The sequence below is a fragment of the Silene latifolia genome, chromosome 10, assembly GCF_048544455.1.
Source record: "Silene latifolia isolate original U9 population chromosome 10, ASM4854445v1, whole genome shotgun sequence".
NCBI classification, from domain to species: domain Eukaryota; kingdom Viridiplantae; phylum Streptophyta; class Magnoliopsida; order Caryophyllales; family Caryophyllaceae; genus Silene; species Silene latifolia.
In genome coordinates, this window is record NC_133535.1 from 74,353,455 (window position 1) to 74,425,543 (window position 72,089).

The following is a 72,089-nucleotide window of genomic DNA, read 5'->3' on the forward strand; positions in this document are numbered from 1 at the left end:
ATCAAACTTGGAACAAAATTGAGGAAATGGCGGTCCATAATTCACAATATAGTAGACCTCGCAAGGCTACTAGAGGAGGAAATGATGTGAATTTAGCGGAAGCGGAAAGACATTTTTGTAAGGTTGTTTTTGTGTTTTTGAATAAAGGGAATATTTGTTTCAAGATCAATGAAGACCTCAAAAACAATGGGATATTTGTCGTAACTAGACCTATAGTTACGTCAATGGGTGAATTGTTTGATACGCGTCAAACAATCCGACTTAAACTTTGGATCGCGTCCTCGGTCTAAGCAAGGTACGAAAAACTCGTTTCGACCTCTTGAGCCTTTTACTCGTGTAACAACACAAATAAGGAGACAAGTTTCTCACACATGGTGAACCTTTTTACTCAAAACATCATGCTTACAAATGAAGAGAGCCAAGCCTTATATAGGCCGAATGATGCTTGGGCTCCAAGGCAAGCTTTCAATATTTGCATGAGTTCTAGGTGCCTAGTTATTAGTTTTGACTAGTGTAGAAAAACTAGGAAAGACTTTAGAAGAAAACTAGAAAAGACTAGGAAGAAAACTAGGCGATTAAGAAAACTAGGTAGTTCCATGCACTTGGCCTTGGTCTTTCCCGAGGTTCTTCATCCCTTTCTTCACGGTTTGCACGGCCCCCAAGCCTTATTCGGACTGTTTTTGTTTTATTTTTCGCGTCTCTTGATACGGTAATTTTCTCTTAGAATTTTCGCTAAAGTTCTCGTACCGTGTTCACATCAATTCCTCCTTCTTTAAAAAGAATCGTCCCGATTCTTGGACCAAAGATATGGATTATCAAAAGCCGATCAACCCTAGAACTACCTCGCTCGAGTTTAACCTTTGAATTCCAATAGCAATTGGAAATTCAACCAACGTCTTGACTTTGACAAGCCTTACCCTATTTCTCCAATGCGTCGTCCCGATTCTTGTGCCTTCCAATGGATTTTTTTTTTCTCCTCTTTTTTTTTGTTCAATCCGTGCCTTAAAGTTCCAACCGATTAAACCTCAACTACCTCGTTGAGTCTAACCTTTGAATACCAATCGCATTGGATATTCAACTACCAATTGATTGGGACCTCCCTAGGACCGTCTTGATTTTTTTGGGGTGATCAAGAGCCGAAGCTCTGATACCACTTTTGATGTGAATTTAGCGGAAGCGGAAAGACATTTTTGTAAGGTTGTTTTTGTGTTTTTGAATAAAGGGGATATTTGTTTCAAGATCAATGAAGACCTCAAAAACAATGGGATATTTGCCGTAACTAGACCTATAGTTACGTCAATGGGTAAATTGTTTGATACGCGTCAAAAAATCCGACTTAAACTTTGGATCGCGTCCTCGGTCTAAGCAAGGTACGAAAAACTCGTTTCGACCTCTTGAGCCTTTTACTCGTGTAACAACACAAATAAGGAGACAAGTTTCTCACACATGGTGAACCTTTTTACTCAAAACATCATGCTTACAAATGAAGAGAGCCAAGCCTTATATAGGTCGAATGATGCTTGGGCTCCAAGGCAAGCTTTCAATGTTTGCATGAGTTCTAGGTGCCTAGTTATTAGTTTTGACTAGTGTAGAAAAACTAGGAAAGACTTTAGAAGAAAACTAGAAAAGACTAGGAAGAAAACTAGGCGATTAAGAAAACTAGGTAGTTCCATGCACTTGGCCTTGGTCTTTCCCGAGGTTCTTCATCCCTTTCTTCCCGGTTTTCACGGCCCCCAAGCCTTATTCGGACTGTTTTTGTTTTATTTTTCGCGTCCCTTGATACGGTAATTTTCTCGTAGAATTTTCGTTGAAGTTCTTGTACCGTGTTCACATCAGGAAAGCATGAAGTGGACTCTATTACTCAATTGGGTGCTCAACTTAGTGCTCATATTGATACCATCAACTTGAAGTTTGAGAAGGCTATGGCTAAACTTGAAGAAGCCTCAAAATCACCAAAGCATCATGTTAATGCCATAGTAGCATCTTCATCAATCCCAAGTGGGATATGTGAGAATTGTGGAACTTTGGGACATGACCAAAGTGAATGTAGGGGAACAAATGAACAAGTGAATGCTTTTCAAGCATACAAAAGTGGTACCCCTTATTCCAACTATTACAATGAAAACACCAAATTCCACCCAAATCTCTCATACAAAAGCCAAAATGTTCAAAACCCTCAACCAACATACACCCCACCTCCCATGAGAAACCAAAACCAAAGACCCTTTTTCAACCAAAACCAAGGTTATAAAAATCAAACTCCATACAATCAACAAAATGACCAAGGTTTTGATGTTCAAAAAGCGGTCCTCCAAATGCAAAAGAATCAACAAGAATTTTTCACTCAAATGCAAAAAGATAGCCAAGCAAAAGACATCACCATCAACAACATCCTAGCCCACACAAAAATGTTGGAAACTCAAATGACCCAACTAGCATCTTCAAGCTCTCAAAGACAAAAGGGGCAATTACCACCTCAAAGTAATCCCCAAAGATATGAAACGGTTAGTGCCATCCACTTGAGGAGTGGTACGAGATATGAAGGGCCAAAGAAGCAAGTTGAGGATGAAGTTGTGGAAGCTAGTGACAAAGTAGAAGTTGTGCAAAACTCTAAGGAAGGAGAACCAACAAATCAAGAAGTTTCAAAGAAAAGTGAAGAAAAGGCCAATGAGAAGGAGCCCATTGTGATTAGACTTCCATTCCCGAGTCGTCAAGCTAAGCCTAAGTTTGATGACCAACTTGGAAAATTCATGAAAATTGTGAAGAATTTAGAAGTCTCGATTCCTTTCACGGAATTAATCAATCATGTGCACGCCTATGCAAAGTACATGAAGGACATCCTTACGAAAAAGAAGTCAATCCGGAAGCTTGAAACTATCGGCTTCACTAAGGTGAGTAGTGCAATCCTTCAAGGGAGTTCACGTCCGAAACTTAAAGATCCGGGAAGCTTCTCAATACCGTATACCATTGGCGACAGCACGATCAACAAGGCTTTGTGTGATCTAGGAGCAAGTGTGAGTGTTATGCCGTATTCGGTTAGTAAAAGGCTAGGGATGGGAGAGCTTAAATGTACCAACATCACACTCCAAATGGCCGATAGAACAACGAAGACACCGTTAGGGATATGGGAAGATGTTCCCGTAAGAATTGGCAAATTCTTCATCCCGATGGACTTTGTCATTGTTGACATGGAAGAAGACTCCAATATTCCGATCATCCTAGGAAGACCTTTCTTGCACACCGCGGGTGCGGTGATAGATGTGAAGCACGGAGAGCTTACTCTAAAAGTGGGAGATGAGACCATAACTGTCAATCTTGACAAGACCATGAGAGCTCCCCGTTTGCATGAACCATGCTTTATGGTTGATCACTATAGCCGGAAGGATGATAGGAAGAAGTCGAAATTCCAATGGAAAAAGAAAGTTGATGATGCTCCGTTCAATAAGCATGGGAATAGCAACAAAGAGATCTTGAAAAGCTCACCCAAATCCAACAATGAAGAGGATGGCCTTATTGGCCAAGACAAGAAAGAAGTAGAGTTATCTCTATCAACTCAAGAAATTTTTAATGATCAAGTAGACGAAGTTTGCGGTCTTTGGGACGATGAGTTCGAAGGGATATTCAATCCCTATATTGGTAATGCTATGAATCAAGACCATCAAGGAGAACAACAAGTGCAAAGATCTATTGGGGATCTTTATCATGATAATGAGAAAGCTTTTGACTACTTCTTCAAGGTGTTGAGTAACATCAACAACACCTTGAACATGCCCCCTTGACATCTCACATTGGATAAGAGTTTGGTGGAGTCCTCCCTAAACCACCATTTGTAAATATTCTAACTCTCTAACTTGCATTTCAATTTCTACATTGCATTTTGTCATTTTTGGATTTATATTTTTGTGCCTTGATCAAGATATTCATCATTTTGAGAGAAGTGAGGGAGGGACTTATGATTTTATTGATGTGTAGTGCTTTACCTTAGTGTGGGGATAGCAATTGCCTAGGCTATCCATGCCTTTGTAGTGCCCCTACAATGAAGAACACGAGAATTGAAGAAAGAAATTGACACGGGTTATGCAGTACCCACGGATGGACCTGAATCCGTGAGGTCCAAGAAGAATCCGAGCGTCCAAACGGATAATCCGCTCATACTGTAGAATCCGAGCGTCCAATGTCACCAGACGCTCGTCTGGCAGAGCTGCAGAATTCAAAAAAACTAGTCTGACAAAGAATCCGAGCGCCCCAACCGAGAATCCGCTCGTCTGATTCTGGACGCTCGTCTTTCAAGAAAGACGCTCTTCTTTCTGCTGCAACATTTTAAAGTTTTTCCCTGTAACAGAATCCGAGCGTCCATCCAAAAAGACGCTCGTCTCACATTGAAAAATCCACTCGTCTTTCCAGAAAGACGCTCGTCCTATGGCGTCTTTCTGAAGCCTATTTACGAAGAATCCGAGCGTCCCGACCCTTGGTCCGCTCGTCTTCCCCTACTGTTTCAAATATAACGGGTCTTTTTTACCCTCTTCCCTCATTCATTCTCATTTCTTCTACATTCAAACACTACCCAAAACCCCAAAACCCCAAAATCCTCATCCTCTCCATCAACAAAAATCAAATTTCCTCAACCAAATTCAACAAAATCAAATCCAAACTTCCTCACAACAAAAATTAATCACTCCTTTTGGAACAACAATTGATTCAAACACCAAAGTTTTCAACTTTTGAGTCAATTTTTTAGGATACCAAGCAACATTCATTCATCCTAAATCGATTTGGGCATAACTAAAAATTGGAGATTTCAATCTTTCATTGGTGTAATCAAGCAAAGGAGAATGACAAGAACTAAAGGAGGCAACAAGGCACCCCCAAAGAAGACACTTTCCAAAAGGCAACAAGCTCTTCAAGCAAAACAATTGTCAAAGGCATTGGTAGTCTATGAGGCGAGGTTGGAGGTTCAACAAGGCCCCCCTATGGAAGCTACAACATCAACAACTCCGGTTATTGAGCAATTATCCAATTATCCGGAGGTAACTTTCACTTCCGACTCTCATAGGGAGAAATTCATTCTCTTTGCTAAGAAAACCATCATGCCTTCTAAGTTTATTTGTGAAGATGCATTGTCAAAATTGGGTGTTCTTGAACAAACCAAAACCTTCTTTGAGTCTATGGGATTGGGTAAATTGTTTACAATGAAGGAATTGACATACCCCTCCCTCACCTTGGAATTTTTAAGTTCTTTGAAAGTCACAAGGGTAGAGACTCGAACCAACATCGAGTTTCGTCTTGAAAATGTTGATAGACGCATAACTTATGGCGAATTGGGTAAGATATTAGGCCTTAGTGATAACCCGAAATATACAAAGACTCCTATCAAGTATGACCCCGCTCCTCTTTGGGAGGTAATTTCCGGAAAGAAATTCGTGCGCTTTCATGATTGTCGTGCTCTATTAGTCCACCATCCGGGCATTAGAGTATGGCATAAGGTCATTGGGAATACTTTGATAGCAAGAAATGGCACTAATCATCTTACCAAGCTCGATTGTGTTCTTCTTGAGTCGGCCTTGAACATAGGAAGGGAATTTACAAAGCCATATAATGCTCTAAGACTTTTGGTTGAACAATGGCTTAATGTCGATTGTGGCAAAGAAGGCACCGCCTTTATTGTAAATGGAGCACTAGTTACCCATTTGGCTAAGCATTTTAATCGGGATTTCAACAAAAACAACACCTATGTGTCGGTTAAAGGAGGCCATCTTGTTGATATGGACACCATGATTCACAAGTTCAAGTGGGTCAAGCACGACACTCTTGACGACAAATATGGGTGGTTAACCAATGAAGCTAGATCTTTCATCTTGCCTTCAATTTGCAGATTGAATGTTCACCGACCGAACTACCTTCTCCCACTCTCCGAAGAGACCGAGTATATCATTCAACAACAAAGAGGCGAAATTGACGAGCCCTCCTCCTCTATTATCACACCACCCAACCCATTTGAGTATCACGAGTTCAAACCCAAGGATGTCGAAGTGGGAAATGATTACATGACTCCGCTTATGAAGGAAATGCACAAACAAGCCTATAATGATAGAGTGGATGCTTACAAGGCCCAATATCCGCCCCTCCTACATCTAGCTAGGCAAGGACTTCTTGATCCATCATGTCCTTTGCCTAGTTGGGCGGATAGGAAAGTTTTCTTTCCTAGCACCTCTAGTGGTGGAAGACCGGGTGGAGAGGAGATGGTTGTTGAAGAGGGTGGTGTTCAAGAAGAAGAGGTTCAAGAACAAGAGGTTCAAGAAGAAGAAGATCAAGAAGAGGAAGAGGAAAGTGAGGAAGAACAAGCAAGTGAAAGTGAGAGTGGACACGATTCCACATCTATGGAAGTTGATGATACCTCAAGAAAGGAGGATGTTGATGATGATGATACGATGGGTGAAGATTAGCAAACTTTGGAGGCTCCTACATTCTTACACCTCCATTATGGTTTGTCTACTTCCCTTGTTTTTATTTTATCTTGATCATTTATTTTGTGGAGTCCTAGCAACATTGGACGACTAACACCTTGGCTTCATTAAGGTGTTCTTTATCTTTGTTCCCAACTTGTAAAATCCAAAATGACAATCTTTAGTTTCATGCATTGCATTCCATGTGCATAAACTCCCCCGAAATTCAAGACATTAGAAATAATGTCTATTTTGGTTTGGGGAAGTCCATGCATATGCATTGGGAGCTAATTTAAATTATGCTCTTCGCCATAACAAAAACACATGCATCATATAGTGTAGCTTAGTATAATTTGCATTTAGTTTAGAAATCATGCATATTCATTGCATAATTTCCTATCGTATTGGCCATTGAGGACAATGCCCATACTAGTGTGGGGATGGGAAATTCTAACTTGACTTTTATTCAAAATCCAAAAAAATCAAAAATTTCGAAAAATCCAAAAAAATTGAAAAATTGAAAAAGCAAAAACATGTTCATTCCTTTTTAGTGTAGACTTGTATATATTGTGTTTGATCATCCTCTTTCACATTGATCGACTACGCCACATCCGAGACATGAGGATATTGAAGACCGCATGGTATGATCTTTCCAATCTCCTTTTTCCTCTTTATATTAATGACTATGTGGCTTTATTTTGATTGATGCGGTAAAAACAATGTGAATTTTGGATTGCAATTAGATTATTTGGCATATTAGTTGGTAGAAGCATATGCATTAGGATGTATAAATGTTAGTTGCATCATAGCATGTAGTTTGCATGTTAGAAAAATTTTGTGAAATCGTCTACTTGGGAAGCTTGACAAGTGTATATAGGCCCTAGTAGATGTTTTTTCTTCTTAAGACTTTGTTTGTTAGAATACTTGTAAAACACCCTAGGATGTGTCATATTAGTATCCTTTGACCCATGGATTAAGGCCTAGTCAAGAGTACCTTGTGGTGTGATAACTCCTTGGCTACCGTTTATTCCAAGGTGACCCTTGAAACCATGCAACCATCATTCATCCATGTTCTACCATACATTTTGTCATCAAAGGTTATGGGCACAAAACAAAAATTGTTCAAATTTGAGTTCAAGAAATGAAATGAAAGTTGAAAAAGTTTGCAAACTGCATCAAAAGAAAAAAAAATAGACTCCTAATACTTCAAATATAAGCACCCTCACTACATATGGGATGACTTTGAAAATGTTCAAAAGAAAATGCAAATAAAAGTTGAAAAAATTGTCAAGTATTGAAATGCCAAACATCAAAAAGAAATGGCAAAAGAAAGTGTTCTCAAATGTCAAATGCCACAAGAAATTGGGGGAGAAAAACAACAACAAAAACAAACTCCCAAATAAAACTAAAATACTATTGATCCCTTTATCCATCATATCCATTTTTGTGCATGGTAGAGAGGGGACGACCCTTCTTCTTGTCTATGCAAGAAGGGGAATTCCCCGATCCTCCAGTGTTTCTAACACCATAGGGAGTCTACTCTTGACAAAAGCATTTAACGATTGAGGACAAATGTACCTAGCTTGACACAACTTGGAGGTGATTTATTGGTTTCCTTCTAGGCTTAGTAGTTTGAAGAAATTGTATCTATGAAGGAGTGTATACCCTTGAATTGCTTCCCCTTTAGATAATTTCCGCCACTTAGATGAGGAAAGTGGCTATTCTTTTGTAGATGCATCCATTACTTGATTTTGTGTGCTTTATTGATTGGATGTGTCGCCATTTTGGCAAGACCCACCTTGCCTTACAAGAAGGCATCCTACCTCATGGTTGTCTTATTGTGAGTTGAAGGGACTGAGTGAGACCCGCTAATTGTCTCATATCGGCTATGCTAGTAGGTTAGTTTAAATAAGGGTCCTAGTTTTTGTCACCTCTTTAATCGGGACGAGAACAGGTTCAGTTTGGGGATATTTGATGTGACCAATATTTGAGCATATTTAGTCCCCGAATTAGCCTCGTTCCTATGCTTTTTAGTGCTTATTTGGGTCATTTACTATCTTTAGTCCTTTGTTTTGCATATTCTTTGAGGTTTTGTTTCCTTGGTAGGAAAGGAGTGCAAACCTTGCATTTTCATGGCAAAATAGAGCTAAATTGATTAAATTCAATGACCAAGCATCAAAGTGAAGACAAGATTAAAAGGCCTTTGTACATATTGTAGTAGATGGGCAATGATGAAGAAATCCTTGCATCTCCGACAAGATCCCGGAGGATTGTTGGAAGAAGAAAGAAAAAAAGAAGAAAAAGGAAGGCTGGGACAAGATCCGAGCGTCTTAACCATCGGGACGCCCGTCCAAAGCTGCCAGAATCTGAGCGTCCAAGCTTGAAAGCCGCTCGTCCAGCCACCTGAGAATCCGCTCGTCCTGACCCTTGGATGCTCGGATTGTGTTATAGGACAACACGTCCTCTTCTTTCCTCTTTGAAGATGTGCATATTTTTGAAAGACTAGCTAAAAGGAGACCCACATCTTTTCTGAGAAGAGCGATTCCTCAAGGACTTAATCGTCATTTAAGCCCTTAGTAAACCCTAATTTGTGCACCTAATCCCCACTATAAATACCCCCATTAGTCTAATTAGATTTACATCATCTTCTTATCAATCTTTAGTGTAGTTTATATTATTCTAATCTCTCTTGAATCTTGTAATCAACTTCTAATCAAGTCTTAATACAAATCTCATTTCCTTAATTTCTCTTTTGTTCATCTTTTATTTTGGGTAATTGAAGATTATTTGGGTTTATTGGGAGATTGACAACCTTCCATCAATCATCAAGTACTTCTATTATTCTTTGCATTATTATTTTGGAATCATCATTAGGTATAATTCTCTTAATCCCTTTTTAATTATTGTTAATCATCTTCATTTATTCATCTTTTTGCTTTGTTAATATGATTGACAACCTTGTTAACATGTTAAACTTGATAATGAGTGAGTAGTCTCCTTAACTAGGGTTAATGGGGAATTAGGGGAAACTAACATGGGGATTGATTCATGCTTAATCTAATATGCTTTCATAATTAATTTGCTTTCTTGTTGTGATTTCAACTTATGCACATGTTATGTTTGATGAAATGCGAGCCTATGAATCCTTGCATTTTTTACCCATCACTTATCTTTTCAATGAGACTTGTAAGACATAAACCAACTCGAGTCTCATTAGACCAGGCATATTCTTGGATAGGGAGGTCTAAGTCGACTTGTAAGTGTTGTACAATCTAATCGATTTGGCTCCGGGACCCAAACCTTCCTAGGGATTGTAAGATATACACTAACTCAATCCCATCACAACAATAATTGCTTGCATCTAGTTGAAAACATGTTTGTATGATCAAATCCCATGAATCCCCTATGAACCCATGACACCCTAGTACCTTTAATCAATTGTTTACATCTCATTTTAATCATCTTGCTTGTTTACTTTTATTGCTATTTAGTTTAGTGATCTTATTATCTCAACCCAAATCGTGACACCCCTAGACACTGCTACTTACAATCGAAAATCCTACATCAATACCTATCCCTTGGGATCCGACCTTTACTTACCTCTTTACTAATAGTAGAGTTGTTTGTAGAGATATAAATATTGTTTTGGTCTAGGTGCTCCTAACGACAAGCAACCGAAAACTAAGCTCCAAGTGAGTCCGACCATGTGCCCAGCAGCGCCACATCTCCCACAATAACCCACCTGCTGCGCCATAAAATGGAACATAGATGGAAGGTCAAAGGTACTCAAGCCTTCCCTTTGACGATCTTTTACCTAGAACTGTCTAGGTAGGACCTGTAGGGCCTATCAAAACAACACTCAAGGAAAAAGATAAGAACTGCCTCAAGGAATAGATCCCTTGAGGCTAAAGACAGACAAAAATAAACAAGTAAATAAAATAGTTACCTCCCCGGCAACGGCGCCAAAGTTTGATACGGTCGTCAGGTACCAAAAATAAAACCTAGATACACTAACAGAAGTCAGTGGTAAGTAGGGTCGATCTCCACAGGGAGGCGGTCACTATCTACTCGTCAATTCGGTCTGTCTATGGTCACAGGATGGGGATTTTAATTGATTTAACTAAACTAATGAGATTAAGGGAAGAGAATTAAGGATAAGAGGAATTAACAAGAGAGAGAGAGAAAACTAGGATTGTCGGTTCATCAATGAATGTCAGTTAATTGCAGCTAAGTTCACAGATCAGTCGATGTGTCAGATTAAGGGGCAACGAATATCTCTTTCCGGTCTCAATTCGCCCTAAAATACTATTAGCTTAGCTTCCGCCCTCACTAAAGCATCATATTGTTCACTGCAGGTCTCACCCCTTCCACCCTTTCGGTCTAGGTCAAGGTTTACCGAGGTTAATTAAGCTAAGTGTATCGATTCAAATAGCTAGTTATAATTAATGGCAGTGATTAACAACAAAGACATGATAACAACGAAAGATCTGTAAACCTAATTAGCAACTAACAATAATTCATCGAATCCTTTAAATCCTAGCAATTAAATTAGCTAGTCATAACAGTGATAGAACAAGAGCAAAAGAAAAAAGGAATAATAAGCATTACAAAATAAGGAGAGAGTAAAAGAGAGAAAAAGAAAAAAAGGAAGAATTACAAAATAGGAAAGACAAATTATTTGTCCTAAAAACAAAATAAGACTGAAAAAGCCCGGGCCCAATAGAAACCCACTCGATCGAGCAATTTAGAATCACTCAATCGAACAGATTCCTAGCAAAACCTCTCGATCGAGTAGAAAACCTACTCGATCGAGGAACTCCAATTATGTGCATTTTGATCGAACATAAATGTTACTCGATCGAAGACTTCTTCTATCCAAAACTACTTGATCGACCGCAAAAACCTTCGATTGAATGACTTGGACTCAACCAGCTACTTGTTTCGTTGATTTCAGCTTTGACTTGGTTATTTACCTTCCTAAATGACTTCACGCATCCCGTAACAGCAGTATTCCCGCTCCAAATATACTCATCCTCCAAATGCATGCAAAACGGACGATAAAAGGCTTTATTCCATCACTTTCAGGTCCATTCCTGCAAATAAAGCAAAACAAACCAAAGTAGAATATTCGGGGCATTTCGTAGCATAAAACTACGAAGATAGCATAGAAATTCGTTCATAAAGAGGCCTAAAAAGACTATATAAAATGCACGTATCAGCCACAAACTTGTGCCAAACTCTTATGCCTGGATTGTGAACATATAAAGCATGTCACTCCCGGAAATATTCAAATTTATAACCGGTTATAACTTTTCAAAGGGGTGTGGCATCATACTTCAAAGGCTTTTTCTCAAAATGATCATATCGCATAAGACCAAACACTTTACCAAAATCACTCCTAGTCGTTCTTCTACTCTTGTTCTCAAGACGAATTTCGAGTCTCTATCTTATACACCCTAAAGGAGCTTATGAAATCAATGGTCAATGAGGGGTAAGTCAATTCATCCATTTCAAAGAGGGTTATCAACCCAATGGACTCGAAAAATGCTCTAGTTCTCTCAAGTACACCCAATTTTCACAAAGTGTCTAGACAAATAAACTTGGTAGCCACAATAGTCTTTTTGGCAAGGAACATAAATGCAATCCTATGCTTATCGGATAAGAAAGTTACCTCCGAAAAATTTGGCAATTGTTCTACAACTAGAGTAGATGTGGTAGCTTCCTCAATAGGATTGATGGTTACTTGGACTTCCTCCCTTGGTTGAGTTACTACCAAAGCCTTAGATGCAAGAAGAGCTTGTTGCCTCTTTGATAAATTTTGAGTTTTAGGTGCCTTGCTTTCGCCTTTGGTCCTTGCCATTATATTCTCCTTCTTAAATTGGTATCAACAAACCAAGATTTTGCTCGAATGTTCCTTGCTTCTTCAAACTTCAATCAATTCCTCAATCAATTTAGGATTTTTAAAATTTTGCCCAAACACTAGAAAATTGATTCAATTTGTGAGGAAATTTATGTTTAGATGGTCTTTTGTTGATGAAGGAGTTATTTAATCTTGTTTTGAGCAAGTTTTGTTTGGATAGTGGTGAATTTTGTTGAGAAATTGATGTTTTTGAATGAGGGGATTGAGGATTGAAGTGGGAGAAAATGTATGTGTTTGTGTTTTTGAAAGATGGAAATGAATTGGGAAGAAGGGGTGTCCCGTGTAGTTTTAAGTATCAGGCCTGGGACGCTCGGATTATAGACGGGACTCGCGGATTGTCTTACAGGACATTCTGAAATAACAAAGCAGCGTTGGGACGCGTGGATTTTGTTCAGCTCGAGCGGATTTCTGCTGAGAGGCTCGAATTGAGTCTGGGACGTGCAGGGTTTTGTTCAGCAAAATTTCATAAGCTTGGAATTTCCCAGGACCTGCGGATTGATTGCAAGACGAGCGTCCTGATGTTGGCTTGCGCAGATTTTCTTACAGGACGTCTCCCACAAATTGAAGTTTCCCAACTCCCACGTCCTAAGGCCAGGACGCGCGGATTGAGTCTGGGGACACTCGGATTGTGCTCGGCTCCCACGAGCTCAGGTCTGCTCATGGGGATTCCTCTTCCCGTGTCATTCCTCCTTCCTTTATATATTGTGGGTTGCACTACAAAGGCTTGGTTAGCCTAGGCATTTGCCATCCCCACACTTGATTAAACACTACACATCAAAACACGTTAAAATACCTCCCTCACTTGCTCTGATGTCAAAAATCTTGATCAAAGCACAAAAATACAAATCCAAAAATGCAATAAAGGAAATGAAATGCTAATTAAGGGGTTAGAATATTTACAAATGGTGGTTTAGGGAGGACTCCGCCAAACTCTTCTTCTTGGATGAGATATCAAGGGGGCAAAGCCAAGGTGTTGTTGATGTTGCTCAACACCTTGTAGAAGTAGTCGAAGGCTTGCTCATTTTCATGATAAAGATCTTGCATAGATCTTTGTGCATTGTTTTCTTCATTGTTATATTCCGAGTCAAAATGATGACAAGGATCAACAAAGCCTTGGTCTAAGGTCATAGCATTTCCAATATAAGGATTGACTAATCCTTCAAATTCATCGTCCCATAGACCACAAACTTCAATAGCTTGTTCCCCAATGATGTCATGAGTTGACAAGAGCAACCCTTCTTTCTTGTTATCATGGACAATGAGGCCTTCTTCATTACTTGTCATGATGGGTGAGCTATTCAAGCTCTCATTGTTGTTGGAAATTGCATGCTCTTCGAATAGAGCTACTTGAAGGTCATCCACTTTCTCCTTCCACATGGGTGGTGTTTCTTTACCCATGGCTTGATCTTTGCATAGATATTCTAACTTATTTCTATCACTTTCTCGGCTATAGTGATCGACCATGAAGCATGGCTCATGTAGTCGGGGAGCTCTCATTGTTTTGTCAAGATTGAAAGTAGATGTCTCGTCCCCTACTTCAAGTGTAAGCTCTACATGTTTCACATCGATTACCGCTCCCGCGGTATGCAAGAAAGGTCTTCCTAAGATGATAGAAATGTTGGAATCCTCCTCTATGTCTACAATGACAAAGTCTACCGAGATGAAGAATTTATCAATTCTCACGGGCACATCCTCCCATACCCCTAGAGGTATCTTTGTTGATCGATCCGCCATTTGAAGAGTAATGTTGGTCATTTAAGCTCTTCCATTCCTAGCCTCTTACATACCGAGTATGGCATGACACTCACACTTGCTCCAAGATCACATAATGCTTTATTGATTGTAGTGTCGTCAATGGTACATGGAATCGAAAAACTTCCCGGATCTTTGAGCTTTGGAGGGGAACTCCCTTGAAGAATAGCATTACTTACTTTGGTAAAGGCAATAGTCTCCAACTTTCAGATGGATTTCTTCTTGGTAATAATATCCTTCGTGTACTTTGTATAAGCCGGAACATGATGATCAATTCCGTGAATGGGATTGAGATTTCTAAGTTCTTCACAAATTCCATGAACTTTCCAAGTTGCTCGTCAAACTTAGGCTTAGCTTGACGACTTAGGAATGGAAATCTAATCACAATAGGCTCTTTTTCCTTAGCCTTCTCTTCATTCATCTTCTTTGAAAGTTCATTGGTGGTAAGATCTACCTCCTTAGAGTTCTTCACAACTCCTTGCTTGTCACTAGCATCCATAATATCTTCATCAATTGACCTCTTTGGCCCCTCATATCTTGTACCACTCCTCAAATGGATGGCACTAACCGTCTCATGTCTTGGGGGGTTACCTTGAGGCGGTAATTGCCTCTTTTGTCTTTGAGAGCTAGAAGATGCTAATTGAGTCATTTGAGTCTCTAAAATTTTGGTGTGGGCAAGTATATTGTTGATGGCGATTTCCTTATGTGGACATGGGCCACCCGCGCCGCGCGCACCTGCGCGTTTTGAATGAGATCGTTTAAGGCAGCGCCACTTCTCCCACAGAACCTTGGATATCCAAAGCACGTCATGGGCCATTATCGATTTGTGAGGCATTGAAACCGGTGAAAGGTTGAATAAGCCTACATTTGTGGAGTCGCCACCAATTTTTATGGGAAATTGGAACCGTTCGAATACCTCGTGTCATGCCAAGACACAAAGTAGTGACATGAACACTATGAACTTGTTACCCTTAGCATTCTATGTCTAGAATGACTCTCGTAGATGCAAATGAACACGGATGTTCACAGAGATCTGGAGTAAGGGGTGAGGGTATGTATTAGGAAGTCCTTTTACTGAACACCCAATCCCGCCCGCCTCGATAGCGGCCTCTACTAATGATTAGGGAAATTTTTCGTATTTGATATGTTGTCGATTATATGCATGCAATGCAACATCCAACGTTTTGATCCTAACATGTGAATTAAACTAAGTCGGTGAACAAATAATTAGCATTTATTAATGTCGAAATGGGGTTTAGAATTAATTATATGTGAAAAACAAATAAATAAACCATCAATAATAAATACAATAAATAAATAGCGATAATTGAAATCACATTACAATGAGTAATTGTTTTACGTCAAAAATATACTTAAGACGGACAATTTGGAGAAAAGAAAGGAAAATAAATAAAGTTAGAAAATATGGGCAGATTAAGGGTGATATTATGATTAATAGCCAATTAACTACGCAATTAAAGACTAGGTCAAAGCGAGAACGGAAGTTCAGGGACATAGCTCATCTCGAAACAGGCGCAACACTGATGCGTCCCTTGGAAGAGGCGCAGCTATTACTGCGTCTGTTCCTGAGTTGAGTTCTGGCTATGAAGTTAGAACCGCGGGTTTGTTAATGTTCGTTAGTATGATTGATTATCGATATTTGACTCAAGTAAAGGTGATTTAACATATTACTTACATATGAAGCCGTCATAAAAGCAATAAAACGAATTAAAGCGGATCAAAACGAGTTAAGAACGACCCATAAACGAATTAAGATGAATTAGGTTTATTTACGAAGACGAAAACGACTTTTGAAAGGTTGTGATAAACTGGAAATAAACAATGGAAACATGTACAAAGCACGAATTCCAGAAACTTGATATGAACGAATCGAGTCTCTAAAATCCGGGTTTGATTTAGTGACGAAAACCAGCAAATATTCATTACAAGGGATTTAAGTCGTAAACAACATGATAATTAAAAGGAATATATTAAAATCTATTTATGTAAAGAAAAGAAAGAAAATAAGAAAATAAAACAAAGAGAATGAAAACAACAGAAAAACCGAGGAAGAATAAGAAGAGCAGAAGCAGCGGTAGCCTCTGGAAGAGGCGCAGCAGATTCTGCGACCCTTCGAAGAAGCGTATCAACTACTGCGTTTCTTCTCGACGTCTGGTTGTTGCTGATCCGTAAAAACGGTTTGATAAAATGGTTTTAGAAGTCAGTTTTAAACATACTTTTGACGTAAATCTTACAATAATGAGTACAAAAATAAAACACAATTAAAAGATGGGATTTACACCCTCAGACTTACATGATTGATGAAACGAGATTGACTAAGTTAACTTTTAGTGATTGCTCGACTCGAATGTATGTAGAAAGTGCCCTCGTTAGAGGATTTAGATTAAATTGATTGATGTGTAGTGGTCAAATTGGTCGGTCATGCAACGTAACTGGAACTCAGAATGATCTGAGCTTACGTGGTCAATTGATCAAGCACGTAGGCGTCGAAATCTTAGAGCACGGTCTTAGAATGCAAAGGGAAAAGAGAAGGGCGGACACTCGCGTGAAAAATATGGAGAACGAAGGACCCTATTTATACTAAAAAAAAGTGAAGAGTTTTGGAATGACTCAAACTTCGGAAAGAAATCACAAAAAAAATCTGAAAACAGGCAGAAACGAGCTGGAGAAAGGGCGCAGCAGCTGCTGTGATCCTTCCAAGAGGCGCAGCATCTGCTGCGTCATTTCCCCAGAGGTTTCCTCCCGCGGAAGAAAGATTTTCGCGTTTCTTTTATGGAGTTGCGGTAGATCTCTACTTCCTTATTCCGTAAAATAAGATTTATAGGATATATTTTACCAATAGATATAAAATTAAATTATTGAATAAATATCCATAAAATTCTAGGACATTCCGACTCGGCATTTTAAACAGTTTCTTAGAAAATGAAACAGTTTTTGACCCGGATTCCAAATGGACTCTAATTACTGTCAAAACGACCGTATCGGCACGTAGATGACGACAAAGGGGTAGACAAAAGTATTTGAGCTATCACTTGACGATAAACTTACGGACTGTCATAAATCGTTCCGCGTACCAAACATGCGGCCCAATCATCACTGGGTGGTTGGCGGAGGATGTAGAAATGAGGTATCTACAAGGCAAAAGTCAAAGTATAGCCATCAGGTCAATCGAAAATTACAACCTGACGACTACGGCGACGCGAGGCGGCTCAAGGGGCCTGAGCCAAGGACCTGTCGTCGGGAACATTTTAAAGTCTGTCGACTATCGGAGAGGGTCATTTAAAGTCCATTAGACTACGTAAGGAAGCTCGCCAACCATAAGAAGAAACCATACTTGAGTCTTCTTTCTCGAGATGCTTCCGGAGGTGCGTAGGAGCTGAGGGTAAGCGTGGGAGCTAAGGTTAAGACCTAAAAGATATATTAGGATTGTGCTAGGGTATGAGGCCCTAAAAGGGAAACATCGATGAGAAGGCGGCCTAAGGGTAACCATGATCTGGGTGTATGAACCCTAAGAAAAGGTGGTCCTAAAGGAGTATGATTCTATAGGTGGAGGCTAGGTGTGTGACCCTGGGGAGTTTGGGAACCTAAGAGACGATTGGTATGAGAACTTCTGGAGAACGACACCTTTGCCGAGCTCCTTGAGGAAACAATAATATTGAGGACAGCAGGACGTCGGTAAAAACTGCTGGGGGAATTTGCCTGCATCGGTCTCAAGCGAACTCTTGTTGGGGGATATGTTGATGATTCTGTCTAGACTGAATCATTTCTGGGAATCTGCTTGTGTCTGCTTCCAAACAAACTCCATCTCTCGAGAAGTGCAATCGGCTGTCATGAACTCTCGCTGGAAACTAATAAAATATCGATAAAGGTGTGTCTTAAGACACCGCCAAGGGAAATGAAGAGGCTTGACTGATAATGGCACGTCCTAAGCACCGCTGGAAATCCGCTCGTTGTTGGAAGCGAAATCCTGATAAAAGATCCTTGCTGGGAGATAAATCAATCGTGACGGTTTTGTAGTCCATTTAGAAAAATACAGGTCCGGACGAAAATAAATGCCCAAAAGAACCAAATATATGACATAAGGCGTCGGAGAAGAGGCGCACCTAACATGGGCCCATGAATAACAAACTTATAACAAATTTTCAAAAATCGAGCTGCAAAGGTGCTAGGGAACGGGCACATCAAGAGGTGCGGCTCTTGTAAAGAGCGCAACAGGTGCTGCGTCGTTTCCCGGGCTTGTCCCTGTCTGAGTAAATACGCGATAAACCGTGTTTATTATTTCATAAGTTCAAAACACAATTCTTTCCTAAAATCTCTCAAATTTCAACCAAAATCCGTCAAAATTTGATCAGTCCGTTCCATTAATCATGACTAACCGAGGTATGCACCATATTCTTGCTTTTAATTCTCGTTTTTTATCAATTTAGAGCCGAAAAATTTAGGGGTACCCTCCCATTATGTCGAAAAATTGGAGGTTTTGCCCTTAATGGATTTGTTTGATAAACTTGATATTCGAAATGTATAATTGGCAATGTTAGGAACATAACCATGTATTCTTTTTGAATTTTCGTCGAGTATTGAGCATTTGAGTGAAATTGAGACGGTTTCTCAGCTGTTTCGTAAATTGCTTCGAAAATGCCTTTATGATTGTCCATTTTTGATGAAATTTGGTGTTTTGGAACCCTTGTATAATGGTAAAATTCCTATTATGCCGTATTTTTGATTTGTGACAACTCTTTCAGGACACTTTTCTAGGGCATAATTGCTATTATACCGAAATGCTGTCGAAATTTCGACTCAAACCCATAACTAGGCTTGAACTTAGACTTGACTTGCCCCAACTTACTACATGAGTGGTCGAGTTTCGAAAAAAAAGGCCAAAGATGGCGAGAAAAGCCACTTTTAGGGCTCGAAAATGCTTGAAATGACCTCGTCGAGGCTTGTCGTGGCTTGACACGGCCTGATTTACTTCAATGTTGCAGGTGACATTCCTTCTACATTGGGGGAGGGCTCCCATGGACATAGACTTCGACCGTTCTCTCGCTCTTGTAGGGGGTGAGAGAGAGGAGGTGGTTGAGGAGGAGGCTGAGGAGGTCCCGAGGCGGGCCAACGTGGGACGTGGTGCTCGCCAGCTAGTGGGTGCACCCGAGTGGGCTGAGAAATGGGATGGTAGACATCTCATTTGGGCGACAGAGAGCCACTTTTCCTATAGGATGGCGAGGAGTCTGGTAAGTTTCGAACTTTACCATTTCCTATTACATGTCCAACTTGCTTGTCATTTTATTTCTCATTTGTCATAAGCTAAAGATAGCTTTGTTTTGCATTGATACAGGAGGCCGGGAACATGAGGTCCTTTTCCGGTTATACGACGATGATGGACGCCTTCGGGAGACTGTCGGAGGAGGAGGAGAAGGCCATCATCGAGTTGGGAGCCTTAAGAGCTTTGGTGGGGGCTTGGAGGGCGATCAGGGAAAGGAAGATCCGGACTAACCTTTGCCTATTCGACCTTTCCTTGATCAGTACTGGGACACGACCTCGACTTTCCATATGCCTTTTAGAGAGGTCGAGGTCACTCTGGAGAACTACGGCATGATCTTGGGTCTGCCATGCGGAGAGGAGGCTTTGGTATGCCCGTTGATGGCGATGAGAGTGGACTCAGCCGAGGCGAGGAAGCTGATCGGCTGGAACCTGGCGAAGGGTGCTGCCAGAGTTCCTGGGTTGGTGCTGAGTTCTTACGTTAGGGACTATTTTGCGGGTAGAACCCCGGCGACGGTGATGATCGACAGGAGGAAGATGGCTCCTCATGCTTGTACCACGGAGCAGAGGGCTCGTTTGTGGCTGTGGTGGTTCTTCTCTTCGATTTACCTCGGAGACAAGGGGAAGAGGCTGTCGACGAAGCTTCTTTCTTTTCTGTCTGACTTGAGTAGCCTAGGTCGGTGGGACTGGGTTACTCCTGGCTTTGCGGTCCTCACTCGCTACATGAGGGCCATGGTACGTCCAGAGCTGATGGAGAAGGGGACTTCTCCTGCTACTGTCGGTCCTGGACTCTTGTTGGAGGTATGAACCTTTACTTTGCATTATGAAAGATCATTACTTATTCATCTATTTCTATTTCTATCGAATTATAAAACATCATTATCGATTATCTTGTTTACAGGCGTGGGTGTACTCCTACTTTCCTGGCTTTGCGCCCAAGAGGACGGAGCCTGAGCCGAAGGCGTACCCTGTCGTGAGGGACTTGGTGGTGTGCTGTAGGAAGAGAGAGCGCTCTTCTTACAATGTCTATCGGAGGGGCGTGAATGCCCTGAAGTTGGACAGCGTGAGTACCTTTGATTACTTTTCCTTTATTTATGAATTTTATTTAAAAGTGATTATAGGAATGACCCCCTTTCCCGCTTACTTAGAGTCGATCATAGGAATGACCCCTCGTTTGCTTGTTTTAGTGGGTGCCTAGATCTTGGGAGGACTACCTTGACGTTCCAGCCTTCGTGGCTAAGGTCCTTCGTTTTAGGAGCTCGAGTCGGTTGTTGTTGAGGATGCCCATGGGACCTGTGTGGTACCTGGGCGAGCGTTTGACTCGACAGTGCTCTCGTGACACTTTCGCGGTTCCCATCAATCCTCCACGGACGATGTTTAGGGAGCCTTATGACGCCGAGAGAGAGGCTGACTTGGCGGACGTGAGTGGTGACGCCCTTCTCCTTCCTGGTGAGGAGTACTCCGAGTTCGTTCGCCGGAGGTTGGCGTTCTGGCCGATCGTGGTAAGTATTTCACTTTTCCCTATTTTTGCATTGATTTGACAAATGACGAATGATCGTTGCATGAAGAGCTTGTTTGAACCTCGTAGGAGATCGAGGTGGCAGGCGTCGAGCCCCCAGCTTATCCAGAGGCACTCGAGTACACCGACGCGGCGGGGATGACGACGATCTCGGAGATCCGCGACTTTGGCGAGGAGGTGACGGATGCTGGCTTAGAGGAGTAGCAGCACCTAGTGAGAAGGGTATGCCCCCAGCTTTGGCTGTCTTTATTGTCTTATTGCATAAAAATGCGTTTATTACTTTTCTTGAACCTTTTTGTTATTTAAATGCAGGTGGCACCGTCTCCGTATGTGGCGCTGTGGAGGATGGCCAACCGGCTGCGAGCCACGGCCATCGAGGCACTTCAGGTGGCCGAAGACGACAGGTATGAACCTCTCATCCTCTTTCTTATTTCTTTTCATTGATATTTCGAATTTTTATTGCCATTTTTCGTATTTTTATTTTGAAATGATTGAAATGAAGTGTTTCTTCAACATTTGCAGAGAGAGCGTGACTTGGAGCGCGAGCTGGCGCAGTCCTGAGAGGAGACAGCTCGTCTGTTGAGGGAGTTGGAGGACAGGGACGCTGAGATCGCTGCTCTCGAAGCGACCGTAGCTGAGTTGAGTGGCCACCAGGACTAGCTGCTTTCCTTTTTTTGTTATTGTTTTGTATACATTTTGTATATTTTGGACCTTATTTTGGACTTTTCGGACCTGTTTTGGGCGATAGCTCCAAGTTTGATGTACATACCGCATTTTGGTTGTATATATAATAGCCTGAATGCCTTTGCTGTTGGGTGTTTGTTGTTCCTGCAGGTTAGCCTAAAAGAACAGGTTTGGTAGGTGACGGTTTGTGCCGTCATGCTACCGAAATTTACATAGAATTTACAAGTAAGACACATAGCATATAGATGGCTTAAATTGGCGCAAAATGAAAAAAGTAAAAAAAAAAAAAAAAAAAAAAAAAAAAAAAAAAAAAAGTGCCCGAAAATGAGCAAAAATGACAAAAAAAATGCCCAGAAATGAGCAAAATTACCAGACGGTATGGAGCGATACCCCCTAAAAAAAACTTAAAAATAAATGTCTAAGTGACTAAAAAGGAGAAGTGAAATGATTCCCCTAAAAAAAAAGAAAATAAAAAATGAGTTAGTGTGCTCGTTTGGCCAAAATGTCGAGTTCGTCTCAAAAAGCAAACCCGAAGAATTAGGAAATATAAAACATGGTAATTTGGCGGAATTACCAAAATAATACCCTATAGGAATAGGAAATTATAGCAAAAGCACATTAGGAAAGATCCAAATCTGAAAAATCACGGAAAAAGGCCTAGGGAATAGGCGCAACAAGAGCTGCGACTCTTGGAAGAGGCGCAGTAGATGCTGCGCCATTTCCCCAGCTAGTCAGACCTTGACAGAAATTAGGAAACAGCGAATAGTATAAATAGAGACTTCGGGGAAGCTTTTATTCACACAATTCCTTCGTCTTTCTCCCGTCTATCACATAAAAACTCTCATATCTTTCCAAAAAAATCTCAAAATTATGGATGCTTTTAAAAACCGTCTCAAGGAGTGGACAAACGAGTTCACGAATGTACAAAAACATGACATGGGTGCTTTTAATTTAGGATCGATCTTGAGTCTTAAGTTAGTGAAAATCGTAAAGCCTTTCTTGGATGCCTGTCTTGAGTATTGGGACCCAAATTTTCATGTATTCGCCTTTCCTAAGGCGATATTTGTCCTTTCCCTGAAGAAATAGCTGTCGTTGGAGGATGGGACCCAGAAAATGTACCAGCTATACCCCCTAGCTCTCAAGGATATAAAAAGTAAATTTAGAGACTTGCTCTGATTGACCAAGGCTGAGGTGGACCGTCTTGTGACCTCGAAAGGAGTTCGTATGTTTGACTTTGTTGACCGATTTATAAATAGGGAGGACCCTACCATTTCATATGTTGCGAGGTGTAGAGCCTTTGGGTTTTGTCTACTTTATTGCTATGTCCTTCAAGGGCATGTTGACAAGGAGATGAGAGGGGGTCCTCGTTTTCTGAGCCTAGTGGAACAAATGGAGCTGCGCAAGAGCCCAACATGCCTAGTTTTAGGAGAGACCATTCTTGGTTTGGATAATAGAAAGGCCAACCACGAGCTTCCTTATTTGGGAAGTCCTATCATCTTGCAGGTAAGAACCCACTTTTCAATGTTTCAACCGTTCTTTTTTTTTTTTGTTCTTTTTTCTTCTTTTTTTTTTGTTTTTTTTTTTTTCGGTTGATATCAATTCCTGTCTTCCTTCGCAGGTTTGGCTGATGGAGAGGCTACGATTGATCGAGCCCCCAGTTAATGTGCCAGGATATCAAGCTCGATCAATTACAATGAGAACTAGGCTCTACATGGTGGACTTCACGCGGGTATGCAACTATTGGGAGAATAAATTGAAGAGCGAAGGAGGTCCTCTGATCCGGTGGATCGTGCCATTGTGGCATCTCAGGTCAGTCACTGGAGTCTTATCTTTGGACCTGACACGGTCAGTTCGTATCCCTGGCTTAAAATTCATGATTTGCATTTATCCGTAGAGGTTGATGAGGCAAGTGGGCCTTAAGCATAAATTTTCGAAGCTTGATACCGTCCCTCAAACTGCATTGGCGCATACTACAGAGATTTGTCGGGAATGGGTAATCAGGTGGGCTCAGAGGAACATGTGTTTCATACCAGTCCCTATCGGCTCCTTATGTGTATCTGACTAGTACTTGCAATGGAGGAAGGCGGGTACTCCTGAAGAGCGTGAGAAGTTGAGGAAACACGAGCCTGTGGATTACAAGGTTCGTGAGGTAGCAAAGGAGAACCAGAAGTACTTCACTGCGGAGGAAGAACAGGTCGGATTGCGAGTCGTTCATCCGTCAAAGAAACCGAAGACCGCTTCTGCCGTAGAGATGGTGATGGATCGAAATGGTAGGGTTAGACCGCGAGAGAGATCTTTTGTGATTAGGTCAGAGACGGCACAAGAGCGCTCGGCTCGTGGTCGAGATAAGAAGTATGATAAAGGTGACAAAGGCAAAGGGAAGATGGAAGAATAGCCATATTCATTTATTTATAGTATTATTTATTATTTCTTTACGATGTAATAAACGGCGGGGTTTTTAGAATCCTAGCTTCGCATTTATTTTCAGCATTTTCACTTTTATATATATTTGGCGTATTATTATTATTTATGGAAGAAATGAATAAAAGATTAATTAGTTAAGAAACTATTGTGATTTCCTTTTACTATTCTTGTCAAATTTCAAAGGCAAATACAAATGTCCTTCTATTTGCATTTTAGAATAATGGGTTGTATCCTGTGAAGGATTGCCTACGTATTCATTAAAAATGAAATCAAACCCTGTGCATAGTTCGAATAAATGTAAAAGAATAATTGTTCAAAGCAAGAGCTTGTAAAAATAAAATTCAATTTATTTGATGATATGAGGATGTCGAAGTGTCAAAATGCAAGAGCACGGTGTCATAAGCTTTCTTTCAGCGGGCCAAGGGTCATTTTTATTTCATGTCGCACGAGCAGCACGTGGGTGTTATGCAAGGTGCGTTTTCTGTCCTATACTAAGGGTAGTATCGTTTCAGTTGGTCGAGGTTGGTTGGGTTAGCAAATTCATTCCCATCTAGGTCTCTAATCTTAACCGCATCCCCCGAGAGTATGGACTTGACTAGGAAAGGTCCGTCCTAGTTAGGCTTAAACTTCCCGCGTGGATCGACAGGTAGGAGAGCTCTGACTGATTTAAGCACCAAGTCTCCTTCTTTGATGTTCGTGGGCTTAACCCGCTTATTAAAGGCTCGTTTGATACGTGCCTGATATGTCTGCACACTATGTAATGCCCGCAATCTTCGTTCATGCAAGAGGATGAGTTCCTCATACCTATCTCTATTCCATTCAGCTTCTGGGATTTGACTTTCGAGCAAAATGCGTAGGGACGGAATTTCTAATTCGACTGGTTGTACAGCTTCTATGCCATAAGTTAGAAAGAAAGGAGTGGCCCCAGTGGGCGTCCTTACTGATGTGCGATAACCCCATAACGCAAAAGGTATTTTACATGGCCAATCTCGATAATTTTCGATCATTTTCTTGAGGATCATGACGATATTCTTGTTAGCTGCCTCTACCGCGCCATTAGTTTGAGGTCTATAAGGCGAGGAATGGTGGTGCTTGATTTTGTATTTGGCTAGCAATTGTGCAGCTTCGGCTTCGAAATGTGACCCATTGTCACTGATGATCTCATGTGGGCAACCATACCAACAGATGATATTGGTTTGTATGAACTTTGCCACATGTTTGGCTGTAAGAGTAGTGTAGGATGCTGCTTCGACCCATTTGGTAAAATAGTCGATAGCTACCAAAATGAAACAGTGGCCTCCTGTTCCGGGTGGAGTGATCTTCCCGATGATGTCGATTCCCCAAGCGGAAAATGGCCAAGGAGATGTCATAGTGTAAAGCATTGAGGGAGGAACATGTTGTAGATTCCCGAAAATTTGGCAATTATGGCAATGTCTGACGTATTTAATACAATTTGATTCCATTGTGGTCCAGTAGTATCCTAGACGCGTGATTTTCTTTGTCATCATGGGTCCACTCATGTGAGGACCGCATTCTCCATCGTGAACTTCTTCCATCACTTTTTGTGCCTGTGATTGATCAAGGCAACACAAAATGACACCAAGAGGTGTTCTTTTGTACAACTCTCCTTGCCTGAGGAGGTATTGAGAGGCTAGTAGGCGTATGGCGCATTGTCCCCTCTTATCCATATCTGGTGGGTATGTACCATTGACCTTGAAGTTTAGAATAGCTTGAAACCAAGGTTCCCCTGAGCTTTCTTCTTCATCTGAGAGGAGGTTTACATAGGCTGGTTCTGATCGTCGTTCGATGCATAAGGGCATTTCTACCATGTTGTCTGGCATATTAATCAAAGATCCAAGTTTTGTAAGAGCGTCTGCAAATTGATTCTCTTCCCGAGGTAGGTGTAGATAAGTGACATGATCGAAGAGTAGGGAAACTTGATCTATCGTGGCCTGATAGGGTGCTAGACTTTCACTTCGAATTTTCCAAGATCCCGTAATCTGGTTGATTATCAAGGATGAGTCTCCGTGAACTCGAAGATTCTTAATGCCTAAACTTACTGCCGCTTGTAGACCAATGAGGCAAGCTTCATATTCTGCAGCGTTATTCATCACCTCGAAGTCGAGTTTGACATAACGCGGTGTATGCTCGCTTTCAGGAGAAATGAGCAACACTCCTATTCCGAATCCTCTTAAATTTGATGCTCCATCAAAATAAAGATCCCAAGAGTCTACACTGGTTTGTTGGATATCCTCGTCTGGAAATTACCACATGTCTATTGCTTGGGTGTCATTGATAGGATTATCTGCGAAAAATTCGGCAACGGCGCACCTCTTTATGACCTTTAAAGGTACATATTTAAGATCAAACTCTGAGAGCATTAGAGTCCACCTTGCCAAACGTCCGTTGAGAACGGGTCTCGAAGAGGTATTTGACGGGATCTATTTTAGAATACACCTTGACAGAGTAGCTAAGCATGTAGTGGCGTAGCTTCTTTGTTGCCCACACAAGAGCGAGGCATGTTTTTTCGAGAGGTGTGTACTTACACTCGTATTCCAAGAATTTCTTACTAAGGTAGTAGATGGCTCTTTCTTTTTTCCCAACAGTTTGTGCGAGCATAGCCCCATGGCTGTTTCGGTTACTGTGAGATATAAACCAAGAGGCTGGTCTCGTTGGGGAGGCATTAGTACTGGTGGCTTAGCCAGTATCTCCTTAATTATGTCAAAGGCCTTTTGACAGTCGTCGTCCCATATGGTGTGATCTGTTTTCTTGAGCTTTTTGAAATTGGGTTCGCAGATCATAGTAAGCTTTGATATGAATCGGCTTATATACTGTACTTTGCCTAGAAATCCTCTAACCTCCTTCTCTGTTCGGGTTGCGTCATTTCGACTAGAGCTTTGATCTTGGATGGATCAATTTCTATACCCCTCTGACTGACGACATATCCCAGAAGCTTGCCTGACGTTACCCCGAATGCACACTTCTGAGGATTGAGCCTCATGTTGTACTTTCGTAGTCTTAGGAAGAATTTCCGAAGGTTATCAATATGCCCCTTCCTATCCTTGGATTTGACAATCATATCATCGACATACACCTCTACTTCATTATACATCATGTCATGTAGTAAAGTGGTCGTCGTGCGCTGATATGTAGCTCCAGCATTGATTAGCCCAAATGGCATGACGATATAACAATACCTGCCCCATTTAGTAACAAAGGCTGTCTTATACATGTCTTCTATGGCCATTTTGATTTGGTTATATCCTTCATATCCGTCCATGAAGGATAACAACGCGTGATCTGCTGTATTATCTACCAATATATCGATGTGTGGTAGAGGGAAGTCGTCCTTGGGACTCGCTTTGTTCAAGTCTCTGAAATCAACACAAACCCGGATTCGCCCGTCCTTTTTGGGTACGGGGACTATGTTAGCCACCCAGTCTGAATACTCGGAAACTTTGATGAACCCGGCTTTGAATTGTTTATCGACTTCTTCTTTGGTCTTAAGAGCCCACTCGGTCCTCGTTTTGCGAAGCTTATGTTTTACAGGTTTGAAACCTCGTTTGATTGGAATTCGATGTTCTGCAATATCCCTGTCGATTCCTGCCATGTCCTTGTAAGACCAAGCGAAAACGTCTTTGAACTCGTGTAGGAGGTCGATGAAATTTGCCCTTTCAGTTGGGTTTAAGGTTGTCCCTATCCTAAGTTCTTGGGGTTCGAGTTCAGTTCCTATGTTTATGGGTTCGGTGTTTTCTATAACTGGTCCCCCTTCCCCCTATTGTAATATCTCTTTAATTATATGGGGAGGTAATTCGACTGAGTCTGGGTTAGGATCATCCTCATTATCATCGTAAATAGAATTGCATTCAGGAAAACACGAAGAGTAAGCAGAATCTGATTTATTCATATTAAATTTTGAAAAGAGCTGAAACAAAGAAGCCATCTGTTCAGTAGTTAGTGGCGGTAAAGGGACAGCTGCTGGGACATTTCCCACGCTGTTGTTACTATGCGACGCTATGCTAGGAGAAACTATGGGATGGGAAGTGACGGCAGAAGAAGACTCTCTAGTGACTTCTCTAGACTCAGACTCTGACTCCGACTCTGACTCGAATTTGTTGTCTTTAGGTTTTCCTTTGAACATTTCTCCTTCTCCAGTAGTGACCTTGAAGAGCTTTCCTTAGTTGTTAGTCCATTTGATCGACTTTCTCCATCCTTTCTGCTGATTCGAACTGGTTTCGGTAATTAGCGATGTCGGGTTGAAATGGCCATCTTGAAGTATCATGGTAATGATCCCATCCTGTGCTACCCTGACGAATCGGTCCTCTCCAAACAGAAGGCTAACGGCCTGTTCGTGTAAACAAGGTGTTTAACGAGTTTTGATGGTAGGAACCGTTGCTAGAGGGATGAAGTAGCAATCGTGGAAGACCTCAATTCCAGCTAGTTGCATTCCTTTATAGTGCTAAGGTTCGGGAAACCCGTGAAAGTATTCCTGACTCCCTTCTCTAACAAAGTATCCATTTAGGGTAGGGATATAGGATCGCATCTGGATTCCTTTGTCCTTACGGTTCTGGAATTGGGTAAGCATTTCTAAGGCTTCTTCCTTCGTGGGTTTGTATCCTAATCCTAATGGTATCCTTTGAGAGTTTCCTTCCTCATAAGGTGTGAACGTATTTTTCTTGGCGGGATTTAGTGGCATTCCTGGGAAGTATCCCGGGGACTTAAGTATGTGGTTGACCACCAAATTGGAGTATGGGTTGAAGTACAGAGGTGCTAGTTCGCTTTTTACAAGGTTTATGCTCTGAAAGCCCCCCAAGCTCATATACTGGGTCTGTATTACTTAATTGCTTGACATTTTCTCTATCACAGCCTTGATAGGTGACGAACTGATCATCACTAGTTTGCCATTTAGAGGAATCTTAATCTTCTGGTGCAAGGTAGATGTTACCTCTTTGGAAGCGTGAATCCAAGGTCTTCCTAGAAGTATATTGAATGATGCTTCGATATCCACTATTTGAAAATTAACCTTTCGCTCGATTGGCCATGTGCCTATAGTGAGGTTAACTAGCCCTACTACTTTACGTCGTGTTCCATCGTATGCTCAAACACCTTGGTTGGTAGGAGTCTAATCTGATTCTTTCATGCCTAGCTTGTATGTTGTCTTTAGTGGTATGACGTTGACTGCAGAGCCATCATCCACCAAAGTCATTGGCACGTTCTTCTTTAGGCATGTGACTGTAATGTATAGAGCGAGGTTATGACTGACGCCGAAGGGAGGCAAATCTTCATCTGAAAAAGTAATTGGGTTACTTAGTTAACTGAGTCTTAGAAGACCAAGTTAACTACGTCGTCAGGCGTAGAGTTGTGCGCTACGTTTAATTTAGCCAATGCTTGCAGTAAAGCTTGACGATGGGGAAATGAACTCGCAACTAGTTCCCAGACTGAAATATCAGCCTTTGTCTTCTGCGGTTGCTTTAGCAAGTGGTCAGTTGATATATCTCCGCCATTATTTGGTGTGATGACATTGGTGTTAGTAACTGGACCATTAGTCATAGGACCGTTCTGAGAGACATTTTAATATGGATGCCCTGAATGATTAAGGTGGTCTATATCTTGATCTTTGCTAGCCTTGACTATATCCTCACTAACCTTGACTAGATAGTGTTCTGTGAGGTATTCAACTTCATCGTCATCGGCCCATATTCCGTTGACGATAATGAGCTCTCTCAACCTGATGATCTCGGCTTCTAGACTGATTATTTGCTCGACTAAGTTGTCAACTACCGCGATTACCTCTTGAATCATAGACTCTTGGGATAGACTTGGGGTCAGTGGCGCGTTTCCCCTAGGTATGGTGCTTAGATTGCGTAGGGATGCCACTACATCTTCCAGCTCTAAAACTTGCCTACTCACACTCTTTGCCCATGCGATAAAATCGATAATGGCAGGAGAAATGATGGAATAACTCCCCTCATCTTCTAGTGCATGAATCTCATCCTCGACTGGAGAAATGAGGTATGAGCAATCCAAGGTGGATTCTTCATCTGTGATCATCAGAACTCCAAGAGGATTCTGAGTATTGTTAGGCTTACCTCCGAGAGGTATGGGTAAACGACCATCTTCGATCATATCCTGAAGAACGTGTTTCAAATTAAAACATTTCTCTATATCGTGTCCCTTGCCTCTATGATATTCGCACTATGCATTCTCATCCCAGAACTTAGACTTCTTTTCTGGGTCAGGTGTAGATCCTATGGGTTGGAGCTTACCTTGTTTCATCAATCTTTTCAAAGCATTGGAGTATGAATCGCCAATGTTTGTGAACTTCCTTTGCGGGCTATTCTTCTTTGATGATTCGACAAGGTTAACCTCATCAGTTTTGCTAGTAGAGCCATAAGAACGACTCGTTGAACCTTGGTATCCACGACCTACCGTCTTGGACAAGAGTCCTTTACGGATGTCATCTTTAATTCTCGTCCCTAGCACAGTCAGGTCTTTGAAAGATTTTATGTTTTGGTACCTCAAATGGTTTGCATAAATGGGTCTCAGATTATCCACGAACTTTTCCACAAGAGTGGCTTAGTCTGGACGTTCAACAAGTTGTGTGCTAGTCTTCCTCCACCTACTTAGGAAGTCGGTGAAGCCTTCTTTTTCATTTTGGGTAAGAACCTCTAGAATGCGCATATTGACTTGGATCTCCGCATTATCCGCGTATTGTTTAGTGAACTCAATTGCGGAATCATCCCAACTGGCAATCTTCTTGTGCTCCAAAGAGTAAAACCATTGCTTAGGAATAGTGTCGAGAGATGAAGGAAAGATCCTTAGGAACATCTCAGGTTTGATGCCTTTGATAGACATGTAATCTTTGAAAGCACGAATGTGGTTCAAAGGGTTTTCATGCCCCTTGAACTTTGGAATGTCAGTCATGTTGAAGTTGGTTGGAAATTGAGCTTTTACCGCCTTATATTTGCGATTATTCTCCCTGTAGATGTCATCTCCCTTAAGGTACATTAGTTGCTCCTCCAAGTATTGGAGTCGCTTTACAGCTTCAGTAGGACCTAGTGGAGGGTTGACTTCTGGTTGTCCAACAAAGGGTGGAAGCTTATCAAGCACGCTCGCGTCAGGAACATCATTCTCTGCAGGAGGAAGTCTAGTTTCTACAGCAACAATTCGGCCTTCAATAGCATTGAGGCGAGCAAAGGCTTGGTCTTGGCATGTTTCGAGACGGATTAGCGCAACTAGGATTAGATCATTACCATTTCCGGGTTGTTGGGGTTGACCATTAATGCTTGCGTGACTAGTTCCAAGCATCTTGGAAGCTGGATAAGAGATTGACGACGAATCAAAACACGATCGACCATTTTGGCACACTTACTCAAAAAGACTCAACTTGTGAAGTGGGAGTGTGCCACTGTGTTAAGTGAGGTTTGAAAATGACAAAGTTTTAAAATGTTTCTCCTAAGCAACTGTAGTGTAGTTGTAGGAGTGTTGACTCAAAGTGAGGTTTTGAAATGGGTTTTGTAGCCCGAATTTTGATTGGAGATTTGGACAGATTTTCGACTCATTTTGCGCTAATTTAGGCCATGTTTAAAAGTATTTACATTTTGAAAAGGATTTTGATTTTACAGAAATTTTGTCATGGTTTTGTTTATAAAACGGTGATCACTTATATGATACAAACATTCATATAGGCATTATAACGGTATGTTGAGTGCATTTAAAGGGTTTTGGCTTAAAAGGTGGGTTGCCATACCAACCAATCAAACCCTGGTCTGTGGAGAGGTCTATGCCGAACATGACTAAGGTCGGTTCCTAGTCTATTCCCTCGAGTAGTGAAAGCCCTTGATACAAACATGAGTACGTACCACGGTATGTTTGACGTCAATCGTTATCCATCCTTAGGCCCAGATAAGAATTTGTGTCGTCTAGACGGGACGATTGGTCGAAAGGGTTAGGTTAAGCCTAGGAAGGCTGAATAAAATGGCCTAAGAAGGTCGAGTAATGAAAACCGACAACTGTCTCGTATAAATTATTCCCTAACCTCGTTCAAGTTTCACCCTGGGTAAAACGTAAGTGTATCATCCCCAGCGGAGTCGCCAAACAGTGGACATGGGCCACACGCACCGCGCGCACCCGCGCGTTTTGAATGAGATCGTTTAAGGCGGCGACACTTCTCCCACGGAACCTTAGATAGCCAAAGCACGTCATGGGCCGATACCGATTTGTGAGGCATTGAAACCGGTGAAAGGTTGAATAAGCCTGCATTTGTGGAGTCGCCAACAATTTTTATGGGAAATTGGAACCGTTCGAATACCTCGTGTCACGCCAAGACACAAAGTAGTGACATGAACACTAAGAACTCGTTACGCTAAGCATTTTATGTCTAGAATGACTCTCGTGGATGCCAATGAACACGGATGTTCACAGAGATCTGGAGTAAGGGATGATGGTACGTATTAGGAAGTCCTTTTACTGAACACCTAATCTCGCCCGCCTCGATAGCGGCCTCTACTAATGATTAGGGAAATTGTTCGTATTTGATATGTTGTCGATTATATGCATGCAATGCAAAATCCAACGTTTTGATCCTAACATGTGAATTAAACTAAGTCGGTGAACAAATAATTAGCATTTATTAATGCCGAAATGGGGTTTAGAATTAATTACATGTGAAAAACAAATAAATAAACCATCCATAATAAATACAATAAATAATTGAAATTACAAGGGATTACAATGAATTAATTGATTTACGTCAAAAATATACTTAAGACAGACAATTTGGAGAAAAGAAAGGAAAATAAATAAAGTTAGAAAATATGGACAGATTAAGGGTGATATTATGATTAATAGCTAATTAACTACGCAATTAAAGACTAAGTCAAAGCGAGAATGGAAGTTCAGGGACAGAGCTCATCTCGGAACAGGCGCAGCACTGCTGCGTCCCTTGGAAGAGGCGCATCTATTACTGCGTCTGTTCCTGAGTTGAGTTCTGGCTGTGAAGTCAGAACCGCGGGTTTGTTAATGTTCGTTCGTATGATTGATTATCGATATTTGACTCAATTGAAGGTGATTTAACATATTACTTACGTATGAAGCCGTCATAAAAGCAATAAAACGAATTAAAGCAGATCAAAACGAGTTAAGAACGAGCCATAAACAAATTAAGATGAATTAGGTTTATTTACGAAGATGGAAACGACTTTTGAAAGGATTTGATAAATTGGAAATAAACAATGGAAACATGTACAAAGCACGAATTCCAGAAACTTGATATGAACGAATCGAGTCTCTAAAATCCGGGTTTGATTTAGTGAAGAAAACCTGCAAATATTCATTACAAGGGATTTAAGTCGGAAACAACGTGATAATTAAAAGGAATATATTAAAATCTATTTATGTAAAGAAAATAAATAAAATAAGAAGATAAAACAAAGAGAATGAAAACAACAGAAAAACCGAGGAAGAATAAGAAGAGCAGAAGCAGCGGCAGCCTCTGGAAGAGGCGCAGCAGATGCTGCGACCCTTCGAAGAGGCGCAACAATTGATGCGTTTCTTCTCGACGTCTGGTTGCTGCTGATCCGTAAAAACGGTTTGATAAAAGGGTTTTAGAAGTCGGTTTAAACATAATTTTGATGTAAAATCATACAATAATGAGTACAAAAATAAAACACAATAAAAAGATGGGATTTACACCCTCAGAGTTACATGATTGACGAAACGAGATTGACTAAGTTAACGTTTAGTGATTGCTCGACTCGAATGTATGTAGAAAGTGCCCTCGTTAGAGGATTTAGATTAAATTGATTGATGTGTAGTGGTCAAATTGGTCGGTCATGCAACGTGACTGGAACTCAGAATGATCTGAGCTTACGTGGTCGATTTATCAAGCACGTAGGCGTCAAAAGCTTAGAGCAAGGTCTTAGAATACAAAGGGAGAAGAGAAGGGCGGACACTCGCGTGAAAAATATGGAGAACGAAGGCCCCTATTTATACTAAAAAAAGTGAAGAGTTTTGGAATGACTCAAACTTCGGAAAGAAATCACGGAAAAAAATCTGAAAACAGGCAGAAGCGAGCTGGAGAAAGGGCGCAGCAGCTGCCGCGATCCTTCCAAGAGGCGCAGCATCTGCTACGGCATTTCCCCAGAGGTTTCCTCCTGCGGAAGAAAGATTTCCGCGTTTCTTTTATGGAATTGCGGTAGATCTCTACTTCCTTATTCTGTAAAATAAAATTTATGAGATATATTTTACCAGAAGATATAAAATTAAATTATGGAATAAATATCCAGAATATTCTAGGACATTCCGACTCGGCATTTTAAACGGTTTCTTAGAAAATGAAGCGGTTTTTTACCCGGACTCCATATGGACTCTAATTACTGTCAAAACGACCGTATCGGCGCGTAGATGACGACCAAGGAGTAGACACAAGTATTTGAGCTATCACTTGACGATAAACTTACGGACTGTCATAAATCGTTCCGCGTACCAAACATGCGACCCAATCATCACTGGGGGGTTGGCGGAGGGTGTAGAAATGAGGTATCTACACCTTAGCTTGGCTATCTTTTTGCATTTTGGTGAATAATTCTTGTTGGTTCTTTTGCATTTGGAGGACCACTTTTTTAACATCAAAGCCTTGGTTATTGGATTGGTTGTAGGAAGGTTGATTTTTATATCCTTGGTTTTGGTTGAAAAAGGGTCTTTTAGTTTGATTTCTCATTGGAGGTGGGGTGTATGTTGGTTGGGGGTTTTGGACATTTTGGCTCTTGTATGAAAGATTTGGATGAAATTTGGTATTCTCATTATAGTAGTTGGAATAAGAGGTGTCATTATTGTATGCTTGGAAAGCATTCACTTCTTCATTTGTTCAACTATATTTTTGATCATGTCCCAAAGTTCCACAACTTTCACATACTCCATTTGGAATTGAGGAAGATGCCACCATAGCATTGACATGTTGTTGGGTAATTTGGAAGCTTCATCAAGCTTAGCGATGGCCTTCTCAAACTTCAAATTGATGGTGTCGATATGAGCACTTAGTTGAGCACCCAATTGTGTGATGGAATCTACCTCATGCTTTCCTCCTCTAGTGGCCTTTCGAGGCCTACTATATTGGGAATTATGAACCGCCATCTCTTCGATTTTGGCCCATGTTTGATTGTCATCAACTTCGGTAAACATCACATTGATCCCATATTAAGCACATTGCGTGAGTCTTCATATAAGTCATTCCAAAATTGTTGAACAAGGAACCACTCACTAAGCCCATGGTATGGACAAGAACGACAAGTGTCCTTAAATCTCTCCCATGCTTCATATAATGATTCTTCATCCCTTTGCTTGAACCTGGTGATTTGGGCTCTCAACATATTAGTTTTATCCAGAGGATAGAATTTCTTGTAGAGTGCAAGTGCTAGCTTCTTCCATTAATCAATACCAAGTTTAGCCTTGTCTAGGCTCTTTAACCATTGCTTTGCGGTACCGATCAAAGAAAAAGGAAACAATACCCATCGGATTTGGTCTTGAGTAACTCCGGTTTGAGAAATTGCATCACAATAATCGCAAAAAGTCTCCATATGTGAATGAGGATCTTCACTAGGCATCCCTCCAAATTTACTTCTCTCAACTAATTGTATGAATGCGGATTTGGCAATGAAATTACCGGTTAAATGTGGTGGTGTAGGAGTACCATTTGGTAGGTTCTCCTCGGTTGATACGGAATGAGATGAAAATTTAGGCATTGTGGGTTGATTTTGTGGTTGGTTTGGAATTGGGTTATCCTCTCCTTCTCTTGCAAAATGGTTGACAAACTCAATGTTATTTGGTTGAATGTCCACAATCTCTTCAATACCTACAACTCTTGAAGTACCCCTAGCAACTCGTCTATTGTTGGTTAAGGTCCTTTCAATCTCGAAATTAATAGGTAATAAATTACCTTGTGATCTCCTTGTCATGCAAAATATCAAACAAATAGAAAACAATTAGAACAATCTTGAGGAGATTGACTTCCTCAAGGTAAAGAAAGACACAACTAAAAACAATTAACGAAAATCAAATCAATTGAACACTGTCCCCGGCAACGACACCATTTTTTGGTGTCACGATATGCTTAGTCGTTGTCGCTACCAACCAAAACAATATTTATAACTTCACAAACTACTCTTAGTAAAGAGGTAGTAAAGGTCGGATCCCAAGGGACGGGTATCGATTTAAGATTTCAATTGCAAGTAGTTATGTCTTAGAGTGTCACAAATTGGGTTGAGTTGAGATGTGATCTAAACTAGTCAACAACATGAATGTAAATTATTGAAAATAAAGTAAAGCAATTAAAGGGATTTGTAAACAATTGATTAAAGGCACTAGGGTGTTATGGGTTCATAGGGGATTCATGGAAATAGATCATACTAACATGTTATCAATTAGAAGCAAGCACTTATTGTTGTGATGGGATCGAGTTAGTGTATATCTTACAATCTCTAGGAAGATTTAGGTCCCGGAGCCGAGTCGATCAAGACTTTACAACATCTACAAGTCGACTTAGGCTCTTCCTATTCAACTCTATGCATGGTTTAACAAGGCTCGAGTTGGTTTATGTCTTACAAGCCTCATTGAAAAGATAAGAGATGGGTAAAAAATGCAAGGTTTCATAGTCTAGAATTTCATCAAACATAACATGTGCATAGGTTGAAATCACAACAAGCAAGCAATTAATTATGAAAATATATTAGATTAAGCATAGACCAATTCCCATGATTATTTCCCCTAATTCCTCATTAACCCTAGCTAAAGGACTACTCACTCATGATCAAGTTTAGCATGCTAATAAGGTTGTTAATCATACTAGCAAAACATGATGAATAAATGATGTGATTAACAATAATTAAGCTAAGGTAAAAGAGATTATACATACTTTAGATGATCCAAATAATAAAGCAAAGAATAATAGAAGTAAACTTGATGATTGATGGAAGGTTGTCAATCCTCCGATAAACCCAACTAATCTTCTAATTACCCAATTAAAACTAAGAACAATTGAGAGAATAAGGAAAGATTAAGATGTGATTAATATTGAAAATGTGTATTACAACTTTGATTAAGACTAAATTAAGAGATTGATTATGATAAGATGATAATTAGATTGTACAATAGGGTACTTATACTAAAATTAAGTACAAGGATTATGGTTACTAAGGGCTTACATGACGATTAAGACTCTAAGAGAAGCTTGACAATTTTTCTAATCCCGAGGGACATGCGCGGATCATGCAACAACTCCCAAGGGAAGCCGTGCGTCCTAGCCTGAAGCACGGTTGGTCCTGTAAGAAGATCCGCTCGGGCTGGCTTGGAGACGCTCGGATCCTGGCTCTGGGACGCTCGTCCTGAGCTCAGGACGCTCGGATCCTGGTACAGGGTTCTTCTCTTATTCTTGGCTCCCTAACAATCCGTGGGGATTGTCTTGGGGATGCACGGATCTTTCATCATTGCCCATTTCACTTCATTTATTTGCTTAGGCTTCTAGTGTCTGTCTCCTCTTTGATGCTTAGTCATTAGATGTGATCCATTTAGCTCCATTTTGCTCCATAAATGCAAGGCTAGCAATCCTCTCCTACCAAGGACACAAAACCTCAAAGAATATGCAAAATGGGAAATTAAAGATAAGAAATGACCATAATATATGCTAGAAAGCATGGGAACGAGGTTAATTCGGGGACTAAATGTGGTCAAATATGAGTCACATCACTTCCACAACCATAACAGCAATGACATCATCAGTCATAGTATTGGCTTCGACAGATTCCTTTTTGGAGCATTGGTAGGCTTTGTGACCAGCTTTTCCACAGACATAGCAAACAATTGGCCCTTTAGCTTTCTGGATCTTAGCAACCGGTTTAGTGTGCTTCGCTGGACCATTCTTCTTAGCTTGACTCTCTCCCTTAGTATGACCAACCTTGGCCTTACCCTTACCCTTATCCTTGGACTTTTCAGCATAAAACGGGCCACCAGACTCAACCAGATTAGCTTTAACAGAAGCAATAGGAGCATTCACGGACACACTAATTGTTTTGTCTTTGAGACGATTTGCCTCCTCGGTCCTCATGTGACCCACTAGATCTTGGAGTGAAAGATCTTTTTTCTTATGTTTAAGATGGTTCCTATAGTCAGACCAGGAAGGAGGGAATTTTTTGAGTAACACATTTGTTAGAAAAAATCTGATCTAGTTCCATCCCCTCATTAACGACATCAGCGCATAAGTTCTCATAGACATGAACTTGTTCCATAATAGATTTGTCATCTACCTTCTAAAACCCAAGCCACTTCCCAATGACATATTTCTTTTTACCCGCATCATCAGCCTCATATTTTTTTCTCTAGCAATTCTCATATGGTCTTAGCAGATTTATGAACCATAAATAAGTAAAAAAGCGTATTAGTCATATGATTAAGGAGGTGACACTTAAGCACCTCTCAAATCCTCTACAAAAGGCTCCCTTTACCCACTAGTGATATGGTAAGGAAGAGTTGGATATATAAACTCCAAAAACCAACACTACTCTACTAATGTGGGACAATTGGAAAAACCGACTTAGCTCAAGAAGCCCCTATTTCCAACACGTTATGTCCAGTCCGAAGATAATATTCACCAGGTTAACTATAATGACTTGAATTCTATATAAGAAATTGAGATAGTCTGCTTATTTATTTGTCACATGAGTTTTGGGCTAGTGCTACTAATTTGTTCAACTTTTAATTGTCATAAGTTCTGAAATGGAACTTTATTTTCATAGCGTAATAAATCGGTGTAAGCTAAGATATGAAAAGTGGTACTGAGATGGACTGGATGAGAGTAGGTCTTAAAGTGGTATTAGTCCATTTTTAGTAGTTTCTTGGTAAATAAGCGTAAAAAGCCGTTAAGTATAACATTGTCAATTTTCGTACTAGTCATTAAATTTTAGCCTCATCATCAAGCGTCCGTAAGGTTAGTAGACAATTTTGTGGTGTCTCCATTTTCATCCCACTTTTATTGTCTTACTTTTTTTTTTGGGAATGATTTGACAAATAAAATTAAAATTACTACCCTGCTCCTTTAATTAAGAATATGAGTAACATTACATTTTTGATTGAGTGAACGGTATTTAAAAATTTAGGGGTATTAGTGGTAATTTACTAATTTATCATACCAAATCAGGTAAGAGAACAATGAAAGTGGAATAAATTTTGGAGAAAGGAAACAATAAAAATGGAATGAAGGAAATATGAAAAAGTTTAGGGTTATACTCCCTCCATACCACACTAATGGTAACATTGATTTTTTCACACTTGTCGAGACACGTTTTGAAACGTGAATATCTTTAGTTACACATTATTAAAAATTATAAAAATTTGATATTCTTATAGCATTTATGACGATAAATCAAACAAGATCTCACATGACTATGTTTTTTTCTTATAGATTAAGAATAATATCGAAGATTCTCTACGACCATGAATAGTGCCAAGATTCTCAATGGGGAGTACTATTTAATGGATATGATTTACTCAATCATGGAGATAAATGACAATTTTACCCCCCCCCATTTCAATATTACTCTTTTCAATTTTAATGTAAATTCAATTAACCCCTTTAATTTACTCCCTCCAACTATCAGCCACCACCCTTTTCTCGAGTCCCTACCTTGGTCGATCGTCGCCCCATCCATTCCTCGCTACCTCTGCCACCACTCAGTCCCACCCAACCACCGCCTCCCGCTTGATGTAGCCCCCAATCAGACACACCCTCTTTACCTCTACACCCGTCAACCACCACCTATATTTCATGGTCAAGATTTCGGAACGACTTTTTTTTTCAAATTGATCGCCTTTACGAGATCTTCGATTTGATAAACAAAATATTGCCACTTATGAACTTGTACCAAGAGTTATGAGTGAATACGTTTTAAATAAAATAAACTTTGAGTAACTATATCTCGCACTTAGGAATTCATAACATAACGATTTTGTTTTTCAAATTGATTGTCTTTACTAGATTTTTAATTTGATAAAAAAAAATTGTCATCTTGGAAGATCGTAAGCAAGAATTATACAGTTAAATTTTTTTTTTTTGCTGAAAAAAGGGTAAACCATAGATGACCCAATTGGGGGTTGGAGGTGTGAAGCATGCAAAAATGTAGTCCATGTGTATGTAGACTGAAAAGGCGGTACAATTAGACAATTAGTGGAGTCGTAACCCTATATAAGCAAGTAGATAGACTCCCGTATTACGCAATTGAGTTCAACATTGTACAGCCAATTGGTGGAAAAGGAATCACACACCAAACTGTTCTTTTCCATGGCCAACAACATGTAAGATCCTTTATTGTTTGTTAATAGATAGACTAATGATCCTGATAATAGTGCATAATAATCTCACGTTGTTAATTGTTTATAAAATGATGATAAACGTGGTTGGTGTTGGTGGTGTTGTTGCAGCGTAAGTGAACAAGTTCTTCCACCAATTCTGGGTTCCAACTCTGAACCACCTCCCCGTTCTGATGGTGCCACCAGGTTATCACTTATCTCCTCTCCAACTTTCCGATCTTCTCTCCAACCTTGTTTTCTAATAAAACCATTCAATATATTTTACAATCAACAATTTGATATGCAAGTAGATAAATCAATATTTGTTCTCCGAGATGACAAGGTTGCAAAAGGTAGAAAAGAGTATATATGTAACTACCTAATCTACTCCGTACTAAAGTATTCCTGAATGCTAATTCTAGTTGTTCAATGATTTTACTTGGGATTGTCGTCATGTAGAATAAATGGTTTTAATTTCGCAATTTGATCACCTATATATATATATATTACTCCGGCCCGATCATTTGTTTACCTATTCCATAATTTTCATTTATGATTGTCTCGATCATTTGTTTACCTTTCTATGTATTCAGATTATTTTTGAAGATAGGGAGTATATTATTAGCTCTACACTTAGTTGAGCTTCTCCCCTTTTTAGCATATTATATTCTAGTCTACACAATCTCTGATGACATCTTTACATATTTGTCCCTCAATTTATCAGGCTTTACACTGCTTATACATGCCCTTACGCTCAGCGTGCCTGGATTGCCTTAAATTTCAAGGTTTTCTTCACCACTTTTATTCTATTCTGTTCACTTCACTTTGAGCTCGCTTAGTTCAGGCTGGTTAACCGCTTCCTAGTGCGGACTAGTATTTGTTTTTATTCAAGTCCAAGTCCTGTGCTGTTTGGTGCAAGTAATATCAAGGGACTGTGGTAATCAGAATACTATTAATGTGAGATGCTCTATTATTTTTGTTAATCTCATCCCCTCTTTTCATTTCTATAGGGTTTGCAAGATAAGATCCAGTTAGTTCCCATTAGTCTTGATGATAAACCAGCTTGGTACAAGGATGTTTACCCCCCGGCTAAGGTCAGTCTTTCACTTTGACTCAACGTACGGTATACTACGTCCCTTTGGTACTGGCTCTTTACTTGTTGCTCAATTAAGGTCTCTTTTGTGGCCACATTCTCTCTGCATGCTTTTTGATGAGTTACAGGGTGTATCTCTATGTCTGCATATTGATGCTCTTAACTTCAAATTGTTGTATTCAGGATGTCCTGACTCCTGAGGGACGGGGATCATTCTCGTTTTTTATCCTTTCAATTGTTTACCTCATATTGACGTCATCAAACAATAACTCATGTTAGCTGATCCGAAATGATTTTCTCAACCAATGCCTCGTTGCTGTCCTTAGTTGCAATGTCACAATTCTGATTAATCTATGCTCTACAGGATTTAGTTTCTTAAGTTGTTTTATGATTCTCATTGTCTCATAGTAGTCATTATGCAGTATAAATTACGGAATGGTGGCATAAAGTCACATGTTCTGGTGTACTTGCTTTAGGCGACTTATGTATGTCTTCATTAATGCACATAGGTGCCTGCTTTGGAACACAACAATGAAGTCAAGGGAGAGAGCCTTGATTTGCTCAAGTATTTAGATACTCACTTCGAAGGACCTTCCCTTTTCCCTGATGTAAGTGGAACCATTTTTTACAAACAAGGTAATGAGCTTTATTAGGTTTTATTCAAAACTATTTATAATGTGAAAAACTGTAGGATCCTGCTAAAAAAGAATTTGCTGAAGAGATGTTCACCTATTCTGGCACATTCGGTGGAGCTGTGTTCAGTTGCCTTAAAGGAGGCTCGGAGACTGAAATGAGTATGATTTTCTCAGACATAATCTTTACCCTTCTCAATTTTCTGGTTGCTTATGGATCACATGTTTCGCCTTCTTCCTGTAGAGGCTGCATTTGACATGCTGGAAGAAGCTCTTTCCAAATTTGATGATGGACCTTTCTTCCTTGGCCAATTCAGCGCAGTAAGTACACAGTTACTCTTTCAGTCCCATTGATTGCATTTTGTTCTTATGTTCTGCTTTAAGATAATTGATAGGATTGGCAATTTCTCAGTCCAATACTTCATGTGAAACATGGAACCCTACTAATTCTTACAACAAGAACAAAAAAATATTAACCCACTTCCTCAACTGTTCCCCATCTAAGCAAGGTAAAGGATGGGGAAGAGAGGCTTCTTGAGTTCTGACCACCAAATTATATCAGAAATTTAGATGGCTGACGAGCCATTTTGCTTATCCATCATATGCAAAAGTCACAATTAGTGCGTTCAATGTTCCATTGAAAATCTAAAGAAACCATCTAACTCCGTATGTTTCTTCATGTATGATGTATATAGTTAGTTAGCTGGGGCTAGGGGTACAGTGGCATCTGGCTTTAAGCATCAGGGTTAACATTGTATTGAGATTTAAAATTCAGGTAGATATTGCGTACGCTCCTTTCATAGAACGGTTCCAGCCCCTGCTGCTAGAGTTGAAGAAGTATGACATTACAACTGGGAGACCCAACTTAACTACTTGGCTCGAGGTAACTATCACTAATGCAACTTTAAAGTATAATGGGGTCATATTATTCGGTCATTTTGTAAATTATGAGAATTTGCAGGAACTGAACAAAGTGGAAGCGTATAAACAATCAAATTATGACATTAATGAGATCCTTTCAAGTTTTAAGAGGCGTGCATTGGTAAGTAAACACATCGTCACGTCTGCCTGCTTAATATTATTTGGTATCACGCTACTAATATCTGAGAAGCTATTGAATATCTTATGCAGGGCATTTAAAATGTTTGAGGCCCTTATTCCTGTATTTGTTGTCCAAGCTGGATCACCACCTACTTTATAATCTATAAATAAAGGGATGCAAGTTCAGGTTCCATCTGTTAAGACAATATGAAGTGTTTTATGTATTAAAACTTTCTTCTTATGACTACTGTTGTAATTTAAACTCAGATTCTATATTCGCTTTTATCTTCTGAGTGTTAGAAGCTCGATACTGTGTAGTACAGACCAAATTTCGGCATATAGTCGGTAAGAACACTAAAGATGAAGCTCGACACAGTTTAGTACAGACCAGATTTCGGCATATAACCGGTAAGAACAGTGAAGATGTTAGTCTTGCGAAATTTCAAAGCCGTAACTGTTTCCATTTCAAAGTACTCCATATGTTACTGGAGTGATAAGTTGCCGTAAGATGCTACGGTTACACTCGGTGTATAGAATCTTCTATACACCACCAATTAAAAGTTGACATGTGGAAGAATCTCTTAGCATTTATAGGGGGGAGTTACCACCGTTGCCACATGTCGTAACGTTACTCGCAGTGTATAGAAGATTCTATACACTAAGTGTAACCGTAGCCTTTTCGCTAACGCTAACAAGTTGGACTATAATCGCTTTAGGTGCAAATCAACGAATCTACAATAGTATTATTGTAATATAATCAATTATATTACCCCAATACTAAAAATCAATCCTAAAATGATTAAATTTGCGAGCCCCCAGGAATGGCCTCTCTCACCTCATCTTTGTTGATTAATTTAGGAGTATCTTTGTTGATAACTTATGATACTAACTAGAGGAGACTTACCTACATAAGTTTTAATGAGTCTTAGGCCTTGTTTTTTCTGGTTTAAAGCTGAACTGAATGGAGTTAAATTGAACTGAGTTGAACTGAACTGAACTAAGTTGATTGGAGCTAAATTGAACTGAAATAATAATAATAATAATAATAATAATATTAATAATATTAATAATATTAATACTAGTAATTATACTAATTTGAATGATTAAGTAGGTAGCCACCATGAACCACTGTTCATCATCAATCTAAGTAGGTGAAATAATGAAGCACCGATTTGCTAGATTGATGTTCAAAGTCCAGCCGTTTATCAACCTAATTTGTCTGATTAGGTAGCCATCACGAAGCACAAACAATCCTAATTTAATTAATTAGATAAATAAAAAATGACATGCCCTAATTTTAACTTTAACAAATAAATAAAAGGGATATTCTCGCGTGTACCCCTGTACTTTTTCGTTTTTTTATGTGTACCCCTCGATTTTCACAAAGAAACTTTGACCAACAATAATTCTTTGTTACGAGTTCAGAAAACGGTAATTTTTTTTTTCAAACCAATTATCTCGTCAAGGCGTTGAATTTGAAAAAAAAAATCACCGCTTTTTGAACTCGTAGCCGGTAGTTAAGGTTGGTCAAAAAAAATATTAACGAATAAACTTTGATCGACCATAATTCCCGACTACGAGTTGAGACGTTGATGAATTCTTTTTCAAACTGAAAACCTCTTAAAAACGGTAAATTTCAAAAAAAAGTTTATCGTATTCTGGACTTGTAGCCAAGAGTTATTGACGATCAAATTTTTTTTGCAAAGAAAAATGGGTACATCTTAGAAAACGAAAAAGTTCAGGGGTACACGAGAAAATATCCCTAAATAAAATTTGGTTGATTAATTAAAACTCAACAAATAATATTAATAATTGATAACAAGTAAATTAATTTATTATTTGATAAATTAGAATCCATCTTGTATGTTTTAAGTCATTTGAGCAATTAAATTAAGTTTTAGGAAAAAATATTGATTTAAGAGTTCACTTGGTTCGGTTTTAGGTGAAAAGGGTACAAAATGGAACGTTATGAAAAAGTGTATGTGAAAGAGTAAAATTCGTATATGAAAAAATAATTAGGTATTAATAATAGTAATATTGTTATTAATAATATTATTATTAATTAATATTCATATTCATATTAAAAATAATAATAATAATAATAATAATAATAATAATAGTAATAGTATTAATTATATTAATATGAATATTATTGATTTTAATAAACATAATATTCATAATATTAATAATAATGAGGATGATTAATTCATAATAAATTAATGATGATGATGATGATGATAATAATAATAATAATAATAATAATAATAATAATAATAATAATAATAATAATAATAATAATAATAATAATAATAATAATAATAATAATAATAATAATAATGCAATAACAATAACAACAACAATAATAATAATAAATGTTAATAATAATAATAATAATAATAATAATAATAATAATAATAATAATAATAATAATAATAATAATAATAATAATAATAATAAAATATTAATTTTAAGATTCGCAAAATTGAAATTGGCTGAGCTGAATGGAGCCGAGCCGAGCCGAAATGAAATAAATGAACCGAATGGAGCCGAGTTGAATCGAATCGAATAGAGCCGAGTGAATCGAATCGAATCGAATAGAGCTTTATTCTTGGGACAGGGGGCGTGATGTGTGCGTTGACTTGACCGGGTCTTCTCCTTTGACTCAGACTGGGATGACGGATTTTGTATCTGGCCGGATTGTTGCTGATGCTGCTCAGCGTAAGTGTGCTAAGTACGGGGATTTGTGTGCTGCAGCGGGTTATGGTTTCCTTCCTTTCTCTTTCTCATCACTTGGGGAGTTGGGTTCGGATGCTGTTGCCTTGCTCAAGCGGATCTAGAAATTCTCGGTATCTCAGGATGCGGGGGCTCGGGTGGCCGCTTACATTTTCACTAGACTTAGCTTTGCTGTTGCTAAGGATGTGGAGCCCAGCTTGTTTCTCGGCTCCCCACCAATTTCATGTAAGCTTTTGTTTTTCTATTAATGATAGCTGCGCGCACCCTTTTTATATAAAAAAAAAGAATAATAATAATAATAATAATAATAATAATAACAATAACAATAACAATAACAATAACAATAATAATAACAATAATAATAATAATAATAATAATAATAAAATATTAAGTTTAAGATTCGCAAAATTGAAATTGGCTGAGCTGAATGGAGCTGAGCTGAGCTGAAATGAACTAAATGGAGCTGAGCTGAACTGAACTGAACTGAATAGAGCTGAGCTGAACTAAACTGAAGTGAACTGAATAGAGCTTTAGCTGAACTGAAATGAGCTGAAAATAAGCCAGAAAGAACACGCCCTTAATTTTAACCCCAAATATAAGTAAAAAAAAATATTTACTTTGCTGGAGTGAAAAATAGTGTTAAGTAGTTAACTATGGATACTATACGTCTTGTTGAAAACCATTTCTCATTTAAATACCTTGGAACTTCCCTTCATTCATTTTAGTTCACTACAGATGTATCATGCTATGCTTTAGTAATTAAGCATTTAAGATACATGCGAGGATCAAACATTGGGTAAATCGCAACATTTCCTACGTGAGTAGAGTGCAGCTTATAAACACAGATAGCAGGAAGACGATTTTCTACAAGTTGGAAAAAGTATATACTGTAGGACGGAAATTGCAATTACAATGAAAAAGATTAGAGATAACTCGATTCGCAGTGATGTGGTATGATAGCCACTACCTTGAAAACTATTTCGGTACAGCCGTGGTGGCGATCAACAATTTACCGGTCGTTCCCCAAGGATTTATACTACAGCACCTAGACGCGCCCACTCGTGACTGAGAGCTTATGGAACGATAAGAAAGTATTACTTTAACCCAGAAAGTTTATAGAGAATAAAAGAGGAGAGGAGATTGTCATTGTTTCTGATGGATGATGTATCAATGATGAGCAAAGGCTCTTGTTTATACAGAAAACGGGAGGAGTTAGTGGAGCCAAAACTGCTCCTTAAACTCAACAGTCAACCGAGATAATGGAGGAGCAAAGCTCTCAACCCAGTAACAGCTTTGACTCACCAAGTCCAAAACATAAATCAAATGACAAAACCGCAGGCCCAAAAAGATAGGCACAGCCCGCCGCAGGCGATTGCCGAATCCTGAATCCGGCTCAGGCACCGCGCGCGCGTGTGCGAGCTGAATTAAGCACCTCGCAAAGTCTCTGCAAAAGACTCCCTTTACCCACTAGTGATATGGTAAGGAGGAGTTGGTTATACAACCCCAAAAACCAACACTGCTCTACCAATGTGGGACAATTGGAAAAAAACCAACATGGCTCAAGGAGCCCCTATTTCCAACAATCCCCCACTAGGGTGGCCGATAAAGAGAAAGGAAAAATTCTGGGTAAAGGAAGGATTGGATACTTAGGTATCAATATTTTTCAATTTGAATTGACACTTTAGTGAGATGAGGAAACAACTTACTTACAGCGAGAATATCTTGCGATTTGATTTCCTAGCTGAGCTTCGGTCGATAACCCCCATAACACATATCATACCTTCAAAATTGTGATCGTTCCACGATTTCAATGTGCAACGCGCTCTTTAAAGCCATGTGTTTACCTTGGTTCTTATAGATGTGTTCACAAGACTTATCATAGTCTTTATGATCATCACACCTACGTAGGTGGCTCAAGTGCTTCTCAATAGCACTTCTTACATGAGCCATTAAGGACATAAGTCCAACCTGGTGTATAATTCATTAAGTGCGTCTCAAAAGCACCACCGTTTAAGGCTATGAATCATACAACGCCATAGGGATAGAAGCTTGAGACCTAGTCACTCTTGACTTAAGGACTTAATCCCCATTCCCCTCGACGTTTCAGCGACTAGTCTCCTAGTCAACCAATCAACCTCTTGTCCTGCCAAATCAAGAGCTATGAACTCTGACTCCATGGTAGAGCGTGCAATACATATCTGTTTAATAGATTTCCACGATATAGCACCTCCACCCATGGTGAAGACATAACAACTAGTAGAACAGATCTCATCGTTACCTGAAACCTAATTTGCATCACAATATCCTTTTAACACAGCAGAAAATTTACTATAATGCAAACAAAGGTCAAATGTTCCTTTTAGGTATTTTAGTAAACGACGAAGAGCATTCCAATGTTCACTACTAGGGTTATGAGTATAACGACTCAGTCTACTAACTGTAAGGTCGAGTACAGTTCATAAGAAACATCACACTACCTAGGATTTTAGCATACTCTTCTTGGGATACACTCTTACCCAAGTTTTTACCTAAATGTATACTAGCATCGTAGGGTGTCCTAGCAGGCACATCATCAAAGCAGTTAAATTTTTTCAACACTTTTTCCACATAATGAGATTGACTTAAAGAAATTCCTTTAGAGTTTCGTATAACCTTAACTCCTAGGATTACATCAGCTTCTCCAAAGTCCTTCATCTCAAATTGTGATGACAAAAATTCTTTGGTTTTAATTATTACCTCCAAATGATTACCAAGTATTAACATGTCATCAAAGGAATATAAACACACAATCAAATTCTATTACTTTTGAATAAACACATGAATCAGAATTGTTAACCATATAGCCATTACTTACCAAAGTGTTGTTAAATTTCTCATACCACTGTTTAAGTGCTTGTTTTAGACCATATAGTGATTTGTTCAGTTTACACACTTTATTCTCTTGACCCTTAACAACAAAACCTTCAGGTTGCGACATGTAGATCTCTTCTCTTAGTTCACCATTCAAAAAAGCAGTTTTAACATCCATCTAATGAATAATAAAGATTATGAATGGCAGCTAAGGTGACAAGAGTTCTTATAGTCGAAATTTTAGTCACAGGAGAATAAGTATCAAAAGAGTCAATATCTTTCTTTTGTGTAAACCCTCTAACCACAAGTCTAGCTTTGAACTTTTCTATTGTAACGTCAGATATCATTTTCTTTTTAAAGATCCATTTACTCGTAATGGGTTTACTACCTTTAGGTAAATCAGTCAACTCCCAAGTGTGATTAGACACAATAGAATCAAGTTCACTTTTAATAGCATCTTTCCAAAAATTAGCATCAATGGATTTCATTGCCTCATTATACGTTTTTGGATCATCTTCTATTAAAAAGGCTGAAACAAACTCATCACTAGCACAAACAGAGTACCCATATTCAGACAGCAAAATTGAAACAAAATCAGCTCCAAAGTTCTTTGGACATCTAGGTCTCTTAGTTCTTCTAGGTTCAGCAACATGGTCCATAGAAGTGCTACTACTAGCATGTGAAGAGATATCATTAGATGTAACAGGTAAACTAGGAGGTGAATAAACATTCTTCTGTAATAGAAAAACATGCTCAAAAAACACAGCATCTCTAGCTTCTGATATAGAACGATCACTCAAAGACACGAATCTATATGCAGAACTATTTTGAGCATAACCAATAAAAACACAATCATAGGTTTTGGTCCTACGGTAGGTCTAATAAAGTCAGGTAAGCCCACTTTAGCCAAACACCCCCATACCCTAAGGAAGCTCAAGTTAGGAGGATAGCCCTTCCAAATCTCGTAGGGTGTCTTGTCAAGTTTCTTATGAGGTACACGGTTAAGAATGTGACAAGCCGATAGAATTGCTTCCCCCCACATATCGTCAGATAGGCCAGAACTTAAAAGCATAGTATTCATCATTTCTTTTAAGGTTCTATTTTTCCGTTCAGCTACTCCGTTAGACTGAGGTGAGTAGGGTGGACTAGTCTCATGTATTAAACCGTTTTTCTCACAAAACGCAACTAGATAATTAGACTTATACTCGCCTCCTCTGTCAGACCTTACCCTTTTGATTTTCGTGTCGAGTTGATTATCGACTTCAGTTTTGAAATTTATAAACGATTGTTCTGCTTCATCTTTAGTTTTAGGCAAATATACTTTGGTGTATCGCGAGCAATCGTCTATAAAAGTCACATAATAATATTTCCCGCCTCTACTTGCAATATTCTTGATGTCAGCTAGGTTGGTGTGAATTAGTTCAAGAAGACTCGTATTCCTAGTGTTAACTGGTCTACTAGGTTTCTTAGTGTATTTAGCTTCAACACAGCTAGCACATTTAGAGAATTATTGACTCGTCAAACTTGGAATTAAACTCATAGTTCTAAGTTTTTTAATATAATCAACATTTACATGACCTAATCTACCATGCCAAACATCAATAGACTCAGCGATATAAGCAGAAGTAGATGCAATATTATTAGAAATTGAATAAGTGTTCAATACAAAAAGACCCCCAGACAGATAACCCTTGCCCACAAATTCCCCATTACGCGACATTACCACCTTGTCAGCCTCAAAAAAAAGTTTCAAACCAGCTTTGTTTAATAAGGGACCAGACACTAGGTTTCGACGTAACGATGGTACATACAAAACATTGTTTAGAGCAAGTGTTTTCCCCGAGGTGAGTTTGAGAAAGATCATGCCTTTGCCTTTGATCATTGCGGATGAAGAATTAACCATGAAACGGCATTCCCCATCAGCTACCTCCTCGAACTCAGCAAATAACCCCTTGTCAGCACAGAGGTGTCTAGAAGCGCCAGTGTCCAAGACCCATTCAGCAACATTACCCACCAGATTACCTTCCACAACCACAGCAGCAATGACATCATCAGTCACAGTGTTGGATTCGACATATTTCTTTTTGGAGCATTGGTAGGCTTTGTAACCAGCTTTTCCACATACATAGCAAACAATTAGCCATTTAGCTTTCTGGATCTTAGCAACCAGTTTAGCGTGCTTCGCTGGACCATTCTTCTTAGCTTGACCATGTCCCTTAGTCTGACCAACCTTGGCCTTACCCTTACACTTGGATTTTTCAGCATAAGACGGACCACCAGACTCAATCAGATTAGCTTTAATAGAAGCAACAGAAGCATTCATGGACACACTAATGGTTTTTTCTTTGAGACGGTTTGCCTCCTCGGTCCTCATGTGACCCACTAGATCTTGGAGTGAAAGGTCTTTTTTCTTATGCTTAAGATGGTTCTATAGTCAGACCAGGAAGGAGGGAATTTTTCGAGTAACACATTTGCTTGAAAAATCTCATCTAGTTCCATCCCCTCATTAACGACATCAGCACATAAGTTCTCATAGACATGAACTTGTTCCATAATAGGTTTGTCATCTACCATCTGAAACCCAAGCCACTTCCCAACGACATATTTCTTTTTACCCGCATCATCAGCCCCATATTTTTTCTCTAGCAATTCTCATATGGTCTTAGCAAATTTATGAACCATAAATAAGTCAAAAAAACGTATTAGTCTTATGATTAAGGAGGTGAAACTTAGCTGTTTTATTATCCTTATCGTGTTTTTTAATAGCCTCTGCATTTGACTTAACCGTAGAAATAACAGGTGGGTTGCTCTCAACAAACGTAGCAGCAGGTTCGTTTACAGCAGCAGGAGGGTCAGAAAATAAGACATAATCAATCTCTAACTGCTCAAAAACATAAGTAATTTTTGAGACCATCTCTTATAATTATGACCATCTAAGGGTTCCAATTTTGACAGATCAGGTAGATTTTTTGACAGAACCGACATTGTCACGGCAACAATTAAATAGTTTTAAAATTATAAGACGTAAAATGCACTAACAATGAAAAAAATTAGAGATAACCCGATTTGTAGTGACGTGGTATGAGAGCCACTGCCTTGAAAACTATTTCGGTACGACCGTGGTGGCGATCATCAATTTACCGGTAGTTCCCCAAGGATTTACACTACAGCACCCAGACACGCCAACTCGTGATTGAGAGCTTATCGAACGATCATAAAGTATTACTTGACCCAGAAAGTTTATAGAGAAGAAAAGAGGAGAGGAGATTGTCATTGTTTCTGATGGATGATGTATAAATGATGAGCAAAGGTTCTTATTTATACAGAAAACGGGAGGAGTTAGTGGAGCCAAAACTGCTCCTTAAACTCAGTAGTCAACCGAGATAATGGAGGAGCAAAGCTCTCAACCCACTAACAGCTTTGACTGACCAAGTCCAAAACAGAAATCAAATGACAAAACCGCAGGCCCAAAAAGATAGGCACAGCCCGCCGCAGGCGATTGCCAAATCCCGAATCACAAATCACGAATCCGGATGCCGGCCGGGCTCGGGCACAGGCACGGCGCGCGCGCGCGTGTGCGAGCTGAATTAAGCACCTCGCAAAGTCTCTACAAAAGACTCCCTTTACCCACTAGTGATATGGTAAGGAGGAGTTGGTTATATAAACCCCAAAAACCAACACTACTCTACCAATGTGGGCCGATTGGAAAAAAACGACATGGCTCAAGAAGTCCCTATTTCCAACATATACGCCTTGTTTAGAAGGCGGCTTTGAGAAGGTGGCTTTTTTTTGTACGTATGAGGGATAAACACGAAACTAAATAGAAATAATACGAGGAAGAACTACGCCTAGGATGTCATCACGGAAGATTGACTAGAGAGGAGGAGGAGGAGAATCTAGATGGGTGATTGATGGAGTCAAATATGTCGTGCCAATTTGTGTGTATTAGATTGTTTGTTCGAGTTTTGAGGCCAAGTTTATGCACTAATCTTGGACATGCACCGACCTATTTCGTTTCCTTGTAGCTTTGGTTACAATGAGCTTTACCTTGGGTTGTTTATCTCATAAGACAAATTCAAGCATCAATATCAATGAGTCGAGGTGAAGATTTCGTTTTGTATCAACCAGGATATGAACCTCACACTAACCAAGCAATGACAAGTGAAGACGGGAAAGCAAAGGTTTGTAACTTTGTGAATAAGGTTTGAAAGTTAGTCTGGGGTTAGTTGTTTTAAACTCTCACAAGTTAATCCTAGCTCTTTTATTTGGCTTTGTTCTTAATGCTCTTATGTGTTATCCTTTGTGTGGTTTTCATTTGGGAAAATACATGAGTAGAATTGTTTTCTTCTAGCTTAGGAAGGAAATTCTTACCATCTTATGAAAGTAGTATTAGGTAGTTATTGAAGATAGAAAAGGGGTGTCTTTGTGGCTTAAGGAGTAGTGTTTGACCAAGTTACACCAAGTTCTCCCTAATAAAGAATCTTTCCATATCAAGTGTTTGTTGATTTGTCTCTTACAAAAGTTCACATCTTTAGCTTTGTTATGTTGTTTCTCAACCAAATTTCCTCTTTTATGTCAATCTATTGTTGCTCATTGTGAATATCCATTGTTTGTGACTAGCTTAGCCTAATTTGTTGAGTCTAAATTATCACTAGTGTCTTAAGTAGTTTACCATTCAAGTTTTAGTTATTGGACCTTCTCTTGGGTTCGACACTTACTTATGCCATACTACTGTTCTTAATTGCATAGTTGAGTTTGGTTTTATAAATTGTTAATTTGATAGTTAATTCTAGTATTACGACAACCGGTAATTTCTTTATCAAATTTTGGCGCCGTTGCCCGGGGAAGGCAACGTAACTAGAACTTGAGTTGTGATTTATGCTTTGTTGTTCTTATTTTGTTGTTATTGTCAAAAGTAAGTGGTAATTCTAAACTATCTTGTTTAGTGTAATGTTATATGCCTAGGTCTCAACACCAAGGTAGTGAGTCCAATTTAGACGGAGAAGACGAATTTGGAGCATATTCTTGGTTATTCACAAATCCTTGGTACCATCGACCTCAACGGGAAGAGCAAGTTGAAGTAGAACCTTCCACACCCCTTTCGGTTGAACCAATAAAAGTAAAATATCCACAAATGGCTAATGATACAAGAACCATTTGAGAACTCCGGGCGAGAATCTATGATAGTCAACCCATATGCATTGCCTACCCACCCATGAGAGCTAATGCAAACTTTGAGTTGAAAGTCTACTTTATCCACAATCTACCCAAGTTTCATGGGCATGCGGGGGATAACCCCTACCATCATCTCTCCGAATTCCACATGATGTGTGAGGGTGCTATACCAAATGGTATCACGGAAGACCAATTTAAATTGCGAGATGTTCCATTCTCTTTACTAGATTCGGCAAAGGATTGGCTATTAATTCTACCTTCCACCGGGTACAATTCATACTTGGAAGGCCATGAAATCGGCATTTCTTGAAAAGTTCTACCCCGATTCAAGACACAACCATGCCAAGAAAGCCATCACTTCTCCGGAACAAGATCCAAGTGAAATCCTGTATGAGTATTGGGAAAGGTTCAAGAAGTTGGTTGCCCAATGTTCATACCACGGACTAAGTGGTGATTACCTATTGGTGAACTTTTGTGACGGTCTTACTCAACAAAACCAAAGAATGGTGAATGCCGCTACAAGTGGTGGGGTTGACAACTACTTCGTGGCGGAAGCGAATGATATTATAGAGAGGCTAGCCGCAAGTACAACAAGCTATGGAAGAGGAGGGCGAGGGTCTAAGACTCTCAACTCAATTGAAACACTCTCTCCTTCCAACCAAAAACTTGAGAAGACTGTGGATGATCTCACCAAAATGGTAGCTCACTTGATGGGGAACAATCAAGGTGTAGGTGGAGCACAAGGATCCAATGCGGAGTGCAATTTTTGTCAAGGTCCACACCCGATGGAGTCTTGTCCCATCATGCAAGAACAAGGGATAGGCCATGAGAATGTGAGTGCAATGGGTCATGGCCAATATAACTCTAGGAACCCTACCGGGGGTGGGTATTAAAAATATGATCCAAATGGAAACACTTACAACATCGGCTCTAGGGACAATCCAAACCTTTCTTGGGGAGGATATATTTCAAAGAGTTTCCAAAATGGGCAATTCAACCATTTAAGAAACCAACATTCTCAAGGCCCAAACCCGAACTACCAAAGAAACCAAAATTCTCAACAAGGGAAAGGGGGGTCTTTCCAATTTGGGAATAAAGGAAACCAAGGTCCTTAAGGAAACAACAAAAATTTTCAACAAGGAGGTTCCGAAGAGGATGACAAATTATCCACCAAGGAAATGTTGAAGATTCTTGTTAAAGGGAAAGCCGAAGCAACAAGAAGGTTTGACATAATGGATGCCGATAAACTCTCAAGTGATGCAAGGGTGAAGAATCTTGAAATCCAACTTGGCCAAATTTCGCAATAAATTCCCAAGAGCAACCAAAAGAACTATACTTCAATCCCTTCTACCACACATTCCCTCCAAGGGAGAATATAAGTGCCATGACCTTGAGAAAAGGGAGAACCTTAGAATCTCCCCCAAACAAAAATTGAAAGGCAAAGTCAAATGAGAGGGTGATTGACATTGAAGAACAAGATGAAGAAGAGCTTGTTATTGAGAAAGGGAAAGAGTCATCATCCAAACCTAGTGGAGAAGAATTGAAAAGTCCATTGAGCATGGACAAAGGAGAGAAAGAAAGCAATAACACCAATGATCATGTTGAAGAGATCGTGAGAGAACATGTCGTGGAGGTACCTTTTCCTCATGCTCTCACACATTCTAAGAGGTTTGAAAGGGATGAGTATCTCTATGAAACCTGAAGAGAAGCAAGCCAAGATTACCCGAGAAGCCACGGTTTTGACCCCGTCACGCAAAACGAGGTCAAACAAAAAATCCGTCTAAGAACTCATGTCGAAAAACGTTACTACTCAATTCTAGGGAGAATTTGGAGTATTTTTGTCTAGGGACACTTACCTAGTAGAGCCACCAATAATGAAACAAAATGCAACAAAACCGAGTGATAGTGACATCTACACGGTTTGTGAGGCTTAGCAAGGGTCACTTTCAACCTCCTCTTTTGCTCAAACAAGTTCTAAAGACACCTTTGAAAGGCTACCAAGATCATGTGCCGGTTTTGTGATATTCTAAGAGGTCCATTGTAGTCATAAATAAGTCAATAGAACAAGCCAAAGGAAGGTTGTACTTTTATGCTTTTTACTTTATGTCATTTTCTTGTATAAGAGTGTGTTAGTCATGTAAGGCCTAGAGGGCTATTTTCTTTGTTGTTTTTCAGCTCATTTGTGAGCCCTTAGATCTTAGTTAACTTTGAGGGTCAAGATTGTATGGCTTTTAGTATAAAAGCCAAGGTTTGGACATGGAAAATTCATATTTTGAATGATAATTGAACCCGTAGTTGAAACCAAGTTTCTTCTAATTATATTCATTGCTTAGTGCTTGAATAACCCTTTTTGCTTAGTACTTGAGGTTGGACGAGTCCTTTACTTAGTGTTGGGATTAGTCTTAGTTTTAATCTATTGCTTCGTGTTCGGATTAAAACATATCTTGTTCAAGTCACGCCATTCAAACGGTATTTGTCGAGTGCAAAGTCGGGCTCAAGTGTCTCTTTTTCTTTCATACGAGAATTGAACACTCATTTCGACTATTTAAGTCCTCCGTGTCTGTCCAAAATTTCAGTCCTTTATTCATAATCAAACAGTTCGTTTCACTGTCAAATTCGAGTCTTTTGTCCAAAAACCCGAGTACTAGAGGTTTTACTTCCAAACCTTTAGGAAGTGTGAAGTAATATTACCCTACTCAATATTTTAAAAGGTGTCCCGAGGTATGCAAAGTTTCTCAAGGAACTTTGTACGCCTAGGAGAAACACAAGGAAGGGAACCCAAAAAGTAAGGGTAAGTGAACATGTCTCCGCCGTATTTAAAAAATCACTTCCCAAAAAGTGTGGAGATCCGGGGATGTTCACTATACCATGCTCAATTGGGGGAAAGAGTTTCACCCATGCTATGTTAGATCTAGGTGCATCAATCAATGTCATGCCCTATCCCTCTATGAGACCTTGGGACTTCCGTCCTTGAACAAAACCGACGTAATGATCTAACTTGCAGATCGCTCAAATATTTACCCCAAAGGGATGGTGGAGGATGTGTTGGTATAGGTAGACCACTTAACTTTCCCGGCCGACTTCTATGTTCTTGATATGGAAGTCGACTCGAGGGCCACTCCGATCCTTTTGGGGAGGCCTTTCATGAAAACCTCTAAGACAAAGATTGATGTGTCTAATGGAAACCTCACTATGGAATTTGACAGAAAGAAACTCACATATAACATCTATGATGCTATGAGACAACCTAGCGATTCACATTCATGCTATTTCTTGAACATCATTGAACCAATTGTCTCACAAGTGTAAAATTTGTGTCAAAGGGACCCTCTTGAGGTTGCCCTCACTAACAATTTGGACCAAGAACATTTGCGTGTAGTGTTGTCTCATGATGTGCAGGAGTACTCCGAAGACTTGGAGAAAGAAGAGCCCATAGTTGGGGAGATGGAAGTTGAGACTAGCAAAAACGAGCATCCGACTCCAGCACAAAGCGCAGCCTACGCAGATGGGTGCAGCCTGCGCAGATGGGCGCAGCTTGCGCAATGTGGCGTAGCCTGCGTAGGTGGACGCAGCCTGCGCTTTGGACAGGCACCCCACACAACTAGCATTGCTTAACTCTATTAGTCAAAGAGGCACCTTTCTTTTACTTGAAGCCAACCTAGAGCGACCCTTACCCTCCACCATAAAACCACCTAAACATGAACCAAAACCTCTTCCAAATCACCTCAAATATATATTCTTGGGAGCAAACAACACCCTTCCATTTATTATCTCAGACCAACTCAAGAAGGACCAAGAAGAGAGGTTAGTGACCATGTTAAAAGATCATAAGGAGGCTTTTGGAGGGAGCATCGCCGATATCAAAGGGATAAGCCCAATCACTTGCATGCATAAGATCCGATTGGAGAAAGAAGCAAAGCCCGTGCGACAATCTCAAAGGAGACTCAATCCACCCATGATGGAGGTGGTGAAAGAGGCGATCATCAAGCTCCTTCAAATGGGAATCATCTACCCCATTAGTGATTCCCAATGGGTAAGTCCTACTCAAGTTGTACCAAAGAAATGAGGGGTGACGGTAGTCAAAAATACTCGGGGGGCATTGATTCCCACCCGTTTACAAATTGGATGGCGGGTATGCATTGACTACCGGCGTCTCAACCAAGTCACTTTGAAAGACCGTTTTCCCCTACCCTTTCTAGATCAAATGCTACAAAGGTTGGGTGGAAAAGAGTACTATTGTTTTTTCGACGAGTACTCCGGATATTTTCAAATCCCTATTAATCCGGAGGACTAATCCAAAACAACTTTTACTTGCCCATTTGGAACATATGCTTATCGTCGAATGCCCTTTGGATTGTGCAACGCCCCCAGAACTTTCCAACGTTGCATGATGAGCATTTTCTCCGACTATGTGGAGCGTATATTAGAAGTCTTCATGGATGACTTCACCATCCATGGGATTCCTTTGAGTCATGTATAAACCACCTAGCTATGGTCCTAACATGATGTATAGACTCTCACCACATACTCAATTCCGAAAAGTTTTATCTTATGGTGAGTAGTGGCATTGTGTTAGGGCACACAGTTTCAAAAAGAGGGATTGAGGTGGATATGGCAAAAGTTGACGTGATTAAAACCTTGCCATATCCATCTAATACTCGAGATGTTATGTTATTTTTGGGACACGCCGGCTTCTATAGACGGTTTATAAAGAACTTTTCACAAATTGCTATCCCCTTATACAAGCTCTTGCATAAGGATGCGGAGTTCTTGTTTGATGATGATGGTAGGAGAGCATTCGACTTATTGAAGGAAAGCCTTGTTTCGGCTCCAATCATTCAAGCACCAAGATGGGATCGGCCATTTGAAATCATTACGGATGCAAGTGATTTTGCTATTGGGGCCGTGTTGGGCCAAAAAGAAGACAAAGCTTCTTATGTCATTCAATATGCTTCCTCCCTTCTCAACGATGCCCAAAGGAATTACACTACAACCGATAAGGAATTCTTGGTGGTGGTATATGCTCTTGAGAAGTTTCGGTCATACTTATTAGGAGTCAAAGTGATTGTCTACACCGACCACAAGGCCATCCCTCAACATGTGAGCAAGAAAGACACCAAACCGAGGCTTATGCGGTGGGTTCTCCTATTAAGTGAATTTGACATAGAAATAAGAGAGAAGAAGGGATTGGCAAATGTTGTGGCCAATCACCTTACTCGGTTATATCTTGATGATCAACAAATGCAAAGAATGGGGGTAGTTGATGGAAGTTTACCTCATGAATCTCTTTATGCATTAAGAATGACGGAACCTTGGTATGCCAACTTGGTGAATTACATGGTGACTAAGAAGTTCCCTACTTCTTTGTCATCAAGTCAAAGGAACAAGATTAAAGTCGATGCCCGATTTTACATATGGGATGATCCCTATCTATGGAAAATGTGTCAAGACCAAGTTATCTGCCGATGTATGCCGGATGTGGAGATACCACCTATTCTCAAACATAGCCATGAATATGCTTGCGGAGGTCACTTTAGGACCCCAAAGGACGGCTCGGAAAATTCTTGAAAGTGAGTTCTATTGGCCAAACATTTTCAAAGATGTCCACATCTTCACAAAGACTTGTGACAAGTGCCAACGGGTTGGAAACATATCAAGGAGGAATGAAATGCCTTAACAACCCACGCTCTACTTGGAGATCATTGATGTATGGGGGATAGACTTTATGGGGCCATTTCCCAAATCGGATGGCTATCTCTACATTCTTTTGGCGGTGGACTATGTCTCGAAATGGGTTGAGGCCATACCAACCTAGAATGATGATGCAAGAACCGTTTCAAGATTTATACAAAGCCACATTTTCTCAAGGTTTGGGTATCCAAGGGCATTGATAAGTGACCGAGGCACTCACTTTTGCAACCGAATTATGAAGAGGCTACTCAAGACATACGGGGTCATACAAAAAGTCTCCACCGCTTACCACCCTCAAACAAATGGGCAAGTGGAGGTGTCTAATCGGGAGATCAAGGGGATCCTAGAGAAGACGGTGAACCCCCGATAGAAAATATTGGAGTCAAAGGTTGACCGACGCTCTTTGGGAATATCGCGCCGTGTACAAGACCCCGATTGGTATGTCCCCGTACCGGCTCATCTATGGCAAGGCGTGCCACCTTCTCTTGGAAGTGGAGCATAAGGCCTATTGGGCAATCAAGTCTTTCAATCAAATCCTAGATGATGCAGGCCTCCATAGGAAGCTTCAACTTCAATAAATTGAGGAAATCCGTCTCGACTCCTACGACAATGCTGCCATATACAAGGAGAAACCAAGAATATGGCATGACCAGATGATAAGTCGTAAAGAGTTCAAGAAGGGTAGCAAAGTTCTTGTCTTCCAAAATAGGCTCAAATTGTTCTCCGGAAAGCTAAGGTAACGATGGTTCGGATCATACATTGTGATGAAGGTCCATTCTCATGGAGCGATAGAGGTTGAAAACCCGAGAATGGGAAAGTTGATAAAAGTGAATGGACAACGTCTCAAGGCATATCATGAGAGAATGGAACCACAAATGGTGGAAGAAGTCACTTTGGAAGATCCCATATATCAAGCATGATGAAATAAAGCACTAAGTCGAGCCATCGACGTTAAAAATACGGCAACCTTTGTAAATACACTCTCCTTAGCGTAGAATTTACCACTTTTTTAGCTAGTATTACTTTCATCATGTTTGTAAGCATCAAATTGGAACCTTTTGATGGTTTGTTGAGGTGTGTAGGGAGTCGAAAGGAGATTCTTGGGAAGCGTATCAAGTCATAATGGGAGTCAAAATGACTCGGGACATCAACTACACGAGTCAAATGAGAGAAAGGCACAAAAGAAGGCAAGATATATCAACAAGGGAAGAAGTTGGAATTTAAGATTCAAGCACGGACTCCAGTCCAAAGCGCAGCCTGGGCACATTTGCGCAGCCTGCGCAATGAGCTGCCACGAGTTGATATCTACGCCTAAAACACAAACCATTCAAACCTTTATCTCATTATTTCGGTAAAATCTCACCCAAAAACACCAACCTCAACTTCAAACATCCCTTCAAATCCCTCTAAAACTTCAACAAATCCCCAACTTCATCATCAAATTCATCCCCAACCAACATACCATCATCAAACACTCACTTTGCACTTGAAGAATTTGAGTTTTACCCAATTTTGTCCCAAACCCTAACTTTCCAAGCTTCTTGTTTCAAGCATTTCAAGTGATTTCCTGGGGGTATTAAAGCATTCTTGGAGGTTAATTTGCATTATACATCAATCATTGAGCATTTTAAGTGGATTAAGAGAGGTATAAAACAACTTTTCCAAACTCTATCTTTATTGCTTTGAGAAATCCGGAAATTGATGCAATTTTTGTGAAATTTTGGATTGTGATTGTTAATTGTAGTGTATAATTGCTGGGTTAAATTCATTTTCTGAGTAAGGGCAAAGGTATTCATCAAACATCATTCACTACTTCCTTCTTGAAGTAGTGCATAGAAGGTGTTTGTTGAATTGCCTCAAAGAGTGAAAAACAGTTTTGAGTACTTTGTTGGTAGTGTTGTTACTCCTTCTTGCTAGGTACAATGGTTTTCGGAAAAAGGAAGGCCGCTCAACAAGAGGAACCTAGTGCTCCCAAACCGTTTATGGGGGATGAGGGATTGAGTGTCGAACAAAAGAAAATTTTCAAAAAGCTTGAAAAAGACAACCCTTTACCCATTACCAAATTCCTCCACCGCGAAACCCTCTAAAAACTAGGCATTGAGGAACTCAAATTCCAACTTTTGAGTCGGGTGGTGCTCGAGAGGTACATGGACATCTATGATGATACATACCCATCTTACACTATTGAATTCCTCGCCACTATCACCAAAACGGGGGAGGGAGTTAATGAGAAGGTGAATTTTAGACTTCATAAGGTGTGGCACTCTCTCACATTTGATGAAGTCCGGGAAGTCTTGCAAATCACCAAAAACCCTTCCCCGATTAACCCACCTAAAGGGAAGCTCAATTAGATATGGTGTTGCCTCACGGGGAGTCAAACCCAAGACCACATTGAAAAATTTTCCGCCATTACCAACCCCGTGATCCGAATTTTGATAAGGAGAATAGCTTATTGGTTTTTCTCTATGGGAGAACCTACAAAGGTAAGTGATGCGATGAAGGAGTGCATTTGGACTATGCTTCCGGAAGGGGAGGGTGTGCCGGATTGGGCAAGATGGTTTGTAAACTCAAGCTTGAAGCACCAGAAAATAAAGGGGGTCCTATTATTGGTGGGGGCTTAATCACCCTCTTTGTGGAGAAGTATGTGGGAGAAGTCCCGGATGATCAAAACCCGATTTGGGGAAATTATTTCTACAACACTCAAGGGTTAGAAGAGACCCACATGATCAAAGCCCTTGACTCTATTGATTTTAGATGCCATTGGTTGGGAGTGGGAAAAACTCCATATATGACTCTCCCTCGGAATGGCCGAATTCCTAGTGGTTCCCGTGCCGTTCATTTCTTTTGCCCGACCAATGAACAAGAACAACAAGAGCAAAGGGCAGAAAGAAGAAGGGTAGCCACACTCTCGGTTGTCGACGTATAAAGTGAAGAAGAAAGGGAGATTGAAAGGATTGAGAGTGGCCCAACTATCCTTGATACCCCAATGTATGAGGCGGGAGGAATTCTAGCACTCCAATCGCCCCTTGGCAACAACAAATGTTTAACTATTTCAATGAAAGCCGAGGGACTTTGGAAGCCATAAGTGGGAGAGTTGATAGTTCTTATGCTTGGTAACAACAAGGGCCAAGGCTAGAGAGCTTAGATCAATGGAGGATAGCTTGTATGGAGCATCAAAGGTTGAGTGCGGAGGCCGAAGCGGCCCAAACTAAAATGCTAAGAGAGATTGCTCAAAGGCAAGAAGAATCCATTGGTTGGCAAACACAACAAATGGAGCAATGGAAAGCAAATTAGGCCTTTTGGGAGGCGCAAAATATGTGGCGTGGGCAAGTCACCGGGCAATTCGGGGTGCAAAATGAGTGCCACACCCAATACCTCAAGGATTCATATGAGGATGCGCATTTACAAGAAGACTCTCTTGGCATTATCCGTGGTCTCTTTGACATGACCATCAACACCAACAACCCCACTTACCAACCGACAATCAACCAAGAGCAAGTTTATGAGAGTTATGAGAGGGCAAGGAGGATTAGAGAGAGCCGTGAGAGGCGAAGAAGGAGCAAGCGGACATATGAGCATGGCGGTGGCTCGGGGTCCCAAAACCAATGAATATGAAGTTGGCACCTCATCCACATTGAGGACAATATGGAAAACAAGTGTGGGGGAGGATTTATCATTGTAAGATATATACATATTTCCTTTTTAATGCATAAAAAAACGAAAATCCCGGTTAGGTGAAAACCCACAAGGGTGGGCACCTAAGCAAGAATGGGAAGGTGGCCGAGGACGGAATGAAAACCCAAAAGGGCATTCCGGGTAAAATGAAAAATAGAGTTGTGAGCCACCATGAGAGGTAAGGAAAAAGCTATGGTGAAAACCCGAAATGGCACCTTAAGCAAAATGAGGGATTTTCAACAAAAAAAATTAAAAAATGAAAAAAATGGAACACCAAAAATATGGAGGGATAAGAAGGGAGTGATAAGGAGGGTCTTAGAAGGAGGTTAGGCTAGTTTAATTTCTTTTTGGGTCACAAAAGTTGTCCCAATTGGTGGTTTGTTCTTGGGTTGTTAGGTTGGGATGTTGTGGTGTTATCCAACCTAGTAACCATGACTTGCATTTGTATGGAGTGATAAGGGGGTGTTATAAGTAGTGATGAGTTGTGTTTGGTAGGAGGATTGATGGGTCACTTTGCTATTGCCTTGGGATAAGGCAAGGGTGACCAATACTATTTTCTTGGGAGACATAAGAAGGGAGGATTTGAATGATGAGTCGCAGTTGGTGGAGTGTTGTGTCTTTGTGAGAGGGTGATATAAGGAGGGGGTGTGAGAGAAGAGTGTGTGTCAAATTTGAGTCTAGATTTTCCTTTAATCAGTGGATTGTTAATGAGGGAGATATAAGAAGGTAGTCGTGAGGGAAGAGTGGTCAATTACCCTCATGCTCACCTATAGACTTATGCAAATGCTTGTTCCAAGTTTTGCTCGGGATGAGCAAAAGTCTAAGTGTGAGGGTATTTGATGGAGTCAAATGTGTCGTGCCAATTTGTGTCTATTAGGTTGTTTGTTCGAGTTTTGAGGCCAAGTTTATGCACTAATCTTGGACATGCACTGACCTATTCCGTTTCCTTGTAGCTTTGGTCACAATGAGCTTTACCTTGGGTTGTTCATCTCATAAGACAAATTCAAGCATCCATATCAATGAGTTGAGGTGAAGATTTCGTTTTGCATCAACCAGATATGAAGCTCCCACTAACCAAGCAATGACAAGTGAAGATGGGAAAACAAAGGACCAAGCTAATGATCAGATTTTGGAGACGGAGTCCCGTGCCAGGCGCAACCTGCGCCTCTTCCCAGATCCTGCGCATTCTAAATTAAACACGGGCTTAACTTAACATTCTGTGTTTGGGCTTTCATGAGAAGGTTTAACCTAGAAGGGAGTGCAGCCCTATATATAGTTAATGTTTTGAAAGCCTAGATTATCATCTCATTATTGAAAAATCAAAAAAGACTTGTATGAAAGAAAAACTTAGTATTTTGGAGAAAGTTGTAATCTTTAGTTGGATTTTGTTCCCAATATTTCCATTAACCTTGGATTCATCTATGATTATGGAAGGCTAGACCTTTTAGCTTGGTGTAATTTGGAATTCTCTACTTTCTTTAAGTTTTGTAAGAACTCCTTAATATTTCTTCAATAAGTATTTCATTTCCTTTTGTTTACTTGTTTATGTTTGATGTTTGTGTGTTGGGAGTAGCTAACCATGCATATTATTCATCTAACTATTGCAATTTCTTGTTTTGTTTTCACATCTCTAGAAATATATGAACCAAACTTGTGTAGTTATGAAGTTGTTGTAAAGTTTGTAACTTTGTGAGTAAGGTTTGAAAGTTAGTCTTGGGTTAGTTGTTTTAAACTCTCACAAGTTAATACTAGCTCTTCCATTTGGCTTTGTTCTTAATGCTCTTATGTGTTATCCTTTGTGTGGTTTTCATTTGAGAAAATACATGAGTAGAATTGTTTTTTTCTAGCTTAGGAAGGAAATTCTTACCATCTTATGAAAGTAGTATTAGGTAGTTATTGAAGATAGAAAAGGAGTGTCTTTGTGGCTTAAGAAGTAGTGTTTGACCAAGTTACACCAAGTTCTCTCTAATATTGAATATTTGCATATCAAGTGTTTTTTGATTTGCCTCTTACAAAAGTTCACATCTTTAGCTTTGTTATGTTGTTTCTCAACCAAATTTCCTCTTTTATGTCAATCTATTGTTGCTCATTGTGAATATCCATTGTTTGTTATTAGCTTAGCCTAATTTGTTGAGTCTAAATTATCATTAGTGTCTTAAGTAGTTTACCATTCAAGTTTTAGTTATTGGACCTTCTCTTGGGTTCGACCCTTACTTATGACATACTACTATTCTTAATTGCATAGTGTAGAGTTGAGTTTGGTTTTATAATTTATTAATTTGATAGTTAGTTCTACTGTTCTAGTATTACGACAACCGGTATTTTCTTTATCAAATTTTGGCGCCGTTGCCGGGGAAGGCAACGTAACTAGAACTTGAGTTATGATTTATGCTTTGTTGTTCTTATTTCTTTGTTATTGTCAAAAGTAAGTGGTAGTTCTAATCTATCTTGTTTAGTGTAATGGTAAATGCCTAGGTCTCAACACCAAGGTAGTGAGTCCAATTTAGACGGAGAAGATGAATTTGGAGCATATTCTTGGTTATTCACAAATCCTTGTTACCATCGACCTCAGCGGGAAGAGTAAGTTAAAGTAGAACCTTCCACACCCCTTTCGATTGAACCAATAGAAGTAGAATATCCACAAATGGCTAATGATACAAGAATCATCCAAGAACTCCGAGCGAGAAACTATGATACTCAACCCATATGCATTGCCTACCCACCCATGGGAGCTAATACAAACTTTGAGTTAAAAAGCTACTTTAATCCACAATCTACCCAAGTTTCATGGGCATGTGGGGGATGACCCCAATCGCCAACTCTCCGAATTCCACATGATGTGTGAGGGTGCTATACCAAATGGTGTCACGGAATACCAATTTAAATTGCGAGCTGTTCCATTCTCTTTACTAGATGCGGCAAAGGATTGGCTATTCTAACTTCCACCGGGTACAATTCGTACTTGGAAGGCCCTGAAATCGGCATTTCTTGAAAAGTTCTACCCCGATTCAAGACACAACCATGCCAAGAAAGCCATCACTTCCCCGGAACAAGATCTAAGTGAAAGCTTGTATGAGTATTGGGAAAGGTTCAAGAAGTTGGTTGCCCAATGTCCATACCACGGACTAAGTAGCTTGACAATTTGGTTCAAGTGAAAGCTCGAATCAGGTCCTTATGTCTCATGACAATTTGGCGTATCCATTGCTTTCCAATTGATCTTCTGTCAGTAGCTTGACACAAGGGTCGTTATCTATGTGAATTAAACAATCCCCTAATCCAGAGTTCCTTATCTTTTTCAAGATCGACAAGCAAGGCTAGTATGTTACCCTTGTCCAAGAACAATAACTGCAAGAAAACAAGTACATCGTCACAATATTACCCGTCTCATCTCTAATAATACCTTCACAACCTGTTTGACCCGGATTACCTTTTGACGCTCCATTCGTGCTAAGGGGGGTGTTGCCAACGAATGAATACCTCTTTTCTAGATGAAACAGGTGTCGGAATAAAAAGTGAATACCTTTCAAAAGCATTTTTAGAAGTGTCGAACTGTTGTTGCAGAAATTGGAGCAGATAAATAGGGTTCTCGTTCTCTCTACCAAACGCGATATTATTCCTCCATTTTCAAATCCACTGATATGTTATCGCGAACTTCATAGACCAATCAGACGAACCTAGAAAGATAGTATTTCTCGCATCCTAGAGACCCAATCCGTGAAGCGGATTGAGAAAAGGAGGGAAAAGCAGTTATATCACCGACCAGCCTCCAAATTGCTTTAGAAACAGGGCAATGACCCAATAAATGATCTATACTTTCTTCGACGTTGAGGCAGCGGGGACACATAGGATCGTCTGACAAATTCCATCTTATCCTATTCACATTGCACATTAATCTATACTTGAAGGAAATGTAGATTCATATACATATTTAACATACTCATATATGTCTAATTAATTTGTCATAAAATTAAAACGGATTTTATGCATGCAAACATTAATAAAAGAGAAGAGAAATAATGTCCTTACATTGTATATTTCGGCTATTAGGGCACAAGAGAGATCTCCTTTCTCTTCTTGTTCTTGAGCTTTTCCAATGGAAGAACAAAGATCTAAGTGTAAGATCTCTCCCTATGTATTATACCCAAGGTTTCCTCTTAATCAAATTAATATTACAAGTACTAGTGTGATATTAATTTTGTAGAAAAATTGAACCAAAAATATTTGGTTTTGAGCTCTCAAAACCGGTTGAGAGAATAGGAGAGGAAGAGTGATTATTTTGTCACACTAAAATAATTTTTGATAAGAATGAATGAATGAATATTTTCACACACTAATCCATATAGTGCATAATAGAAAAATAAGAAAAGAACCCTTGTTCTTTTCTATGTGAAACCGGGTAGGGTGAGGAGAGATGGCCAATGCATGGTCTTTGTGGTCTTACACAAAAACACTAGGTGTGCATGCCTAAATTAGAGAAGCAATGATGAATTCCACTAATCCAAATTAACACAATATGTTAATTAAGCCTCATTATTTCGGTCCATAATGTAATATGGATTTCATATTATTTTTGTCAAATGTCAATATGTCACATGTCATATGTAACATAAATTGTTTATGTATTTTTAATATATTAAAAATCAACGTATTAATTAAAATACGTCATATACAAAATTGACCTAGTAATTCATAATTACTTGTACCAAAATATTTTGCCCTTTTATAAATCGCATTTATAATAATTCATTCAAGTCCAATCGTTTCTTTAAACAATAATTTCATCCGAGTAATGATACAATTCAATTACTCGGACCGTATCTCATTTAATCACATTTCAATTTGATACGTAAATTTTACTTCCAAAATTGTCCGTCAATTTTTCAAATAATTTAATTAACTCGTAACATTATACGATTAATTAAATGATCAATTAAGAGAATTGCCCTATAGGTATGACCTAGGGGGTCAACTGATCACCACCGTCACACGACAAGAATGTCAAACTCTAGTCGACCAATCATTACCGATATATGTTGACCAGTTGACAAGAACAATATTACTTCCCAATTGTATTCTTAAAATGAGATTTAGTAATGATATTTAAATCATGTGATCGCACTATTGTTGAGGACACATTTCCCAACAATCTCCCACTTGTCCTCGACAAGTGTGCGTCACCAATTCTCTTGTCCTATTACTATCTCCCACTCAATGCAAGGTGTCTTTCGGTCGTACTTGCAAGTGATCATATCGAGAGTGGTTTCCTCGATCCGGAGAATAACGATTGACCGGATTTATCCACTGGATACCTTCCGAGCGTGGCCACGCATTTCCAGTTCATTGCTCCTCGAGTGGCCCCGAGATATTGTTATAACCCGACAAGGGGTGGACAATTCCTATCGCACTCATTCCCTTCGACTAGCCACAACCATCATGACCCAAAATATGCCCATTTGACCCCATTTACGAAGGTCGTAGTAACACAAATCAAAGTTAATCAAACTGTGCCATCTTAGGTGAATAGTCTTTAGTCAAAAGAATCGACTCATTAGAATACTATAGCAGCTCTCGCCACGACCAGGCTATATAAATTTGCCTGAACTCTATAAGCGGTCATTAGGCCCGACAAAATGTTCCTAACAGTCCGCCTATGTGATCGACTAGTCATCTCACATGACTGTATGGCACTTGAACTTGCCATCAATCGCCTCACACTCTAGTCACTTCGAGACGTCACCTCATATAAGTAACTATGGGCAAAACAATGTTAATCCATGTTCACTTTAACGGGGTTCAATTGTCTCTACAACCCGTTTGGATGTAACAAAGTATAAATTAAGGATAAAAGACAAATGCGATTATGAACATGAACAAAAACAACACTTTTATTTCATTTCAAAATCTAACAAAAATTTGGTACACGTTTAAGTCCCATGGACGCAACATGCCCATCATGCTTAGCCTGCGATAAAGGCTTGGTGAGCGGATCGGCTATGTTGTCATCCGTCCCAACCTTACAAATCGCAATTTCCTTTCTTTCAATGAAATCTCTTATTACATGATACTTTCTAAGTACATGTCTAGATCTATTACTAGACTTTGGCTCCTTAGCTTGGAAGATCGTCCCACTATTATCACAATAGAGAGTGATGGGATCATCGGCGGTAGGTACTACTTTTAGACCTTCCGTGAATTGCTTGATCCACATAGCTTCCTTGGCGCTTCGATGCTTTGCTATGTACTCACCTCCGTTGTTGAATCCGCGGTTGACTTCCTTGAAGCTTCTCCAGCTTACGGCACCACCATTGAGCATAAACACGAAACCAGCTTGTGATTTCATGTCATCTCTATCTGTTTGAAAACTTGAGTCCGTGTATCCTGTAACACGCAACTCAGTGTCTCCTCCAAACACAAGGATAGAGTCCTTAGTTCTTCTCAAGTACTTAAGGATGTTCTTGACAGCAATCCAGTGACTCTCACCTGGATTTCCTTGATATCTACTCGTCATGCTCAAGGCATACGAGACATCAGGACGTGTGCATATCATGGCATACATGATTGATCCAACAGCGGAAGCGTAAGGGATCAACTTCATGCGTTCAACATCATGGGGTTCGGAGGGACATTGAGTCTGGCTCAATATCGTTCCGGTTACCATAGGTACCAAACCCCTTTTGGATTTGTCCATGCTGAATCGTCGAAGAATCTTATCAACATAAGATTCTTGACTTAGTGCCAATATCCTCTTGGGTCTATCTCTATAGATCCGGATACCTAATATGCGTTGTGCCTCTCCTAAATCCTTCATTTGGAAGTGGTTACCTAACCACTTCTTAAACGAAGACAACATTGGAATATCATTTCCAATGAGTAGTATGTCATCGACATACAAGATTAGGAACACAACATTGCTCCCACTGAATTTCATGTATAAACATGGTTCCTCAACATTTCGAGTGAAACCATTTTCTTTTATAACATGATTGAATCGATGATTCCAACTTCTAGATGCTTGCTTAAGACCATAAATGGATCTCTTAAGCTTGCACACTTTGTTAGGATTTTTAGAATCAACAAAACCTTCGGGTTGTAGCATGTACACCTCCTCTTCTAAATGCCCATTTAGAAAAGCGGTTTTGACATCCATTTGCCAAATTTCATAATCATGAAATGCGGCGATCGCTAACAAAATCCGTATGGATCTTAGCATGGCTACGGGGGCGAAGGTCTCATCATAATGGAGACCTTGGACTTGGGTAAATCCTTTTGCTACTAGCCTAGCTTTGTAGACATCGTCATGTCCTTCTATGCCATTTTTGACCTTGAATATCCATTTGCATTGGAGGGTCTTGCCCCTTTAGGCAAATCTACCAAGTCCCAAACTTGGTTTTCAAGCATAGAATCCATTTCGGACTTCATGGCTTCAAGCCATAAGGTGGAATTAGGACTAGAGATTGCGGCCTTGTAGGTGGCGGGCTCGTCACTTTCCATAAGCAACACATCGAGCGTTCCATCTTCTTCGATAAGTCCCACATATCGATCGGGATGGCGAATAACTCGGCCCGTCCTTCTTAGTGGAGGAGGTACAACCGCGTTAGACGACGAAGGAACATCTTCTTGCGTCTCTACCTCGGTTTGTGGCTCTTGAACTTCGTCAAGTTCAAAATTTCTCCCACTCTGTCTCTTAGAAATAAATTGACTTTCTAAGAAGACAGCCTCACAAGACACAAACACTTTGTTTTCTTGAGGTTTGTAGAAGTAGTAACCTCGAGAGGTCAAGGGATAACCTACAAAGATGCATTTTTCGGATCTTGGGGCAAGCTTATTGTCGGGTTTAGCCTTGACGTAAGCATCACATCCCCAAATTTTCATATAGGATAGATTAGGAACTCTTCCTTTCCATGTCTCAAATGGAGTCTTTTCGGTGGCCTTAGTAGGACTATTATTTAAAGATAGAATTGCAGTTTGGATTGCAAATCCCCAAAACGAGTTCGGTAACTCGGTTTGACTCATCATGGATCGAACCATATCAAGTAGGGTTCGATTCCTCCTTTCGGCAACACCATTTAGTTGTGGTGTTCCGGGTGGAGAAAGTTGTGATATAATGCCACAACCTTTCAAGTGTGAATCAAATTCAAGACTAAGGTATTCACCACCACGATCGGATCGTAGTGCCTTAATCCTTTTGTTCAATTGGTTCTCTACTTCGTTTTGGAATTCCTTGAATTTCTCAAATGCTTCACTCTTGTGTTTCATTAAATAGATATACCCATATCTACTTAAGTCATCGGTGAAGGTTATAAAGTAGTCATAATTACCACGAGCGGTGATACTCATTGGTCCGCATACATCGGTGTGTATGAGTCCTAATAGCTCACTAGCTCGTGTCCCTTTACCGCTAAAAGGATTACGAGTCATTTTGCCAAGTAGGCAATATTCGCATGTACCAAATGATTGATAATCAAATGGTGTAATCACATTAGTAGAAATTAATCTTTTGATGCGATTCTCGTTTATGTGACCTAATCGACAATGCCAAATGAACGCTTCACTTGGGTCACTTGTTTTGAGTTTCTTTGATTGTATGTTATAAATATCATTTGTTGGATTTGAGGTCTCTAAAATGTAAATGCCATTAATGGAAGTAGCTTGGCCAATAACCAAATCATTCCTAGAAATAGAGCAACGATTGTTCTTAATGACAAAACAAAAACCGTCCATGTCTAGCATGGCGATTGAAATAATGTTTTTAGAGAGCGTAGGAACATAAAAACAATTATGCAAATACAACTCAAAACCGTTTGGCAAAGCTAGAACATAAGTTCCTTTGGATTCGGCCGCTACC

The 72,089-nt window shown here is 39.8% G+C and overlaps 1 protein-coding gene and 1 non-coding gene across 2 annotated transcripts; both read left to right on the forward strand.

Annotated features, from left to right (window-relative positions):
• Positions 1-35,281: 35,281 nt before the first annotated feature.
• On the forward strand, positions 35,282-35,388 carry LOC141609831 (small nucleolar RNA R71). Its single transcript, XR_012527739.1, has one exon. It is a non-coding gene; the product is annotated as a small nucleolar RNA R71 (small nucleolar RNA).
• Positions 35,389-39,934: 4,546 nt separating this feature from the next.
• On the forward strand, positions 39,935-43,425 carry LOC141605681 (glutathione S-transferase L3-like). Its single transcript, XM_074424552.1, has 10 exons — positions 39,935-40,360; positions 40,487-40,561; positions 41,079-41,139; positions 41,365-41,448; positions 41,957-42,055; positions 42,139-42,241; positions 42,324-42,400; positions 42,855-42,962; positions 43,041-43,121; positions 43,211-43,425. The coding sequence occupies exons 1-10, from the start codon at positions 40,347-40,349 to the stop codon at positions 43,217-43,219; spliced, it is 711 nt and encodes a 236-aa protein (XP_074280653.1). The 5' UTR covers positions 39,935-40,346; the 3' UTR covers positions 43,220-43,425.
• The last annotated feature ends 28,664 nt before the right edge of the window (positions 43,426-72,089 follow it).

What these genes read in the sequence shown, in the direction of transcription:
- LOC141605681 (XM_074424552.1), top strand. An exon ending in CGTTCTGATGGTGCCACCAG is followed by an intron (nt 40,562 to 41,078) that starts GTTATCACTTAT and finishes TCAATTTATCAG; the next exon opens with GCTTTACACTGCTTATACAT. An exon ending in GGATTGCCTTAAATTTCAAG is followed by an intron (nt 41,140 to 41,364) that starts GTTTTCTTCACC and finishes TCATTTCTATAG; the next exon opens with GGTTTGCAAGATAAGATCCA.